The 69,865-nt window shown below is 48.9% G+C and overlaps 3 protein-coding genes across 5 annotated transcripts; 2 read left to right on the plus strand and 1 right to left on the minus strand.

Moving 5' to 3' along the window:
* Positions 1–10,733: 10,733 nt before the first annotated feature.
* On the minus strand, positions 10,734–19,318 carry LOC111945701 (maestro heat-like repeat-containing protein family member 6). 3 transcript variants are annotated; one of them, XM_086874902.1, is made up of 16 exons: positions 17,469–19,318; positions 17,137–17,277; positions 16,714–16,778; positions 16,156–16,596; positions 14,948–15,096; positions 14,548–14,695; positions 14,182–14,372; positions 13,962–14,099; positions 13,578–13,692; positions 13,268–13,405; positions 12,860–13,036; positions 12,580–12,735; positions 12,318–12,419; positions 11,823–11,925; positions 11,493–11,549; positions 10,734–11,171 (listed from the first exon to the last, which is right to left on the minus strand). In XM_086874902.1, exons 2-16 carry the CDS (start codon positions 17,252–17,254, stop codon positions 11,062–11,064), a joined length of 2,208 nt encoding a protein of 735 aa, XP_086731028.1. In that variant the 5' UTR covers positions 17,255–17,277; positions 17,469–19,318; the 3' UTR covers positions 10,734–11,061. The 3 variants fall into 3 exon arrangements, with proteins under 3 accessions (XP_086731028.1, XP_086731029.1, XP_086731030.1); XM_086874903.1 differs by having other exon boundaries at positions 17,137–17,292; positions 17,469–17,774; XM_086874904.1 differs by having other exon boundaries at positions 17,137–17,302; positions 17,469–17,735.
* Positions 19,319–25,967: 6,649 nt separating this feature from the next.
* On the plus strand, positions 25,968–27,200 carry LOC111922247 (uncharacterized). The gene is made up of 3 exons (XM_086874926.1): positions 25,968–26,019; positions 26,206–26,911; positions 26,996–27,200. Exons 1-3 carry the CDS (start codon positions 25,968–25,970, stop codon positions 27,198–27,200), a joined length of 963 nt encoding a protein of 320 aa, XP_086731052.1.
* A 16,741-nt stretch (positions 27,201–43,941) lies between these two features.
* On the plus strand, positions 43,942–46,772 carry LOC147645205 (uncharacterized). The gene is made up of 3 exons (XM_086874919.1): positions 43,942–44,022; positions 45,977–46,253; positions 46,465–46,772. Exons 1-3 carry the CDS (start codon positions 43,942–43,944, stop codon positions 46,770–46,772), a joined length of 666 nt encoding a protein of 221 aa, XP_086731045.1.
* Positions 46,773–69,865: the final 23,093 nt, after the last annotated feature.

The following is a 69,865-nucleotide window of genomic DNA, read 5'->3' on the forward strand; positions in this document are numbered from 1 at the left end:
TGGAGCATATACTATCAGATTTCCCCCAAAGGTAAGTTTTTGGCTCTCTGTTACTAGGATGGCTCCTGCAGCAATTGATTGAAGGCATGCTGGCCATCCCTGGGACACAGGGTCCATTAATTTGGCTACTGGTTTACGGATTCCCACCCACTCTTGGGCCAAGACCCTGTAGGCAATTCCTTTCTCCACATTAACATACAGGTGAAAATCCTTTTCTAGAGAAGGAAGGGATAAAACTGGGGCTCAAATAAATTTTTGCTTCAAAATTTCTAAATTTTTATTATCTTTTTGAGTCCAATTAATAGGTTCTGATACAGTTAACTTTTCGTATAAAAATTTGACACTTAGTGTGTATTCCTCAATCCATACTCTACAATATCCATTTAAGCCTCATAGTTGTCTGACCTCCCTCTTTTTTTGGGGAGGTTGTACATTTAGAATTCCTTCTATCCTTTTGGTACTCAATTTTCTGGTACCATGACTAATTATGCATCCAGAATATTTTATTTCTTGTTGAACAAATTGCAATTTAGATTCAGATACCCTTAGTCCACTCTTTCCTAGAAAATTCATTAATTGAATAGTGCTCAATTTCACAATGGATTCTTGCTCTCCAGAGAGTAGCAAATCATCTACATACTGTGTTACCTGTATTCCTGAAGCTCTCATTCCATGAGCACTTGTGAGGGGCATGGAAGGATTCAAAATTGCCGATGCCCAGAATGTTGTTATTCCATGGGAATTTGGGAGGGGAGCTGGATGATTCAATATTCCTGATGTCCAGAATGTCGTTATTCAATGGGAATTTGCTGGGAATTTGGAAGGAGAACCGGAGAATTTGAAATTCTCAATGCCCAGAACGCTGCTATTCCATGGGAATTTGGGAGAGGAGCTGGAGAATTCAAAATTCCCAATGCCTGGAATGACATTCTTGCATAGGAATTTGGGAGGAGAGCTGTAGGGTTCAAGATTCCTGATGCCTGGAATTCCATTATTTCGTGGGAATTTGGGAGGGAAATGGGAGGATTCAAAATTCCTGATGTCTGGAATGCTGTTATTCCATGGCTTTCATGGGAATTTGGAAAGGGAGATGGAGGATTCAAAATGCCCAATGAAAAGGATGCTGTTATTCCATGGATTTCCACTGTTGATGGGAATTTGGGAGGGCAACTGGAGGATTCTAAAATCTTGTCAACTGGAATACCATTATTCCACCAAATTCAACACTGGACTTTCAAGTCCAACCTTTGACCATCAAATCCAACTTTTGACAAATAAATCCAACCTTTGACAACCAAATCCAACCTTGGGACTTCAAGTTGAAACTTTGACCATCAAATTCAACCTTTGACTACCAGGGATGAGATGGGATGGGATGGGATGGGATGGGATGGGATGGCATGGCATGGCATGGCATGGCATGGCATGGCATGGCATGGCATGGCATGGCATGGCATGGCATAGCATGGCATGGCATGGCATGGCATGGCATGGCATGGCATGGCATGGCATGGCATGGGGCCTAGCTGGCTGCAGCCTCAGCCCTGTGGCCCAGCTCTGCCACTCACCCTCCTGCAGTGGCTGGAACTGCTGCACCTCTTCAAGTCTCCTGTGCTGGGGCAGTTTTAGGGCCTTCTTCCTCCTCCTCCTCCTCCTCCTCCACCCAGGCCAACTTGGGCACTCTTGGGGGTCGCTGCTCCATGGCAGGGGCTGGATTTATTGTACTTGCAGGAGAGATGCCTCGGAAAAGTTCTGAGTCAGCAAGTCCTGCAGTCATGCCTGGAAGGCACCTGCAAGACTCAAGTCTTGGCAAGACTGCAGGGTAGCAAGTCCTGCACTCGGGTCTTGAGGGCTCCTGACACAAGGACAGGAAGCTCCTCCTCAAGAATTGTGGCCTGGCCTCAGGGGCAGTGATTGCAGGGATGGGCGATGGCTCGGAAAAGCTCTGGGTCACTAAGTCCCATGGTCTGCCCTCAAGGACACCTGCAGAAGAGAAGCCTTGGCAAGGCCACAGGTCAGCAAGTTGTGTGGTCTGGCCTCGAGGTCAGCTGCAGGAATAATGGCTCAGGAAATCTCCAGGTCAGACACAAATGAGTGCGCTTGAAACAGAGAAATTAAGAATTAGGAATCATTTATAAAATTGCTTTGCATAAAAGAAGGGGCTACAAAACCCGTGTGAAATGCTGACTGTTCCCATAATAGCAGGAAGAGAATAAAGACTATAGGGTGAGGTAAGGAGCTGGAATACAGCTAATAATTAGGATACAAGCCTAAATGCGCCATAGGATGAGGGGTTTCCTTGGATTTTTTTTGACCCTTAAGCCAGAGGAAATGGAAAGAGGGGGGGTTCAAAAGAACTGAAGGAAGCATGCACAAGGAGACAAGATAAAAAGTTCAGCTGAAGAAAAAATGCTAACTTCAGCCCCAAAGACCCCCAGAAGATCACCAGAGTGACCAACAAGGAGGAGTGTGCAGCTGCAAATAGCTGCAAATAGCTGCAAATAGCTGCAAATAGCTGCAAAAAAACCCTAATTTTAATACGAAACAGGGACATGCAGGGTTAGCAAATGAATATTCATTAGGCGTACTGTGTAACCCTAGTTTGTAGAGAATAAAAAAGGAGAAACAAGTCTCCAAGGTGTGCATGCCTTTGGAGGAGATATCCCCCATGCACCTCAGCGCTGAATAAATTCATACTTACTCTCATAACTACTCCGAGTTATAGAGTTCTTTCTATCTGCATATCATGCAGAGCCTCCTCACAGCACCACTCTGGCGCGTCTTGTCCCGTCGCGTGCACTGAGCACTGTGGCGTGGTCCTGTCACCACCAGCTCCTATGTCACCACCTGTCATGAAGAGTCCTTGCACACACTGTCACCTGCCCTTGGGCTTCCCCCAGCCTCCCCCAAAGTGGCCCAGGTTGAAAGCAAAGTGTCTAAGACAGCCTGACAGGATCTTTAGGAACACCTCAAACCATCAGCAAATGCTGCCCTGCTCTGCAGTCTCAGGGCAGCAGAAGGAGTCCCCAGGGCTGCTGATGCAGCCACAGCAGGAATGGCATGGGACCTTTCATAGAATCTGTACAGGGGCCTGGCCAACACTGAAATCAGCAGGTGTGGCAGAGTCCCCACCAAGGCAGACCTGCCACCCCATCCAAGCCCTGGCAGTGCTGGTGCCCTTCTCCTGCCCCAGAGACCTGTGCCCCTGGGGAGTTTCTGTGCCAGAGGGCAGACAAAGCCCACATGCACTGGGGGCTGGGCTCCTTCCTGCAGGGGCTGTTGGCAGGAGCTCCTGGAGCTATTGCTGAACACTCTTGCTATCTGTCAGATGATGTTGCTCCTTCCTGGAATGATGTTTTCCATGGAAGGGGTTTGCAGTAGCACAAAAACACCATCAGCTGCTGAGTTTCCTCAGATGGTTAGATTGTACAGAGGCACTGTCCTGTTTCAGTGTGATCTTCTGTGTCTTTTGCTGGGAGAAACATTAGCCCAGTCTCTGATGTTCAAGGCTCCAGTTGCTGGGTGTCCATCTGTGTTACAGCTGATGCAAGGCAAACATTTTCTCCAGACACAGAGTCCTGCCTGAACAGTCACAGAGCAACATCTATTTTTACATTATATTCGTAATTTTATTTTTTTTTAAGTTTTCCTGAGCCTGATGACTGTTTTCAGGCTTTTCTCCCTATCTCTAGTGCGCATTATCCAGAAACTGTGCTTTTACATCCTTTTGCATTTATTAAAGTTACCTGCAATGACCAGTCAATCAAATCCCTGGGAAAACTTGAACTTCAGGGTGGACCCAGGCAAAATATTTATCTCCCACATCTGAAGCCATTAACTGACAAGTATTGTCCCCAGTACACCTGTTGGTATACTGATGCCATTTCAAAGGGGTAGCCAATGAAAACAAATTTTTATATTTTTGTAGTTTCCACATTGGAATTAAAATCCTTGACTAGAAAAATCACATGTCAAAATTTCTTGGACTCTTTCATACCAAAGCTGTCATTTTCACCCTGGATTTTAGAGTCTCTGAACTGTCACACAAGGTTTTAATTTTAGACACTACAGAAAAAGTCCTTGGTGTTCAGCTATACCTTTACATCAGCATATACTCCTGATGATTCCTTTAGGCAGGAGCAGCAAACCCAAGAATGAGCCAAACAGGCTATTCCTGTGTTCTCATGTCCTGAGTCTCTCTCTCTCTCTCTCACAATGGCGCCAATGCCGCTGCCTTGGAACACCTGCGTGTGGAAGGCGAGTTCGCCCACAAGCATGGCCATCCAAGTCAGTCAGGGGCACAGGCTGCAGCTGAAGTTGCCAAGCATTACTGTGAGGCTACAAGTGAAGAGAAAGCCATTGTGGCCAACTCTGCTGAAGCCTTTTGCCAAACCAAAGGCAATTGTGCCCACAGCCTCCCCCTGTTTGGCATCCGGCTGCTGCGGACGCCTCAGTGCGCAGGTGCCGACGTTGGGGCTGCTGCTGTTCCTGGGCACTCTGCTGCTGTTTCTGTGGGCTCCAGAGCTGCTTGGGCAGCAGCAACTTGGCAGCTCTCCTGGAGGAGACATCACCACCCTCCCCATGGTGGCAGCAGCTCTGTGGGCCCCGAGCTCTGTGTCAGGGGGGCCTCGGTCACAGCACCATGGCCTGGGCAGCCGCGAGGGCCCGGGCTGGTGGCCAGCCCTGCCTCTGCCCACTGCCCCTTATCGGAGGCACCCAGTGGCTGTGGCCTGGCAGCACCCCCCTGCCCTGCATGTGCCCCGCCAGCCCAGCCTGGGCACCTTGGGCTGTCCCCACCCTCCTGGAGGGGTGGTGTCCCAGCCTCGAGGGCTTCTGCTGCAGGCCTGGGAGGCATTCTGGGGAAGCCACAGATTAGCTGGATGTCAGGAACCAGGCGGCTGCCCTGGGGCTGCTTATGGCCTCTGACACCCAGTTCCTCATGTCTTCCCACCACCCCGGCCCCTCAGGGGCCTATTATTCCCTTGGAGCCTCCTGCCACCCACTTGCTCACACATCCCCCTTGTGCCTTCCCACTGCCTTGTCCCGTCATGGCCTCTGCAGCCCCTCATCCCTTTCCAGCCTCCCAGCACCCCGTCCCCTCAGGGTCTCCTCCAGCCTGGCCCAGCAGCAGCGCCGCAGCCCCAAAGGAGCTCCAGAGGAGCTGGATCAAGAGGAACCTGGGAGCCCTCAGCAATCCGGCCAGCAACACACAGGTAGTAGGACACAGATGTTGCTTCCTGGCTGGGACAGGGCTTGTGCCTTCAGCAGAACCAACAAAGGCCAAGGGGCTTTTGGCCATTTTCCCTTCACCACTGCACACCCCAGCAGGTTGCTGAGCATAAGCACCCTTTTCCCTCTCTTCCCCGATATCCTGCGGACCTTGGGCAGCAAAAGAAAGCTCCTGGGAGTCTGTGTATTTATAACACATCCTATATTTACATACTAAATAAAAACAAAAATAAGGAAAGAACAATTATGAAGAAAAATAAAATCCTAGCTGGCTCAGGTGGCCCCAGCAGACAGAGCCTCCCAGATCAGCTCTCAGCAGAGCTCCAGCAGCGCAGCCAGTCAAGGCCTGAGAGATAAGACCGTGTCCTCTATGTCATGTGGAGCTGATCTTGCAGGTTTCCAAAGATGGAATATTGGGTTCTCTATACTGCCTGGAACATACAAAATTTTTGAATTGCCAGGCTTCTGATGGCAGGGCTGATGACATCTGCCATGTTCTCAAGGGCTGGAAGAGAGACGAACAGAGCCACAGTCAGATCCCAGACCTGCGGGGGCCCACTGAGAGCTCCCTGCCAGAGCCATCCCAGTGGGCTCTTGCCATGGCCAGCAGGGAGCAGGGACCAAGAGGATCAACCCAAAGCTGCTGGCCACGAATGCCCCATGTGCCCCTAAAATGTCTATGTGCTCTGCCCACGCTGCCCCCCCGCATCCGCAGAGGGAGCAGAGCCCCCTGCAGCCAGGCCAGGGCTTGCAGTTCCCCCCGCCAGCACTACAGACAGCCTGCTGCCCTCGCTGACCTTTGTAGATCTGCAGGAGTTCTCCCTGATGCCACTTCAGGTGCTCTCCAGCCATCCCAGGCAACACAGATCCAGTCAGGGCTTGGGACACAGGAGCCTGTGAAGCCCAGGGAAGGGAGTGGCATGTGGGGAGCAGGCTGGTGCCCCTGGGTGCAGCATCGGTGTTGTGGTTTTAAAGCAGCAACTAAAAAATCACTAGAAAACTTACTTATTTCTTGCTGTGAGATATGGATTAGAACAAGAGCAAAACAGGCTTAAAACTTAAAAGGAATAAAGAAAGTTTTTTAACAAAACTACAAGAATAAGAAAACTAGAATAAAACTTCCAGAAAACTCCTTTTTTCCCCCATTACTCAACTATTTCATTGTTTACATGACAATATAAAGACAAAAAAACCCTGGTGTTTAAAGCAGTCCTAATTCTTGCTAGAGTCTTCTCATCAGTCTTTGTAGAGAAACAGAAGTCTTTTACTGCTAATCTATGGAGATTTTCACAATAAAACTAATTTTCTTCAAAGCTTCTTACTTTTCTGATGCCAGCTGCCTGAAAATCTGTCATCAGTTTACTCCTCCCATTTCACATCACTCTGAGGTGTGTTATGGGTCGTGAGTCTAGGGATGTCATTTTAAGGATAAGTTATTCAAAGGTAAAAGTTCTCTTCATTTGTCTCTGTGAACTTTTCTGGAAACAGAAGTTTTCTTTTTGCCTCTACAAAGCTACAAGTCTTCAACTATTACTTCACCTCACTCTGTTCCAGCACCTCACTGTATCACAACTACTTCACTTTTTGCTCAAAATCCACACTTTGAACTACTCCATTCCTCCCAATATACTCTGTCATGAATTAAAGGAGTTTTTTTCAAACACTATTGTCCACCTCTATAGCTTTAACAGAAAAATATTTTCAGTGTATTAAAGCATCTCCTTATTCTCTACCTTTTCTGAAGCTTAATTCCTTTCTTCACTGTCTCTGATAGTTTATAAAATCTCTTTACATGTTGATTATTCTCTCTTTCTCTCTCTGGAAAAAAAAAAAAAAAAAGGATTAATCTGCAAGTCTCATCTAGGTAATGAAAGGGTTAGAATATTGCCCAGGCTTTGTAGATGGTTCTGTGACCTCTGCCGGAGCAGTGGCTGGAGTTGTCTGTGATGGAAGATTCTTCATGGCTGCTCTGGAGAGTGTGGTCACTGTCTCAGCCCTCCGCAAGTCAAGAGCTTTTTTTCTTTCCTTACTTGGCAGTCTCTGGTGAATTCACCCATGGCAAAAACTGCTGCCTTGCCAGGGACCGGCCTGGCCCGGCCAGAGCCCAAAGGAAGCCCCACAGGCCCCTTCTCCCGTCTGGGAGCCATGGCAGGCCCAGCCCAGCCCCTGCCCGGGCCACATGGCCTGGGCAGGGGAACGGGAGGCCAGCTGGAGCTCAGTAACCTTTCACAGCCAGGAAACAAAAAGACAAAGAAATTCCCAGGCTTAAGTCTTAAGATGGTGTTCACTGGTTGATCTCACTTTTCAATGGTCAAAACTGCTGTCAATTCTTAGAAATGGCCAATTGTTGGCCAGGAGTGTAAACCCATCAGCCTCCAGCAGTTTTAACTTCTTTAAGTGTTTCTCTTTGTTTTCTTAAATGCCAGTCTATCACATCTGGGCCTCAGCTGCCAGCCCCACACACTGAGCACTGGGGGCAGGGAGCTTCTCCAGGCTGAGGCTGGGGTTTCCAGGCTGTCCTTTACAAGGCATTCGGTGATCTTCGACAGATTCTTTGTTGTCAGCACCCACTGGAGGTCTGTCTTCTCCAAGAATCTGGCTGCACAGTGCAGCGTTTCCCAAGAGACCTGGAGAGCAGCAGAGATGGCATTGCAGCCCAGGGCACAGGAGTTGCATCCCTCTGCCAAGGCCAGCAGGAGGCCACAGCCTGGGAAGCAGCAGGGCAGGAGGCAGCAGAGCCCCCTCCCAGAGATCCACAAGCATCACACAAAACCTCACATTTGTCACATGCTGGTTCTCCTCATGGCAGCTCAAGAAGAGCAGGAGCAGTCTCTGGCTCACAATTCTCTCCAGGGCCTTTTTTCCTTTGTCTTCTTCCAAGTCCATTACCTTTTGAAAATGTTGAATGGAGAGCAACTGCACACAGCTGTTGTCCTGGAGAAAAGGAACTGGAATGTATCTCTAAGCACCAAGTTCTCCAGTCCCGCCTGGGCAAAGGCCTGAAAATCCACCTTCTGGAAAACTCCTTCCCCAACACGCCCACCAACACCAACCTCCCTCATCTCGCCAGGACCCCCAGCTGTTCCCATCCCTCCACAGAGCTTTCCCACTCTCCAGCAGACCCCCTGGCTCCCTGCACATGCCATGGGATGGCACTCAGGAGGATCTGCTCCAAGGCCTTCCGTGGTAGCAAGCTCAGGCTGCCAGGGCAATGGTTCCTGGATCATCCTTCCCACTGACCCTTCCTGTGCACGGCTGTTACATTTACACATTTGAGCCAGCTTGGACTTCTCCCCTTAACCAGGATTGCTGGGAAAGGATCGAGAGCAGCCTGGCAAGCTCTTTCTCCAGCTCCCTCTTTACTCTTGGGGCAGGTAGAACATTCCACAGGAAAGCAACTGGTGCCACAAGGAGTGGGCGGCATCAGGCAGCTCTGGGGAGACCCCTCAGGACTGCTGCATCCTGAGGGAACATTGTCAGCCTTGACCTGTAGGTGTCGAGGTGACACTGGTGGTTGAGTTCTTTTCCCCAGGACTGAGATTAACCAGAGAGAGGCTGTTTTCTCATGTTCACACTTGGTTGTTTATTCTTTCCTTATCTATATTACATATATACAGAGTACAAGAAGCTACATACACTAAGATAGAGACGTGCAAAATGGAGAACAAAGAATCTCATCATGGTCTTTTCTATGTCTATTTGTCCAATAATCAAATGCCAAGTAAGTTATTTTTCTTATGACCCTATGACCTGACACCTGTGCGCTGCACTGCGGCTTTTTCTATCCAATCACTCACTCCAAAAACCCTTAAAAGAAGAAGATGAAGGAAGAAGGAGAAAGGGACAATGCCCTAAGTCCTTCATCTTGTCTCTTATTTTCTAAAATAGCTTAAACCTTAAACTCTAACTTTCTCACCCAGTGACTTAAGAAAACTCTTAACTTACACACTCATATTCCCAGTTTCTCAACTGAACTTTAAAAGTTATCTCCATGGTGTTGCTTTAAATTCAGTGCTCTTTTGGGTGTCAGAGCCAGGCACTACAGAAAAGGGCACATTTTCTGTACCTCTGACCCCAAGAGGGCAGAGAGTGCCAAAACCTACCTTTCTTTAGAGGAGATGTCCCTGTCAGGACATTTCCTCCTAACTTATCTCAAAGCGAGACAGGGGTGCAGTCCTGCACACACCCACGGCACTGCTTCCTTGGTGCAGCTACACACCTGCGCTCAGGGTGCAACCACAGGTTCCACTGCCCAAACCCTGTCCCTGTCCTCTTACCCACACTCAAACATGAGTCTATTTTTCACTCACACATGCTCAAAACACCATCGGTTTTTGTGCTCTGCGCATCCCATCCTCATTGCCAATAACATCATGGGTTCTGGAAAATGCCCATGCACAAAATTGCAAAGCAAGTCTTATTTTATTAGTTGCTGTTGCAAATAATACATACCAACCCCTGGACTGGTGAAAAGCCACTGAGCAGGAGATGGAGCATGGTGCTCCAGTGGGAGGAGCCTACAGGGCATCCCCTGCATCAAAAAGGCGTGCATTTTGTCCTTCTTGCCTCTCCACTGCAGAACCAAGCCTCCTATCTTCTCCGCTGGAGTGGAATTCTCCCAGTTACCATGTCATCTCACCTTTGGCCAGTACATGAGGTAAGGTCATGTCTTGGTTTTGGAAGACAGGTGTCTGCTAGGGAGGGCAGGAGCCTCCCTTGGAATGAAAGAATGTAGATCCCCTCCCTCCGAATTATTATAATTTTGAAAACAAGGGGCTTTCAGGCAGAGATCTGTTATCAGGAATAACAGTTCTTTACTAGTATTTATAACAAGGCAAACAAACAACAATAACTACAGCATTAGCAAGAAAACAGAACCAGGGGCCCTGTGACAGCTTTCTCGGCTGAGATGGGATGGAAAAGAGGCTTTGTTTCACAAACCCCCTCGGGTGGGCAGTCTTGGTGCTCCTGCAGGGCTCTGAGGAACACTCAGCTGGAACAGCAGGGATGAGCTGAGATCTTGGGCTGGTGGCTGAGGTGGATCAGCAGCTCCGCAGTGGTGGCTGGCACTGTCACATGTCCCAGCAGAACAGCGGGTGCGAGGCCACCAAAAAACAGGGAAGAAGGAGAAGAAGCAGCAGCTCCGTCTGGGTGATGGCGAAATTCCCTTCTCCCCACTGCAACAGCTCCGCGCCCACTGTGTCCTTCTCTGAAGCTGAAGAAAGCCCGCCAAACTGTCCCCACCCTCCTTTTTCCTGCCACCCCTCCCCCTCTGGGCCCGCCACACTCTTTTTCTTTTGTCAAGCACCCTCCAAGTACCCACAGTTAGGTTGTCCCCACAACTAATGGGTAAAAATTCCACGGGCAAGCCAGAATTAAAAAAGGACACCTAACCCCCAACATCTGTGCCTCTACACAAGACATGGCGCAGAAGAGAACGGCAGGAGGGGCCTGTGTGTTACAGCGCTCTGGATTTGTGACACTTCAGATCCACAGAGATGCAGTTTAAGTGAAAAAGTCAAACTGTTTATTGATGGAAAGCGAAGCAAACGGATGAGCTGAGAGGCAAAAATGGGGATGGGCATGGTCTGAGGGCTGGAGGGAGGGAGCTGTCAAAAGGGAGGGAGAGTGGAGGGAAAAAGAAGGCATGGGCAGTGTCTGAGGGCTGCAGGGAGGGAGCTATCTAGAGGCAGGGAGAGGGCTGAAGCCACAAGAGCTTCCCACAGGCTCAGCTGTGACAGTCATCAGCAGTGCTTGAGCTCCAGCTGGTCCCTTCTGGTCTCAGTGTAATCTCATCTTCCAAGGCATCTGAAGGTCTTAAATGAACACTGGTTATTCTGAGCCAGCAGATGAGTATAGTTCTGCAGCTCTTTCACTGAATATCTCCTGAAGTGCTGTGTTTGAATGGGAAGGGTTGCCATCTCTCCTCAGGGCTTGAAGTGCTGGAACAGAGGGAAAGAGAGCCACAATCAGAGTCTGTATCTGTGGGAATCCTAGGAGAAAGTCCTGCCAGGGCCATCCCAGCCTGCTCTTGCCATGGCAACGAGAGGGGGCCAAGGGGATCAACCGCAAGGTCCTGGTCACAAATCCACTTCCCCCCAAAACCCTGCCCCACATCCCTGAAATCTCTTTGTGCTCTGCCCACACCACCCCTTGTCCACACAAGGAGAAAAATCCTCCGTAGCCCCGGCAGGGATCACAGCTCCCTGCCCGTGCATTGCAGCTTCCCCAGTGCCAGCCACCCAGTGCAAGCCCTCACTCACCCTCAGTGAGGGCCTGTAGCTCTTCCTGCTGCCCCCTCAGGAGCCGCCCGGCCATCCCTGGGAACACAGAGCCTGTCAGGGCCCCAGCAGCACAGCTCCCTGCCAGCGGCGCTGCCAGCCCTGTGGCCACACGGCCTCCCGCCCCAGCAGGGCTCAGCCCGGGCCCTTGCCGCATCCTGACTCAGCCCAAGGGCACGGCTGCCAGAGGCCGGCAGCAGCAGCCCCGAGGGCAGCCGGGGCTCCAGGGCGCCGGGCCCGGGTGCCGCTGCCGGGGCAGCAGCCGGGGCTGGGGCCGAGCTGCGGCGGGGCGGGGAGGGACCCCAGGCTCACCAATGAAACTGATCGCCGGCGCTCGCAGGCGCTCCTGTGGGCTCTGCAGGTACGGCAGGGCCCGGCGCAGGTGCTCGGCCGCTCGGCTCCTGTCCTGTGCCAGCTGGAGAGAACGGCAGGAGGGAAGGGTTGGTGCGGGCTCTGCCCCTCGGCCGGGCACTGGCCTGCGGCCAGCCCCGGCCTCCCGTGCCCGGCCAGCCCTGAGGCCCGGCCAGCAGCCGCTGGCGCCGGGCTCTGGAGGGGGCAGAGGACCGGCTGCTGCCCGGGGAGCCGCGGTGTCACCCCTCCCCGCATCCCCACTCGGGGCCAGAGGAGCCTGGAGAAGAAGCCGTGCGGCCCAGGGAAGGGAGCAGCGTGTGGGGCGCAGGCTGGTGCCCCTGGGTGCAGCACCGGCCAGGGGTCACTGCTGCCAGCCCCACACACTGAGTGCTGGGGCCGGGGGGCTTCTCAAAGTTGAGGCTTCTCCAAGTTGAGGCTTCTCCAGGCCGTCCTTACCAGACACTTGGAAAACTCCAACATCTTGTCTTTTTTCACCAGCTGCTTGAGATCTCTCCTCTTTAGGAACTTGGCCACATGAAGCAGCGTTTCCCGAGAGGCCTGGAGAGCAGCAGAGATGCAGAGATGGTACCACAGTCCAGGACACGTGTTACGTGCCCCTTTGAGAAGGCCAGGAGGAGGCTGCAGCCTTGGAGGTTACATGGGCAGGAGGCAGCTAAGACCTTTACCAGGGGGACACCAGCAGCCCACGACTCCTCACCTCTGCCACATGCCGGTTTTCATCATGGCAGTGGAATAAAAGTGGACACAGGTTCTGGCACAAGATTGACTCAAGGGGCTTTTTTCCCGCAGCTACTACCAAATCCATCACCTTGCAGAAAAGGCCAAGGGAGAGCAGCTGCACATGGCTGTTGTACTGGAGGACAGGAAAAAACTCAGGTTCAACTACTCCAGGCTCACTTGAACAATGGCCAAAAAATCCACAGGGCACAGTTTCTGGGCAGCAGCCAATGCCCGAGGCAGGGGGCACAGAGACTTACGTGGTCAAAGAGCAGCAGGAGTGCCTCAGCCAGCTTTGGGGCAGTAGTGCTGGATATCAGGATGTATTTGTTTTGGAGCATATTTGTGAGCACAGAGAGGGACATGCTGACTACATCTTCATTTGTATCACCCAGCAGCTCCAGAAGGCTTTGAGACTGGCTGCATATAAGTCTGGCCTGTGTGGAACACAAGGCTGTGCTGGGAAGCCATGAAAAGCTGCAGCACCAACACCACCCTGGCACTGCAACCCCACCCTGCTGCTGCCAGGCCCAGAGGCCAAAGGCTGTCCCAATGCACTCAGGCAGGTGAAGCAGGAGAGCTGGGAGCAGCTGCCTCAGCTCCTGAAGCCCAGCCAGCCCAAGGGGCTGCTTTCCCCAGCACAGTTTCAGCTGCTGCCCCATTCTCACCATCAAGGGATACTCGCTGAGCACCACAAGGCCTCTGAGTGCCAGGTGATGCCTCTGCCTGCCTTCACTCTGCAGGTGCCTTGAAATAATCTCCCATATGCTGTGACTACATTCATGCAAGTCCAGGCAATCCAGGACCTGAAAGGCACAGGGCAGTGACAGGGGACCCGGCTGGCAGGAGCCCGGAACTGTGCAGGGCTGGGCCGAGGCAGCAGCACAGGGCACGGGCACCGTTCCAGGCAGCTGCAGCTATGCAAGGGGACAGGGCTGGCAGGGAGCTGAGCGAGGTAGTTCTGGCCATCAGGCTCACCTCCACAAGGAATGCCAAGAAGGGCAGATCCCAGGGTGGCTCCTCTCTGCTGAGTAGCCGGAGCAGGCGGAGTGCAATGCAGGAACACAAAGAGAGGGAGGCACCGTGCATCTCCCTGTCAGGGGTGAAAAAGCACCAAGACCCTGAATTGGAGGGGCAACAAACTGTGACTGATTCACAGAGATCCAGTCTTTCCTCACACTGGAGGGGATGGGGGTGCTTTGGGAGGTGGCTCCTTTTGGGCACCCTCTTCTCTCAGCCTTTTCCAGTCTGCTTGGCCATACCTCAGTGACAAGGCCCTCTGTCCGAGAACCACAGGGACTGTGTGAGGCACCCCAAGCACAGGGCACAATTTAAGAGGCAGTGGTGAGAAGGGGATCTCACCTGGCCAGCAGACTCATGGCATACTGCTGGGTGTCAGCACAGAGCATCATGACCCAGCCACGCTGCCATTCCATTTGCATCACCACATTGTCACACCGCAGTTGGCAGAGCAGAGCCTTCATGGCCTGCACTGCAAACCTGTGTGCAGAGCAAAGCCCAGGTCACACTGGGAGCACTGGTGCCAGCTACAAGGGCATGGGAAGGACAGGAGAACTGGGACCTGTTGGGTTTGCTGGGAAGGCGGTGTTGCTCCCGACACGCTCTCCAGAAGCAGTCAATTTCCACTGGTGGCATCTGCTGGGTGGTAATGACAACTTGGAACAGCAGAGCCGCAAACAGGCGAACGGAATAAAGCATCATTGCCTTGTGGCACTGAGGCACTTGGATAATCAGCCAGAGCACCAGAGTTGCCTGCAAAAGAAGCACCCAAAGACAGTGCTCAGTGCCGAGGTGTCCATGGGGCAGGGCCCAAGGGGAGGCACAGGGGAAGCAGCAGGCTTCAACTCAGGAACTGAAGCAGGGAGAGGATGGAGAGCTGCTGGAGAAGCAACCAATGGTTGATCAACAGCCAGATCCAGAAACTCACAGTCAGGGGAAAAACATCCTTGTTGTCTCCATCAGAGGTGCAGATGCTGCAAAGTGGCCAGTTCTCCATCACACAGAGCAGTGCTGGCAGCACTTTCTCCACTGTTGGTCCTGACGAGCCTATGGCTCTCCACATCATTTCAGCAGCTCTGTGGAATCAGAGCTCTGTGTCAGGGGTGTCTCAGTCACCATGACCTGTGCAGCAGTGGGGCCCCAAGTGACAAAGTCCTGGTGCCCTGAGGGGCAGGGAGGGAGCACTGGTAGCAACCTCAGGAAACAGAGGGGCCCGAGGCTCCTGGACTTCTCTGCCTGTTGGGCAGAGCCCATTGGACAGGCTGTGCAGGGCGATGGGCCCTAAAGGCTGGTGAGCCCTGAGCTCTCAAGGCACGTGGGCCCCATACCTGTCACATGATGGGGCACAGCGCAGGAGAGTCAGCACCACATCAACAGGATGTTTTTCAGCCAGCCTTATAATGTCAATTTGCTGCCTGGCATCCACAGTGACATGGGACAGCAGACTCTGGTGAATATTCCTTACAATAGCTGGCACCTGGAGGAGGCATGTGAGGGACATGAAGCACTGTCCAAGGCAGCAACTTCCCCAGCTTCCCCCCAAGAAGTGTTGAGATAGATTGGCATTTAAGAAAATAAAGAGAAACACCGAAGAAAGTTAAAACTGCTGGCGGCTGATGGGACTTTGTCTCCTAGCCAACAGCTAGCCATTTCTAAGAATTGACAGCAGTTTTAACCATTGAAAAGTGAGATCAACCTGTGAACACCACCTTAAGACCTAAGCCTGGGAATTTCTTTGTCTCTTTGTTTCCTGGCTGTGAAAGGTAACAGAGCTCCAGCTGGCTTCCTGTCCCCTGCCCAGGCCATGCGGCCCCAGCAGGGGCTGGGCTGAGCAAAAGGATTGTGGATTTTGAGCAAATGGTGGAGTAAGTGTGACACAGTGAGGTGCTGGAACAGAGTGAGGTGAAGTAATAGTTGAAGATTTGAAGCCTTGAGAGGCAATGAGAAAATTTCTGTTTCCAGAGAAGCTCACAGAGACAGATGAAGAGAACTTTTACCTTTGAATAACTCATCCTTAAAAACGACATCCCTAGACTCATTGACCCATAACACACCTCAGAGTAATGTGAAATGGGTGGAAAAAATCTGATGAGAGATTTCTGGGCAGCTGGCATCAGAAAAATAGAAAGCTATAACAGAAATAGTTTTCTTGGGAAAAACTCCATAGATTAGCAGAAGAATACTTCTGTTTCTCTACAAAGGCTGATGAAAAGACTAGCAGGAATTGGGACTGTTTTAAACACCAAAGTTCCAAAGTTTTTTTGTCTCTATATTGTCATGTGAACAAGGAAATGGTTGGGTAGCTGGGGGATAAAGGAGTTTTCTGGTGTTCTTATTCTTGTAGTTTTGTTAATAAACTTTCTTTATTCCTTTTAAGTTTTAAGCCTGTTTTGCTCTTGTTCTAATCCATATCTCACAGCAAGAAATAAGTAAGTTTTCTAGTAATTTTTTAGTTATTGCTTTAAAACCACAACATGTATTTGTTGCATTGGCTGGGAAATGGAATTGACAAACCTAAACCACTACAAGTGTTTACCTTCCCGCCACAATGTGCTGGTCTCAAAGGCTGAGGGGCCACTGTGGATGTGGCTTGAGGGGACACACGATCCTGGGAGGCCTCCAGTTCTGGCCCCTGGCTGGGTACCTGCTGCTCAGAAGAAACACAATGTTCCTTGAAATTGTCCATTATGAGTTCCTGACTCAGAGCAGGAGCGGGTGTGATGTCAGCATCTGCAATGCCCTGAGTCTCTCCAGTGTCATTGTTTGGAATGGCCACGTCCTCAGTCACTGCTTTGTCAGAGTTTGCCCTCTCATCATTCCCTGCAGCGTCAGAGTCTTCTGAGCGCTCAGCTGAATCTGAGCTGACATCAGGCTCTGCCTGGAGCTCAGTCAGCCTGGAGTCAGGCTCAGCTGTGCCCTCAGTTGCTGCTGTGGTGGTGTTCTTTCTACGCTGAATGCGCATGAATTTGCGGAATCTCTGTGCAAGGAGAACAAAGGACAGGGAAGAGAGGCATGTTCCATGGAGTGCTTCAAGTGTGGTGCTGGGCTGAGCAGTGACAGCAGGCCCAGCCCAGGTGAGGATGGCTGCAGGTACCTGCGCTGCTCTGCGGAAGCGGCCACGGGCAGGGTCCTGCTCTTGTGTCCCGTCCATGGCTGCATCTGGCAAAGATCAGCCAGAGCTGAGGGGCTGCAGGAGAGGCCGGAGAACACAGCCCAGCCCTGCACTCCCCAGGCAGGGACAGCCCTGGGATGGCCCAGGGTATGGAGCACAGCCACTGCCAGGGGTCAGCCCCAATCCCCTCTTCTGTCCTGTCCATGGGCATGTCCACAGCGGATGGGATGGGATGGGATGGGATAGGATGGGATGGGATGGGATGGGATGGGATGGGATGAGGATGGGGATGGGGATGGGCATGGGGATGGGGATGGGCATGGGGACGGGGAGGGGATGGGATGGGATGGGGAAGGGCCTAGCTGTCTGCAGCCATCAGCCCTGTGGCCCAGCTCTGCCACTCACCATCCTGCAGTGGCTGGAACTGCTCCGGCTCTTCAGGCAGTTGTGCTGGGGCAGTTCCAGGTTCTTTCTTTCTTTTCCCCCTGAACACCTTGAAGAGGCTGAGGAATCTGCCCGCCATGACTAATCTTGCCTCGAAGGCACCTTAAAGAGAGATGCCTTGGGAAATCTTTGAGTGAACAAGTCATTCATTTGTGCCTTAAAGGCACCAGTGACAGAGAAGCCTCAGGAAGGCTACAGGACAGCAAGTCCTGCAGTCAGGTCTTGAGGGCTCCTGCCACAATGACTAGACACTCCTCGTAAATGATTGTGCTCACTAAGTCCCACAGTCTCACCTTGAGGGCAGAGGCCGGAAGGATGGAAGATGCTTCAGAAAAGCTCCAGGTTACAAGTCCTGCAGTCTGGCCTTGCAGGCACCTGCAAAAGAAAAACCTTGGGAAAGACACGGGCCACCAAGGCCCGCAGTCTTGCCACGAGGTCACCTGTATGAGTAATGCCTTGGAAAAGCTCCGGGTCTGACACAAACGAGGGCGCTGTGCGGGGGCTCCTCACAGCACCGCTCTGGCGCGTCCTGTCCCGTCGTGTGCACTGGGCACAGTGGTGTGGTCCTGTCACCACCAGCTCCTATGTCACCACGTGTCACAAAGGGCCCTTGGACACCCTGTCCTGTTCCATTCCACAGTTACCATGCTGCGCCGTGTCACAAAGGGCCCTTGAACACACTGTCACCTGCCCTGATTCCGCCCCCCTCCCCCCAAAGTGGCCCAGGTTGGAAGGAATCCCTTGCTCAAAGTGTCTAAGACAGCCTGACAGGATCTTTAGGAACACCTCGAACCATCAGCAAATGCTGCCCTGCTCTGCAGGCTCAGGGCAGCAGAAGGAGCCCTCAGGGCTGCCAATGCAGCCACAGCAGGAAGGGCACAGGGCCTTTCACAGAATCTGTACAGGGTCCTGGCAGCACTGAAATCAGCAGGTGTGGCAGAGTCCCCACCAAGGCAGACCTGCCATCCCAGCCGAGCAATGGCAGTGCTGGTGCCCTTCTCCTGCTCCAGAGACCTGTGCCCCTGGGGAGTTTCTGTGCCAGAGGGCAGACAAAGCCCACATGCATTGGGGGCTGGGCTCCTTCCTGCAGGGGCTGTTGGCAGGAGCTCCTGGAGCAACTGCTGGCAATGCTTAATCTTGGTCAGATTAATTACATGTGGGAATTATTTTCCCATTGATGTCATTTCCTGCAGCTATAAAACATCTTTGTGGGGAAAGCACAGAAGGATCTGGCATTTAAGAATCCTCAATTCATGAGAGCTTCCCCACTGCTCAATTCCAGTACTTCCAAAATGTTGCAGACTTCACCAATTAATTGGAATGGCCGGAGAATGTGAAAGATTTGCAAGTTAGCTTCCCATCTCAAAGCAGCAAGTCCTTTGTCTTAATGTCATCCATTGAGAGTCACTTTACAAAATAGAACACTCCAGAGAGGCTAAAAAACTACCATTCTTTGGTCTGCAAACCTTTGCTTTTCTATGGAGGGATGATAATATCCTAATTCTCTGAAGGATTAAAGCTCTCAAGGAATCAAAGTCCACTCAGCATTACTAAAGTAGTCCAAACAATTGAGTAGATTGCAAAAAGGCTAATTCTCCCCCTGGTACAGATACCTAAGTGGCTAGTAAAGAACAGCTCTCCCCTCTTCCAGGACCACTAACAGGAAAAGTCACAGATATTCCTTATGTCCTCCATAACCAAAGCTGTGCCAAACCACAGATGCTGCCATCAAACTCACTCAAATTCCATCCTAGACCTCTCACTTCCAGACAACTCCTTCCCCAACACACCCACCAACACAAACAGCCCCAAAACACACTCACAGAACTCCACAACATCCCACCAGGACCCCCAGCTGTTCCCATCCCTCCACAGAGCTTTCCCACCCTCCAGCAGACCCCCTGGCTCCCTGCACATGCCATGGGATGGCACTCAGGAGGATCTGCTCCAAGGCCTTCCGTGGTAGCAAGCTCAGGCTGCCAGGGCAATGGTTCCTGGATCATCCTTCCCACTGACCCTTCCTGTGCACGGCTGTTACATTTACACATTTGAGCCAGCTTGGACTTCTCCCCTTAACCAGGATTGCTGGGAAAGGATCGAGAGCAGCCTGGCAAGCTCTTTCTCCAGCTCCCTCTTTACTCTTGGGGCAGGTAGAACATTCCACAGGAAAGCAACTGGTGCCACAAGGAGTGGGCAACCTAAGGGGAGATCACTCAGGACTGCTGTATCCTGAGGGAACACCGCTGGGCTTGACCTTTGGGTACCTGCACAAACTTCAAGTCAGCTGCCTTAGTTTCCAGGACAGCCCTGTGTTGGCCAGCATCCTGACATGGATGCAGGACTACTGCAAGGCACTGCTGGGACCCAGCAGGACAGGACTGGCTGTCTTGTACATGTGGAAAATGAGTTAGATCATATTTAGCTAGAAATTTAGTGACCCCTGAATTTGATAAGGAGCTGTGCCATTATATGCTAAGAATTTATTTTTTTTTAATTCTGCATTTTAGCTATTTTTTAGCATTTAATTTTATCTCAATACTTTAAAGTAGAGGCCCTTCTTTTGCTTTGGATTCATTAGGGAATTTTTTCCCATCTGGAAGGAAGACTCTGTGAAGGGAGCAGTTGTCTGGAGGCAAAATACAGGTCATAAAGAAACAAGATGTGGCTGAGACCTCTTACATTCCACACTAAGGAGTCAGCCAAGGGAAAGGAGCATTTGGGAGTCATGCCTGGGGGAGGAGGGACAGGTGGTGGGGTTGTGGCTGTCTCTCAGCAGGGGGACACGGCTCAAAGGACAAATGGTTAAGGTTTTGGCATTAGACTGCTGCTGCCTGGAGGAACCACTGCTATTACACAACTTTTCCATCACTGTGTCTGTTTAGTGTGGGTGAGCCTCTGCTCACAAGTGTAGCCATATAACTGGGTCCTTTCAATACCCGATCACTCTGGGAGGGATCCTCACCGTCTGCTTGGGTGCTTCAGGGGAAAACCAAGATCCCAACCACCTTTGAAAGGGAGCGTCTCATGGCTGCTTGCAGGAGCCCAGCAGCTGCTGCTGTTGCTAGGGCATTACATGGATGACAGCCAGGGGACACCCGAAACAATCTCCCCCTCCACCTTCTTTCTCCTTCCAGGGCTGCCCATCCCCTGCTGTTTCTGCTGCCAATCCGGATTTTTATTCCACCTTTAGCTCCACATCTCTGGGTCTGCCCAGCCCCATGCTGCTCCTGCCACAGCTTCGGGCTCATTGCTAAACTGTTTGCCCCTCCAGGCCGGCACTCCTCTGCTGTTCCAGCCCGGCCCCTCGAGGTTCCTGCTATAGTCCATTTCACCAACTTTATATCGCCACACATTCAGGTGCCAAAATGACTGTAGTGGGTCAACCCTGGCTGGGTCCCAGGTGCCCACTCTGTCCCTCTGTCACTCTCTTTCCCACTGGGACAGGGAAGAGGATAAGACAGAGAACGGCCAGCAGGGTGAGATAAAGCACTTTTATTATAGTAAAATAAAGAAATAAGCAGAGATCTGTGCCTGCATGGCCTGAAGATAAAAAAAGTCAGTGTCTACTTCCCATCAGCCCTGATGTTTGGACATTTTCTGAAAAGAAGGGCTTCAGCACACGTAATGGTTCCTCTGGAAGGTAAACACTGAAAACTCAGAAATTCCCCTCCTTTACTCCTGTCTCCCTTAGCTTAGCTCTCTGAGCTGTCGTCACAAGGTATGGAATATCCCTTTGGCTAATTTGGGTCAGTTGGCTTGGTTGTGTCCTCTACCAGGATCTTGCCCGCTACCCCATCACCTTTGATGGGGGAAGGAATGTCAGAGGGACAGCACTGCCAGGCAGTAACCAAAACATTGGTCTGTTCTCAACACCCACCTAGGTACCAATGCAAAGCACAGCACTGGAAGGGCTGTGAACTTTACCTTGATCAGAACCAATACAGGTGGTGTGGAAAGTTTTGGATTCTGGGATGTGTGTGTCCTTCTGCACCACAGGCCAGACCTGCCTGACAAAACCCATTCAACGACCAGCAGAATTGCGTATTCAAAAAACAGGGGAAACTACCTCAACCCCTACACAGGCAGCTAAGAATATCTCTGCTGCTGCTACAAAAACTCATTACTTACCAACAAAACACAAACATGCAGATGAAATGATCCCAGCCTCTGTAGAAATGATTCTTAACCTTTTCTGAGAGGGACTCCAACTGTATTAAGAGATTGTTTAGTGGGGAGACAGCACAAAGTCAGGGAAGATGTAGTGCACAGCGATGCTTTGCACAGCCTGCAAACCCCAAGAAAATCAATCCCTACATGGGGAAACCTCCTGTATCTCATGATGTCTCATTCACTGACACCTGAGCCAAACACATGAAGTATGTGTAAAGGTAAAGGTGTAGAGCCGTTACTCTGAAAACAGGAATGGAAATAGTTCAAGGAAACAAAAACTTAGACAGGTAAGTGTGAGAAAGGAGCAAGCCTGAAAGTACAGAAGATTGTTGGGAAGCCTGGAAGAAAGTAGATTACACACTATATGAGAACAGGAAAGGCATCCTTTTTCTTCAAAGGTTGCAAACCTTGAGAAAACTAACAAACTGTCAGGCCCATGGATTATTACAGGCCTGCAGCCACCTTGCGTGCGAAGGATTGAATAGATTGTCACACTGTTGAACACCGTCAGCTTCATCGGTGAGCCACAAGCCCGGGCTCCCTCCCCTCCCCACCGCAGCTCGGCCCCAGCCCCGGCTGCTGCCCCGGCAGCGGCACCCGGGCCCGGCGCCCTGGAGCCCCGGCTGCCCTCGGGGCTGCTGCCAGCCTCTGGCAGCCGTGCCCTTGGGCTGAGTCAGGATGCGGCAAGGGCCCGGGCTGAGCCCTGCCGGGGCGGGAGGCCGTGTGGCCACAGGGCTGGCAGCGCCGCTAGCAGGGAGCTGTGCCACTGGGGCCCTGACAGGCTCTGTGTTCCCAGGGACGGCCGGGCGGATCCTGAGGGGGCAGCAGGAAGAGCAGCAGGTGCTGTGCAGAGATGAGCGAGGGCAGCGGGCTGACAGCAGTGGCTGTCAGGGTGTGATGAATGGGCCAGGAGACCAGCTTCTTTTAAAAAGGCCTTTATTAAACAGGACAGCTCTGGGGTGGGAGCCCAAGGTGTAGTGCACACCACCACTACAACTGAACACCGCAGAAGAGCAGGATCCATGCAGCTCTGTCAACTAGGGCAGAGCTGGGCCTTCCTTCCTCAGAGGAGTCCCCAGGAAAACTCATATTTTTGGCCTCGTAGTCTAGGATGTCATCCTAGTTGAGTCCCCTCGTGGTTATGTTGGCCTCTGGAGGGATGTCAGGGGACTCCTCTGGGTCTTCCTTGTTCGATGGTACTGTATTTTTTCCTTCCTTTTTGTGTGGCTCGTTGTCTCGGGGTTTTTTATCAGTCTGTGTGCGTCCCATGAGTCTCTGGTTTCTCTTGTTTACATAAAAGTCCTTATGTCATCCTCCTCCTCAGGGCCCAACTGAACAAGGTACAGCAACTTGGGGCAGCAGTACAGTGTTGGCATGTGGGAGTCTAGGAGCAGTGGGGGCAGGGCCTGGCTGAGCACGGAACAAGAAACACCAGGTGCAGCAATTTGGGACAGGGGTACAAGGTAAAGGGTTTACAACCAGTAACTGTAACATGGCTAACAATTTTCTAATTATTCTTAACAAGGGGGCTTGGCCCAGCCCAGACCCACTCCCGGGGCCTGGCAGAGAAGGTCAGGCTGGAGCAGGGCCGGCCTGACCAGCACACAGTTAACTCTTCACAGCTGGAAACAACTAGAGTTTTCCTGGGCTTGCCTGACTTTAAAATGTGGATTTCACAGAGGCGGATCCAGCTTCTAAATGGTTTTAAAGGGTGTCAATTCTCAGAGCCGGCCAGCTATTGGTTTTGCTAAGCACAGAGGAAGCTCTTAGCAGCCCCTTCCTAGAAAAATCATTTTCATGTGTGATAAACAGGCCAGGAGACCAGCTCCTTTTAAAAAGGCCTTTATTAAGCAGCACAGCTCTGGGGTGGGGGCCCCGAGGGGTCGCCCACACCGCCACTGCTCCCACTGGACACCGCAGAAGAGGAGGATCCGTGCAGCTCTGTCACTAGGGCAGAGCTGGGCCTTCCTTCCTTTTCTGGTGGAGAGAAGAGGTGACAGAAGCATTCCGCAAGTGATCCTGATGCTGAATGTCTCCTGAGGAGGTCTGGTCAGGGGGACGAATGAGACCCTTGTGGGCTGCCCGTGTTTGGACAACCTGCTCCTCACCCCAAGCCTCAGCATGTCTGACATCGCCCACCTGGGACTGACATCCCAAAACATTGAGAACATTTATCAAATTTTCTTATCATTAAAATCCAATTAATCAATAAAATATTTTTTTTTTATAATAATATTATTCTGTATTTTTATAACCTAATTTTTATATTTATATAAAAGAATTGATACATTTTGCGCAACTAAAAACATTATTGGTCTTTGTTTCTAAATACCAAAATTCCCTTCATTAATTAATTGACCACAATTTCTCCCTCTTTATGCTAATTAGTCCTATTTTTAGTCCTTTGATTGTCATTATTAAAATCTTCTCAGACAGGGTAAAAGGGGTCACTTTGGGGTCCATGGAGACTTTTCTGGGGAGAATTTGGGGCAGTTTTGGGTCTGGGGAGGGAATTTAGAGAGAACTTGGGGGTCTGGAGGACACTTGGGGGAGCCGGGTGGGCACTTGGAGGGGCACTTAAGGATTCTGTGGGAGGATTCGGGGTCCGGGAGAGCACTTGGGGGCCCAGGGGGGCACTTGGAGGTCAGGGAGGGGAATCCGGGGACCCTTCGGGGTCCGGGCGGGGACTTGGGGGGCTGTAACAGGGAATCTATGGGGCGCGGGGGATGATGGGAGTTGTAGGTGCCGGTATAATACGGTTTAATGGGGCCACGGAGCATCACGGGAGCTATAGGCACAGCTCCAATGGATTCCGGTGAGGCGCGGGGTATGACGGGAGATGAAGTCCTGGCTGGAATAGCGCTCTATGGGCGCCGCGGAGCATGATAGGAGCTGTAGTCCCGGAAGTGGCTCGGAAGGCACGTTTGGCGGTGTGGGGAGGCACTTGGATAAAACTTTTGCGTCCGAGCTGTGGCTGCAGGTGCTCGGGGCGAATGTATACGGCTCGGGAGCACTTGGGGGGAACCTGAGGAGCTCTGACCGGGCTCTTTAGGGCGCGGGGCACAGCAGGAGGTTTGGGCACAGAACTGTGTTGTGGGATGATGGGAGATGAATTCCCAGCAGTGGCTGGAAGGGTAATCCGTGGGGTCGGGAGCATTCAGGGATCCAGGGACGCTTTGGGGGGGTCCCGAACAGGCACTGAGTGGACATTCGGGGATCTTGGAGGGTCTGGGGCACATTTATGGGACATGTTGGGGGTGCTCCTGGGGTTCTAGGAGCACAGGGCATATTCCCAGTTCCTTCCAGCATGATCCCATTTGCTCTCAACTCTCCCAGTCAGCATCAGCATGATCCCATTCACTCCCAGTGTATCACATTGGCCCCCAGCCTGGTCTCAATTGCCCCCTGCAGGCTCCTACTCACTGCCAGTATCGTCCCAGTATGATCCCAGTATGATTCCAGTCTCCCTCAGCGTGATTGCAGTCTCTCATGGCATGGGCCCAGCTGCTCCCAGTATGATCCCAGTTTGATGTCAGTACACAGCCAGTTCAATCTCAGCCACTACCAGGATGATCCCAGTCCAAACCAGTCCCTGCCAGTGCTGCCACTCCTGGGATCCCCCAGCCCTCTCTGTGTTCCCCCCTCCCACATCTCCCCAGAGGAGCCCCAAGGGCTGGCAGTCCCCAGCCAGGGTCCCCAGCCAGCCTCAGGTTGGATCTGCAGCCTCCAATTTTCCCGGTTTCCCTCTGCTTTTCGCTGGGCCGGGTTCCCCCCGTCCCCAGCGGGTGGGAGCAGGGGAGAGCCCCGCGCTGCCCATCCCAACCTGTCCCGGCTCCATCCCCGCTCCTGCCGTGGGCTGTGAGGGGTTTGGGAACTGGGCACCGAGGGTGTCGCTGCTCCTGGGGGAGGAGGAGGAGGGATGGAAGAGGAGAGATGAAGGAAAGAGAGAAGGGATAGGAAGAAGGGAGTAGGAGAAGGAGGTGGGGTTAGGGAGGAGGAGGATGGATGGATGGAAGGGGGGGAGAGGGAGGAAGAGGAGTGACAAAGGAGGATCAGGGAAAGGAGAAGGAACCACGAGGTCAAGCACTCCCTGAATTCACAGCCCCTCACCATGGGATCATCATCCCCCATCCCACAGGTGACCCAGGACAGGGAGCTCAGCCCAGATATCCTGGGGGATCCCTGGGTTGGATTTTGGCGGGGCGGGGGAGATATTTAAGAATTAAGGACTGCAAAGCTGAGCGGCAAATGCCCCTTGTGGAGACACTGGGGTTCCCAGCATCTGTTAGTGAGAAGATGGAAAAGGCGGGAACTTTTTAGATTCTTGGCACTCCCAGCAGCCTGAGGAGGGCAGGGACTGAGGAAATGGAGAAGCCCCAGTACAAGTGTGACCCCCAGCAACTGGGACAGGGGGGAACCCCTGAACACCAAAGGGGAGAGACCAGAGATGGGGAACTCCTGGGAGGTATTTTAGGGGATGAATCTTGGTGTTTGGGAGGTTTTTATGGAAGGCTTGTGATTTCTAGAGATGGACTTGAGCAGGAGGAACCCCCTATTCCAATGTGCTCATGAACTATATTTCTCCCCAAACAAGGATTTCTCATTCCCAGACCGTTGGCCCAATGGAGGAAGATGCTGTGAGGAAGAGGAAGATGTCCCAGGACACCCAGGCAGGTGAGGAGGAAGTCAGTGCCCCTTTCCCCCTCTCTCCTGCTCCATCTCCCAGCCCAGCATGGCCCCTGGCTGCAGGACAACCCCGCTGCCAACGCCGTCCTGGCAGGGACGCACTGGGGGGATCTCCTTCCCCTTCCCTCTGGCACAAAGATAAATCCCATCCTCTCCTTGTCCTTCCTCCCCCAGACAAGGAGCTGAGGATGGAGACCAGGGAGGACAAATCCCCACAGCAGAAGCTCATAGAGGAGGCTGTTTTGAGCAGCTCCACAGTGCAGGAATCCAATGGGGAGGAAAATCCCCAGAGATCCTGCAGGAGGAGGGGCTCCAAACCCATCCCAGGGTGCTCTGAGGAGGAAAGACCCACCCTGTGCCGGGAAGGCGGCCGGAGATCCAGCCAGGGCTCTGAGCTGGTGGTCCATGAGCAGCTTCAGGATGGGGAGAAGCCCTACAAGTGTTTGGAGTGTGGGAAGAGCTTCAGCCGGAGCTCACTCCTGATCCGCCATCAGATGATCCACACTGGGGAATGGGCCTATGAGTGTGGGGAATGTGGGAAGGGCTTCAGCTGCAACTCCAAACTCATCATCCACATTGGGGAGAGGCCCTACGAGTGTTCTGAGTGTGGGAAGAGGTTTCACAGCAGCTCCCATCTCCTAAGGCACCAGCCGATTCACACGGATGAGAGGCCCTTCCGCTGCCCTGACTGTGGGGAGGGCTTCAAGCGAAACTCCCACCTCGTCAGGCACCAGCGCATCCATACTAGGGAGAGGCCCTACGAGTGTGGGGAATGTGGGAAGAGCTTCAGCCGGAGCTCCAGCCTAATCCGCCACCAGAGGAACCACACAGGGGAACCTCCCTATGAGTGTGAGAAATGTGGGATAACCTTCAGATGGAGGTACCAGCTGACCATCCACCAGCGCATCCACACTGGGGAGAGGCCCTACGAGTGTTCTGAGTGTGGGAAGAGGTTTCAGACCAGCTCCCATCTCCTCCAGCACCAGCGGATTCACACGGATGAGAGGCCCTTCCGCTGCCCCGACTGCAGGAAGGGCTTCAAGCACAACTCCAACTTCATTACGCACCGGCACATCCACACTGAGGAGAGACCCTACGAGAGTCCCCAGTGTGGGAAGAGCTTCACACAGAGATCTCACTTGAACCAGCACCAACAGAGGCACCAGTAAGGGAAGCCCTGCGAGTGCCCCAAGTGCAGGAAGAGCTTCATGCGCTGCCCCAACTCCATCCCCCATGAAAGGACCCACGTTGGGCAGAGCCCTCATGACCCACGTTCCCAGTGATCTGTGTTGGGAACACACTGGGTTGCTGGTCATTTTATTTTGGTTCTATCTCTTGAGTCATCTTCATCCCTTTAAAACAGACAAAACTGGTGTAAAAGTCTACAAATTCGTCAAAGGCATCTAAAGCCTCACTTTTCACTAGTGCTTTAAGGTAATCTGGTATTCAAGGAGATACTTGGGAGTATTTGGGGTTGTGGGGGTATCTGTTGTAGTTGTCTCCATTTCTTGTCACTCAAAGAGATGAGAGGGTTCAATCTGTAAGCTCAAAACCACTCAATGCCTCTGAATGCTACTCAGTCCCACCCCAAAATTATTCAATTCCACATCCTCTCAGGGTGTGATGCCTCAAGTTTTAGCTTTCATATTTTTCATATTCTGCACTGTCTTGTTTTGTAGTTTTGAACTTCACATTAGCTGTTAGTGAGCTCTCTTCACAGAGTAGGTAGACAAAACAATTCCTTTTCTAGCTTGAATCCAAGGACAGTCGTTACAAGTTCCAGACCCAAAAGCATAAACAAAGGTGGACTGAAGAGAGAAAACAGGAAGGATGGGACTTCCTCATCTGAAGCTGTAACTGGACAATGAACCCAAATATGCAGATGGACCTAAACTTCTGAAAATGTGAGACCTTGTGATCGCTTGTCCATTTTTGTGACCATTTTTGGTCCATCTTGGGTGTAGCCCTGGCCTGGCTCTTGTACTGCCCATAATGTATTTAAATTCTTTTAATAAACTTTATTCTTAACTCTGTCCAGCCTCTGTTCTAGGTCAGCCTTCTGAAGGCATCAGGTGGAATGGGATTGGAAGCGGATTGGATGAAGTGGGATGCAAATCAGGAGGGGTGAGATGGGCATTGGGTGGGGCAGGATTGTTGGGATGGGGATTGGGAGGTGTGAAATGGGGGAAATAGGGCTTGGGAAGGGGGTCTTGATGTCCTGCAGGGATGGGATGGGTTGGGATTGGGGAGGTGGGGTGGGGTCTGCAATGAGACACCCAAAGTTTGGGGTGGTGAAGGGAGCAGGAGGCCATTACTGAGTTTTTCTGTGAGATTCCCCTGCCCAGGGATGCAAAGATTTAGTTTCAAATGAATATTGTTAAAGTGAGAGGTGTGGGCAAGAGGGAATTCCATCCCTCTGCCTCAGAGGATGAGCCCTGTGAGCCCAGGAAGAAACTCCACCCTGGGCCCCTTGTGGGGTGGCAGCCCAGGGATTTCTGTTTGGGTTTGGGCCCCTGGGGTTTCTTTCACTGTGTTCCCAGTGGTCCCTGACCTTGAACACCACCCTGGTTCTCAAACCCCATCTCTCTGCCTCTGTTTGGGACTGTCTCTGGATCTGAGTTTGTTCCTGAGCTGAATAAATGGTTTCCTGAGCAGAATCCCATCTCATTGGTGTCCCATGCCTGTTCCTGGTAACTGTGGCTTCCCTGGACATGATCCTGCAGCCTGGCCCTGGAACGCAAGACTTCGCAAAATCAAGACCTCCCCCAGTTCCCCCCAAAAATCAAATAATTCCCTAAAATTCGCCAAATCCCCCCAAGTTCCCTTAATTTCCATAAAATGCCCTTTTAGTCACCCTCCGCTGCCTTCGCAGACTGTGCCTTGGGGTCATCTCAAGGAATTTGGAGGGGGTCTCTCCTCCCCTGCCACCCTGAAAAACCTGCTGCTTTTGGGAAAAAAAATCCCAAAAATCCCTTGGATTCAAGGGGAGTTCCCCATTTTTGATGCATTTTTTGTGGGTTCCTGCGATGCTATTGGGAATGACAAGAAGCACGACACAGACTCTCTTATGAGTTGAAAAGGAAAGCGAATTTAATTACCTCAGATCTTCTTTTGTAGACCAATACGTGAAAGTCCAGAAAGGTAAAACTCTTATTGGTTAGCGAACAAACACAACACTGTCATTGGTCAGTGGGGTACACCACCCCTCGACCTTCTCTTGCAAGAAAACAAGAAACTGACAAACAGCACCTGCAAGGCTGTCTTCTGTCTCTGAGGATTGTTTTAATTCCTCCTTATCATTTCCCAGGCCACTTTCTCAGGTGAAACTGAGAAAGATATGCAGCCTACTTTTCCACAGGCACTGTGCTCCCTGCTTTGCTCATAGCGGGTGTCACTGAGAGGAGAAAATGGAGACTGTCACTGCTGTGGTGTCACAGAGAGGACAACACTGGGGCTGTCACTGCTGTGTTGTCAGAGAGAGAAGGAGATTAGGGCTCTCACTTCTGTGGTGTCACAGAAAAAAGGAAATTAGGAGCTCTCATTGCTGTGGTGTCACAACCTGGGTAACACTGGGGCTGTGATTGCTGTAGTGTCACAAAGAGAAGGAGATTGGGGCTGTCACTGCTCTGGTGTCACAGAGAGGGGGACACTGGGGCTGTCACTGCTGTGGTGTGTGAAAGACTGACATTTAAGATAAAAAGAGAAACAGCAAAGGAATTTAAGGTTGCTGGAGGCTGATGGGAGTTGTTTCTCCTGGCAAATCACAGGCCATTTCCGAGAACTGACAGTAGTTTTGACCACTGAAAAGTGACATCAATCTGTGAACACCACTCTTTAAAACTTAAGCCCGGGAATTTCTCTTTCTCTTTGGTTTCTGGCTTTTGAAGACATAACAGGGCTCCAGTTCTGCCTCCTCCCTCCCAGGCCGGACAAGGACGCGGGGGGTGCAGGCCTGGCCGGAGTTCCACAGTTCCCAGTGGTGGATGGAGACTGTGAAGTGACAGGAGCCCCTTCCCAGAGGCTGAAGCCCTCGCAGGGCTCACTGAGCCTTGTGCAGTGGGGCTACCGGCCCAGGCCGCTTCCTGGCTGGGCTGCAGTTTCTGCCGCTGCTGGCTTTCACCAGAGACTGCCGAGGAAGGGGAGGGAAAGCTCTTGAGCTGTGGAGTGCTGAGACAGTGGCCACACTCCTCCAGAGCAGCTACCAAAAATCTTCCATGGCAAACAGCTCCAGTCGCTGCCTTGGCAGAGATCACAGCACCATCCCCAAGGCCTGGGCAAGATTTTGACACTTTTACTAGCCAGATGAGACTTGCAGATTAATCCTTTTTCCAGAGAGAGGGAAAGAGAGAGGGATCAACAAGTAAACAAGAGGAAATTTGGAGAGTCACTGCTATCGTGTCACAGAGAAAGGAACACTGGACCTGTCACTGCTGTGGTGTCACAAACAGCAGGAAAATTGATTAGTCAATGCTGTGGTGTCAGAGAGAAGAGAAAATTTGGACAGTCACTGCTGTGGGGTCACAAGGAGGGGAACACTGGGACTGTCACAGCTGTGGTGTCACAGAGAGGGGAACATGGGGGTGTCATGATCCGCAAGGTGGGATTCGTGATGTGGGTCTTTTAGTCGGTCTTAGAGTACAAAAGATTATCAGCAAACCAAGGACTTAAACAGCAAAACACACTTTATTGAGTGCTCATCAGCACTAATATGCGATAGAGAGAGAGAGAAAGGAGAAATCAAAGCATAAGGAACAGACAGTAAGGTGATTATAGTGACCAACGTCGAAGTCCACTCAGCCGTCCAACAACGCAGTCTTCTGTTGGTTGGGGAGATCTCAAAAGAAAGTAAGTTTGGGGTATAATTTTATAGTCTTTTGCAAAGTGAGGGGTGCAGGGCCAAAACCAGAGGAGACTGATGATCATTGTGATGAATTCCATTGCACGGGGGTCAGGTGTAAGGTACAGAGCAAACCACATCTTGCAACTCTTTGCTCACCAACAGGAACGAGGGCAATGTGTTGTGGAAAACCCACCACGCAGGTTACCACGCACAAGCCTCTGCTCACCAGCAGGAACGAGGGCAGTGTACCGTGCAACCACCTGCAAACAATCACTTGGCAAACATCCATCTCAGCTAGGCCCAAATCCCCAAACCAAGTCCTTTGTGATATTCAGGGTCTCAGCCTCTGTCCTTGAGATGGTTGTGAGACAGATGAGGGAATCTTCGGACTGTCTCTTACACTTGTCTGTCCTGCTTGGCACAGCCAAGGCAGAGCTTTCACAGCCCCATTCCACACTCCATTTCCCACCTGGAGCCGCTGGTGCCTCCGAGTTCTGCTTTCCCAGCCCCACAGATGCTCTCCTTGTCTGCCCATTCCCCCAGGGTCTCTGGGCAGGGATGGCCTCAGTGGGGGCTGCCGACATCCTCAGCCACTTGGAGGCTCCCGCACTCACTCCATGGCCCCGCAGTTCCTGCGGCTGCGCCCACACACGAAGCCACCCCGGGAGCTGAAGGTCCCGCCCGGCTCCTGGAAGCCCCCAGAGCTCAGCGCCAAGCCATCCTGGGAATAGCTACCAACTGGGATGGAAAATCTGGGATCAGGGAATGCTGGGGGGGGCGGTGACTAGTCCTGCCCCAAATCCCACAGTTCTGCCCCAAATCCCAGGGGTTCTGCACCAAATTCCAGGGATCCTGCCCCAAATCCCAGGGATCCTGCCCCAAATCCCAGGGGTTCTGCCCCAAATCCAAGGGGTTCTGCACCAAATTCTGCCCCAATTCCCAGGGATCCTGCCCAAAATCCTGGGGTTCTGCCCCAAATCCCAGTGATCCTATCCCAAATCTCAATGACTGTCCCCCAAATCCCAGGCATTCTGTCCCAAATTACAGGGATTCTGCCCCAAATACAGCCCATCTTGATCTAAATCCCAGGGATTCTGCCTAAAATCTGAGGGATTCTGCCCCAAATTCCAAGAATTCTCCCCTAAATCCCACAAATTCTGCCCTGAATCCCAGGGAATCTGCCCCAAATTTGGTAATTTTTTTCCCAAAATCCCACAATTTTTGGGGAATTTCTACCACTCTATCTTGGGGGGGCGGGGGGTGTTGTAGGACAACTGTTCCCATCCAAAACTCCCAAATTCCACCCAAAAATTCCCGAATTTCAGCTGATTTCACCCAAACCGCTCCTGAGTTTTCCCAAAATCACAGTGTTTTTTTGGGAATTCCACTCATTTTCTCAGGAATTTCTACCATTGTACCTCAGGGGGGTTGTAGGATGACTGTTCCCATCCCAAACCCCCAAATTCCACCCTGAATCCCCCAATTTCAGTCCTGATTTTGCCCACAATCCACAGAATTTGCCCCAAAATCCCAGAATTTTTTAGGAACATAACTCACAGCCACCAGAGCTGTACTGGCCCTGCTGGCTGTAACTCAGGGGAGGGGATGGGTTGTAGGATGACTGCTGGTCGTAGCTCTTCTGGCTGTGGCCCCTTCTCAGGGCTTGGCCATAGCTGGAACTGCCAAAGCCGCTGCCGTAACTGTGGGAAAAACATAAAAAATGGGCATTTCAGCCCAAAAAAATGGGGATTCCAGCTCAAAAATGTGAATTTCAGCCCAAAAAAGAGGAATTAGAAGTGGGACGAGAGGAGGGAGGGATGGGGGTTGGCTAAAAAAGGAGGGGGAGAGTGAACGGGAATGTGGAGTTTGTTGGAAATATTTGCACCCAAAAATCTCCTGGAATTCATCAAAAGCACCTAAAATTCACCCCAAAATCACCCAAAATCACCTAAAAATCCCTAGAATTACCAAGGTAACTGGGAATGCATTTGGCATTACTGAGAGTAACTGGGAACCAGTCTGGGGTTACTGGTCTGGAGTCTGGGTTACTGATACCCATCAATAACTAATTAATAATTAATTAGTGCTTAATTAACGACCTGGCAGAGGCAGCAGAGGGGGGCTGGGAGTCGACCGGGTACGAGGAGCTCTGGCTGTAGCTGCCCTGGGAGCTCTGCCCGGAGCCAAAGCTGCCAGAGCCGTAGGAGGTAGGAGCCGCTGGCAACGAGTAACCTGGGGATAAACTGGGGAAAAACGGGGGGAAAAGAGGAAAAACAGGGAGAAATAGGGATAAACGGGGGAAAAATGGGGATAAATGGGGGGAAAACAAAGAAAGTGGGAAAAACAAGAATGATGGTGTAATAAATTAATCTATGAGTAAAAATTCGTAAAGGGTATAAATAAAATATATATATATGTGATTGCAATGGCATAAAATACAACATGTAATGGGAATAAGTCCTTCTCCGGATCTGGTCATGATTCTCCTCCGAGAGGCAGCAGATTGCAGCCAAACACCCAGATAACGATCACAAGCAAGGCACATCAGCCCAGGAAGAATGGGCAGGACACGGGCCATCGAACGAACAAAAGAACGGGCCTGGACGAGATATCGCCGGACCTGAGCACCTCCGCCCTGCCCACCTGTGTTGGAGAAGTGGAAAAAACTAGACAAAGGAAGAGGAGCCAGCCGAGATAAGCCATCGGCTCCGGGATGGGTCCCACCACTCCACCCTAATGGCCCGGACCAAAATGATATCAAAAAGACATCCTGGACCTCTTTACATATGAGGAGCCTCTGCCCAGCGTCTATTGACTCTATTCTCCGGTGCCAGGAAATCTATTCTTCGAACAATCAAGAACCTTTTAGCGAAGGGTGCCTGCTTGGAATTTGGCCTCGGGACATAAACTTCCTATAAAAACCCAGGCCAAGGGACTCTCAGGTGTGGATTTGGGAACACCTATACCTTGTGTATAGACCCTGTACACCCAGCGCTGTGCTGCTTATTTTATTGTGTTTTTTTCTCGTTGTTCAAATTTATTATTGTTTGATATTAAATTTCTCTTTTATTTAACCCGAAATTGCCTTTGCATTTATAACAATGGGAACAACGGGGAAAGTGGGAATGATGGGAATAAACCGGGAGAAACGGGATGGTCAAAAACTGGGGTCACTTTTGGGCTCAGATTTGGACATTTCAGGGCAGTTTCAGTTACGTAGGCGGTGATTTTGGGTACAGGGGGATATAACACCTGGGATTTTTGGGAATTGCAGGATTTTTGGGATCACTCATTGCTCTGCTCAGGCAGCTCTGGGCTCACTTTGGGGGATTTTAGAGCAGTTCAGGTACAGAAGCGCAGTTTTTGGGTACAGCAGGATAGAGGGATGGGGATTTTTGGGAATTCCAGATTTTTGGGATTGCTCACCGCTCTAGTTCTGGCCGTAGGAGCCACTGTGGCCACCCTGGCTGTAGCCCAAGCCCATGTCTGAGCCCTGGCCTTAGCTGCTGTAGCTCTGCTGGGAGTAGCCCTGCTCCTCGCCCCCCCATGAGTAGCTCTGGCTGTGGGGGCAGGGTAGGTGCCATAGCTGCCGAGGGAAAACTCAAATCCCGTTAAAATTCCCGGGAATCCCATGGGAAAAGGATCCCTTAGGGATGGGGGGAGGGGGGCCGTACCTTTGCGTCATCTGGGGAAAGCAGAATTAAAATGGGGTTAATCCATGGGAAATGGCCCCAAATAAAGAGATTTTTAAATGTAGTGAGAGGTTATGAACTAATAAAAGCCTTTTAATTATGGGTTTAAGTCTAATTGTAGTAATGAGTGTAAATAATAAATGAATATTTCAAATTTATTAATTTTCTAAGATTTTTTGTTTAAATTTTCAATATAATTAATAAATGATTAATCAATTTAAATAATGCATTATTTTATAAATATATATTATGTATATTATTTATAGCAATATATGTGATATTAAAAATACCTGAACTCTTTATATTAAGTAATCAATGCTTATTGAAAAAGTATTTTAATTACAGAATCAAGAGCAAAGCTACTTTAGAATTAACTCACTTATTAAGTAATTAATAAATATAGGAGTGTTTTAATGACAGGATTAAGAGCAAAAATCTCTTGGAAACAACTCATTTATTAAGTACTTATTAATTATTAAAAGAGCATTTTTAATGATGGAATTAAGAACAAAAATATCTTGGAATTAACTCATTAAGTATCATTAATTATTAAAAAAGTGTTTTTAATTAGGGGATTAAGAGCAAAAATCTCTTGTTTGATACACATCATGCTTTTAATTAGGAAAATTAACACAAAACTAACATAAAAAACATTTAAAAGTGTTTTTAATATGGTTTTCTAGAATTAAAATAATCCTTTAATGATTAATAACTTAAATTATTATTCCACATCTATTTCCATAACTAAAATCCAACCAACACCAAATTATTTATCAATAAACTGATTTTATCGTTATGCTTATTTCTGTAATTAAAAGCATTTTATTAACCAATAATGAGAAAAAATGTCTTCTCTTCATACCTAAAATATTAAGGTTTATAAACCTAAATTTTATAAAAAGTGAAAATATTTAAACATCTTTTATAAAATGCATTCATTTGATATCAAGAGACTTTTTGTTATAAAAAATAATTCAATACCTTCAAATAAACAAAAAATTAACACTTTACAAGAACAAAAATATCCTTGAATAGAGAAATCAATTGATTTATGCTATTAGAATTAAGAAATCAACTGATTAAAGCTATTAATTACTGTCAGGAAGCTTTTAACTACAGAAAAAAAAAATAAAAACCACCTTACATAAATTTTAACAATTTAATTAGATGCTTTGGAGTTATTTTTGATTTTAGAGCAGAAATAGTGAAATTTCAGCACAAAATAAAGGAAAATTTGGTGCTTCAGCCACCCAAAAGCACCAAAACCCTGCTGAGGAGAAAAATTTCCCACCTGAAAATAAAATTAACAGATTTATCCTTAAAAAATCACAGCAAAATTTTATTTTTTTAGTTGTAAAAAGCAAAATAGAAGTCATATTTTGTTATTTAAATGTGAAAATGGATGCAAAGTCTTAAAGCCCACTCAAGCTTGGTGCAAGGAAAAGGGCCTAAAATTCCCATTTTTACAGCAAATATCCCCCTCAAAAAGCACTCAGAACTTGAATTTAATTACTTATGTGTTGTAAAAAAAAATACTTAAAATAAATTTAATGGTTTAGATAGAAAAATTGAAGGGAAAATTTAATATTCCCCTTAGGCACTGCACAACAAAAGGAGGGGTGTAGGCACATGGGTCTGAGGGCAAAAAGGCTGTAAACCCTCAGAAAATAAAAAAATTTGACGATTTCTGCATAAAATTAGAAAGGATAAACTTCGATTTTTAGGATGAATGTAAATTTAAATATTAAGAAGTTAAAATGAAGGGCAAATTTTAAACTCCCCTCAGGCTTCATGTAACGAAAGGGGCGCCTGGGGGGAGTGTCAGGAAAATTAATCCACGAACACCAGAGGTTTATGTCGAAAAAGGAGACAGAGGAGTCCTTTTTCTTTATTCGAATAAAGGGAGAGGCCATGGGGCATTCCCCTGGGGTCTCTCAAATTTTTGGAGGGCGCAGCCTCCTTTTTATCCTAATTCCCGGCCGCTTGTCCCTTCTCTCTTTCCCCATAGGCTGAGGTACTTGAGAGGTACAGGCTTCCCGGAACGCCTGACACCTGGGGTACCTTCCCCCCCCACCCCCAATGCATAATCCCTTCTTAACTTTTATGGAATTCATAGTGTTCTTTCAGTGCCTCTTTGATCTTCTACTGGAATCCATCCCATTGTTTCTGTCGTCTCTCACTGATAGCTACATCTTATCAGCAGATCCACAGTTTGTTTGTAAAGACAAACCCGTCATTACTCTCAATCCCTCCTCTTTTAATTTTTGTTAATAATTGTCTTTACAAACCTTAGTTATCATTGGCCTAATTTCTTGTTCTTGGGTCTTTTTTGGCTTTGCAATTATTTGCAGTAGCATTATTTTCTGCCCTTTTGTAGCCATCTCTGGATCAGTAGGCACGGCTACTACCTGCATTCTTTTGATCACATGTTGAATGAGTTGTATTAAGTAAGGGATCATGCACGGTAAAAGGATTAGAGTTGCTACAACACATGAGAGGAAAAAAAGCATTTGTTTGATTTATAGGCCACCAGGTAACCATGAAAACATGTCCCATTCCCATCCTTTCCATGTTTGGACCGGTACATGGGCTAACTTTCTTATTCCTTTTGTTATTTGTTTTACCACTTTTCCATTGTCATCTATTTGCAAACAGCAGTTTGAGTCATTCAATTTTCCACACACCCCCCCACTTCTTCTGCTAATAAATAGTCTAATACCATCCGGTGTTGAAATATTGCATTTCTCATCTGAATAGACTGGTCAGCAAGAAGGTCAAGAGCTGTAGCTGTCTGGTTGATTATTATTTCAAAGTCAGCTTGCAACCTAATTATCTGATTTAAATTATAAATGGGTTCTCTGGCACCTGATATTAATTCATTTGGGTTCCAGGTAGCTGGTCCATATGTGTTGTATGATCCGTTCAGGTGGCCATTCATCTTTTCCCCACTTTTGGATGCTCCTTCCAACCAGGGATGTATCAATGGACCGCTTCTCTCTAATTAGATCATCATATACTTTGATTCCTAACTGATTTCCTTGAACTTGTGGTAGCAGAAAGAACAATGGTCTAATATACCCCACATAACATATTCCTGACCACTTTGGGGGTAGCCTGCGGTAAGCATTTTGACCACAAATCCAGTAATGCCCCTTTAGAGCCCAGGTCCCATTAGCGAAAGGACCTTTCCAATTTTTATCATCAACTGGTGGGTCAAAATACAGCTTGCTTCCCGGGCCTAGGGGTCCACCAACAATAGTTGCCTCACCATAAGAATCACAATATTTACATTTCCAAGCTCCTACATGAGGTTTCCACTTGCAATCACATCCCAGATATGTTTTATTAGATCTGGACCAGAACCTGTTAAAAAGGGTTCTAGTTCCATTCCGGTGTTGCCATTTCCACTGATAGTCTTGGACAACATGTGTCTGACTTGTGGAATTATCCCGGGGGCAGCTTAAAAATAAAGGGTCAAAAAACTTATCCTTCCCCACTGCTTTACAGCCTTCAAAATCTTTTTGTAATTATGGAAGGAACACCTTACCCAGCTACCATTAGTGAGCTTAACATGCGTTTGATTCCATCTGCCTCTATATCTGGAACAGTCATAAGGAGGGCAGTTGGGGGCCCAACAATCTAAACCTAAAGATAAAGTCCAGTCACAAACGCTCTTTCCCACATATGTGCTTCCTGTTCTGTTTAAGCAATAAATGCCTCTTTCAGAAGAATGAAGCTGCCATGGACTTCCTTCTTTGTCCCAAAATCCAGTTCCATTATGGACTTCACTCAGGGTGCTAACCCACCATTTAGGCTCGACTGGGCTGGCCACCCATGGCCAGCTTTCAGATCCCCCTGGCCCTCCACAGACCCAACAGTTTTTAAGGTTAAAAGTCTTTGCTACTTGTTCTCCTAAAGTAAAAAAATTATTTTCCCACTTTAGACCCCAACTTAACTGAAAATATAAAGGTAAAATTATTAAGAGGAACATTCTAATAGTGTTATAATCTAATTTCTAATTTTCAATTTCACGTTGTCTTCTACACCACCTGTGGCAAGTGAAAGCACAGAAACAGCTTAGCATAAAGAAGGCAATGACAGCGTGGATTGGCTCACAGTGTCTGGAGATCTGAGAGTAGGGATGTCCAGACTATTTCAGCAGGCAGTCTGTGGGTAGGCACTCAGGGCTTCCCCCGATGTCGACGCACCAGCTACTGCTCCAGTCCACTCCTGCGGAGTGTCAGTCGCGGCTTCCCATCCTTCTCCTCCAGCTGAGATGTCCAAACCTCTGGAGCTTTAGCGACCTTGACTCGAGTGTGATGTGTCCACCCGTGTTCAGCTCTCTTGACGGCTGTTTCTGTGGTCAGCAACACCTGGAAAGGTCCACGCCACTTAGCTAGCAGGGGTGCTTCTTTCCACTCCTTAACTAGGACCCAGTCTCCTGGGTGGATATTATGCACAGCAAAGTCCAAAGGCAGGGTCTGTGTCAGCTGAGCTTCCTGTCGAAGAGATTTCACAAGAGACAGTATCCGAGCCACATACTGTTTTAGATATACATCACTTATCTCTACCCCCGCCCCAGGCTGAGAATTACAAGGATAAGGAATTCTAAACATCAATTCAAAAGGAGACAGTTGAATATCTTCCCTGGGTCTGGCCCTTATTCTTGCTAAAGCCAGTGGTAAGAGCCGCAGCCATGGCATTTTCGTTTCTATCACTAGCTTCAGAAGATGTTTTTTTATTTCTCCATTCATCCATTCAACCCGGCCTGAGCTTTGGGGATGCCAGGGAGTGTGGAGGTTCCATTGTATCCCTAAAGCAGTCATTACTCCTTTAAGAACTTTTCCAGTAAAATGAGTTCCTCTATCTGAGTCTATCGCTTCCACCATCCCATATCTTGGGATTATTTGTTCTAAAAATACTTTAATAACTGACCCTGTAGTTGCTGAAACAGCTGGGAAGGCTTCTGGCCACCCTGTTAATTGACATACTATTACCAAAAGGTATTTAAATCTCCCCACCCGGGGCATCTCAGTAAAATCCACTTGGCACCTCTGGAAGGGACGTACAGCCCAAGGCCTCCCGCCCCTGGCCAGGTTCTTTGTAACTTTGTTATTTGTCTTAGCACAAATCAAACAACCATCAACAGCTCGTTTTGCCAGAACAAAAAGACCCACAGCAGCATACATTTTCAGGAAGGCTTCTGCTATCCCTCGGGAGCTCCAATGACTCCCTTCGTGGAGCTGTTTTAGCAGTTGCGAGGCTAAAGCTTTCGGTATCCACTGCTTACCATCTCTTGTAAACCAATTACCCCCTCTTTCTTCTGCCCCGCTCTTTTTAACTATGTCAAGTTCTTCTGGTGGAAAAGACAGCTTTTCTGGCAAGGGGGCAGTTACTGGGAGCAAGGGAAGTAACTTAGCAATTTCTGGCAACAATGCAGCTTTCCGAGCTTCTTCATCAGCCAGTCTATTTCCTACTGCCTTTTCCGAGCACCCTGCCTGGTGTCCCTTGATGTGTATTATTGCTACCTTTTTTGGTAAATTCACCACCTCCAATAGGCGGGAGATTAAGTTCTCATGAGCCAACGTTTTTCCTCTGCAGGTTAATAAACCTCTCTTTTCCCACAGTTTCCCAAATGCGTGTATCACACCATATGCATATTTAGAACCAGTAAAAATATTTACTGTCTTGTCTCGGTATAACTCACAAGCTCTCACGAGGGCATACAGCTCGGCCATCTGAGGTGGTACTAGGTGGCTGGTAACCTCCCCCCTTCCTTTAATTGCTTTCCACTCACGACAGAGTATCCTGTAAATCGTCTTCCTTCTATCACTTTTGAAGACCCATCAATAAACACGTTTTCCCCCTCAGGCCACGGGATGTCTCTCAGATCATTCCTTGCCCTAGTTTGTAGATCTATTACTTGAATACAATCATGGAATTTTCCTTGGCTCTCTTCCTCAGGGCCATTCAAACAGGAGGCTGGGTTAAAACTTTCCTTGCTTTTAAATTCTAAATCCTCCTGTTCTAATAGACAGGATTCATACTGTAGTAACTGAGAGCTGGTCATCCACTTAGAGGCTCTCTCAGTTAACAACGCTTTAATCTGGTGTGAAACTTTAACAATCAGATAACCCCCCCTTGTCAGCTTTCGGGCCTCAGCCACCATCAGAGCTGTGGCTGCGCAGTTCTGCAGACAATAGGGCCAGCCTCTGGCTACCGGGTCTAACAGTTTCGAAAAATAGGCAACCGGTCTTTGTGTTCTCCCATGCTCCTGAACCAAAATTCCTTTTGCATGTCCCTGTGTAACATCTACATATAATTCAAATTCTTTTTCTATATCTGGAAGAGCTAGGACTGGGGCCTTAACCAATTTGTCTTTTAATTTTTTAGAACTTTGCTCTCCTTCTGGTGTCCATACCACAACATTAGGACTGTCTTGTGTTAAAAAGCCATATAAAGGTTTGGCCACAACAGAAAAGTCTTCTATCCACACTCGGCAGTATCCCACCAACCCTAAAAACTGTCGTAATTCCCTTTTTGTTTGGGGTAATGGTACTTGTAGAATTCCTTGTATTCTTTCTGGATCAATACACCGTAACCCTCCAGTTAAAATATGCCCCAAATATTTGACCTGTTTCTCTACCAACTGTGCTTTCTTTTCAGACACTCTAAGTCGTTTTTTAGCAAGAAAATTAAGCAGTTTCACAGCAGCTCTTTCAACCATCTCCTCCTGTTCCCCTGATAACAGTAAATCGTCCACATACTGCAACAACTTAACCCCGGAGGGTGGAGTAAATTCTCTTAGTATTTTTTGCAAAGCTTGTCCAAACAAAACAGGTGACTCTGTATAACCCTGTGGGAGGACAGTCCAGGTCAATTGCTGTTTTACCGTTTTACCTCCTTCCTCTTGTTCCCACTCAAAGGCAAAATACTGTTTACTCTCTTCTGTAATCGGACACCCCCAGAAAGCATCTTTTAAATCCAGTACTGAATAGTACTGATGTGAGGAGGGGACCTGGTTCAGGATTGTATAGGGATCCGGAACTGTGGGATGCCTTGATTTGACAATTTTATTTATTATTCTTAAATCTTGCACCATTCTGTAGGTTCCATCTGGTTTCTTAACTGGCAGGATAGGGGTGTTATAAGGAGACATGCACGGTTTCAACAGACCTGCCTTTAGCAGGGACTCAATGATAGGCTGTAACCCCTTCCTTCCCTCCCTTGAAAGAGGGTGTTGTTTTTTTGACACAACTTGTCCTGGTTGCTTCAAAGTAATTTGGAGAGGCTCTATGTCTAATTTTCCATATTTCCCTGGGGCTGCCCACACTTCCGGATCTATTTCAGCATAAGCTCTCTCAGACATTTTACACAAAGATATTACAGTGCTGGACTCAGTGTCATTTTTTATAATACTGATTTGCATTCCCATTTTTGCCATCAAATCTCTCCCCAGTAAATTACAATCACAATTAGGAACAAACAGGAACTCATGCATTTCAAACTTGTCCCCCATATCTATTAACAGTGGTTGAATAAAATGCACTCGCTCATCTTTTCCACTTACTCCTTGAATAACCAATGACCTTTTTGACAGTTTCCCTCCTTTAGGTATAAAATTTAAGGTGGATCGAGAGGCACCTGTGTCTACTAGAAAACACACCTCCCCTCGATCCGGACCCACCTTAAAAGTTATCAAGGGCTCCTGAGTGGTGGGTCCCTGGTATAATGGAAGCCCCTGACATCCCTAACAATCCATTTCCATTATCCTCTGGACTTCTTCCTCTTGTGGGTCCAGCTCTTTCTGTGGGCATTCCCTTTTCCAATGCCCTTCTTTCCTGCAGATGGCACATTGGTTCCTCCCCAGCCGCTGTTTGGGTCGGTTCTCCCCTGTCGAGGGGGGAATGCCCTGGACACCTCCTTGTGGCCGACCCCGTCCCCTCTGCCCCGGGGGACCCCTTGGACCTTGTGGTTTATTCTTTTGGGGCTGCAAAAACTCTGCCATCATCTTTGCCTTAGCTCTTACTTTTTCTTCATCCCTTCTTACATATATTTGCTGTGGTTTTCTCACCAATTCTTCTAGAGGCTTATTCTGCCACTCTTGATCTTTTTGTACTCCTTTCCTTATGTCAGGCCAAGCCTTAGTAACAAATTGTACTTTCAACAATGTGTCAAAGGCTGGTCCTTCAGGGTCCATCCCCCCATGCTTCTGCAAGGCATCCCTAATCCTCTCTAACCAATGAGAGGGGCTTTTATGTTTCTCCTGTTCTAACGACATAGCCTTAGCAATGTTGTTAGTTCTAGGAGCTGCTGATTTGATTGCCTTAATCAAATAAGCATGGTAATCACGGAGGCGAGCCAGGCTGGCCTGGTTATTTGGATCCCACTGGGGGTCCACCTGTGGGATGGCATCATCTACTGTAGGTACATTAGGTCCAGCCCCCCCCACTGCCTGTGGATGTTCATCCTCCCACAGCTGCCGAGCTTTTTGCAAAATCATTCGTTTCTCTGATGGCCCAAACAAAATCCCCAAAAGAAAATCCCAATCTTTCCAGGTATAATCTGCATTTCCCAAATATTCTTCTATCTTTTCCCCCACCCCTATGGGATCATCCAAGTAATGGTGGTAATTCTTTTTTCAATCCTCTTATATCCTGGGTAGTAAGTGGTATAACTACAAACCCAAATCCTCCCCCTTGACCTCCCAAAGTGACTTGGCGGAGTGGCATTTGATGGACCCCTGTCCCTTGGGTCCGGGGGGCTTCTGATGCTCTAAATTGAGTTCCTCTTCTAGTCCTAGGCGGTGATATGATATGCTGCTCCCCCCCCCCCCCCCCCCCCATTGTTATTTTCAGGTGGAGCTGTAGGAACAGCATTTCCCTGATCCTTTTGTCCTGGAAGGTGAGGATACAGGGCATATGCAGCTGGCCCTGGGTCAGCTGGTAACACCGGAGGACAAGACGGGGGAAGGTGCTGAAAAACATCCCAGTCTTCACCGTTTTCCTCTTCCCCCCCTTTTTCCTCTTCTCCTTTTTTTTTTTAACACATAGATTTCTCCTGTTGCTTGTTTAAACCATATCAATCCACATTCCCTTTCAATCCATCCTTTCCAATTCTCCTCTAGATACCTCCACAGAATTCGGCACAAATGAATTCTGTCTGTTCCATAAGATGGCCATATAAGTCCATTCGGCAACTTATACTCTGGCCATACATAATAACAATATTTTACCATCATCTCCATAGTGACTTCTGGGTGAATGCATAATCTGTCCCAAGATCTCAGCATTCTCCCCAAGGGACTCTCCGGGGGTATTGTGGGATTGTCATCCCTTTTGCCAGGACCCCTTCCCGGCTGTACCCTTGCAACCCTCCATGGGTGCTCTGTTTGACCTGTGCTACTCTCCATGGGTGCCCTCCCAGGCTTGCTCCCCGAAGATCCCATCTTACTCACCGGTGAGGTTTTCAGTGGTCCTTCCCTGTGGACTCTTCACGAACACCCCTGGTCCGCCACTCGTCTGTCTCCTGGACAGTCTCGGGAACCCAATTGATCACCCGGTGCCGGCCGCTACTAAGGGGAGCTGATCACCGAAACTGGGTGAGGCGCGCCTTCAGCTCCGCTCGCTGCCCGCCGCCCCAGACGGTGGAAATATCCCAGACCGAGCCCCCAAAAATATGTCAGGAAAATTAATCCACGAACACCAGAGGTTTATGTCCAAAAAGGAGACAGAGGAGTCCTTTTTCTTTATTCGAATAAAGGGAGAGGCCATGGGGCATTCCCCTGGGGTCTCTCAAATTTTTGGAGGGCGCAGCCTCCTTTTTATCCTAATTCCCGGCTGCTTGTCCCTTCTCTCTTTCCCCATAGGCTGAGGTACTTGAGAGGTACAGGCTTCCCGGAACGCCTGACACCTGGGGTACCTTCCCCCCACCACCCCCAATGCATAATCCCTTCTTAACTTTTATGGAATTCATAGTGTTCTTTCAGTGCCTCTTTGATCTTCTACTGGAATCCATCCCATTGTTTCTGTCGTCTCTCACTGATAGCTACATCTTATCAACTGACCCACAGCTTGTTTGTAAAGACAAGCTCATCATTCCTCTCAGGAGGATTCAGAGGATGTAAAAACCTGCTTTTACCATTGAATTTCCCCGGAAAAGCGACATAAACAGCATGAAACCCCCCAAATTTAATTATAAAAATCTGTATTTTATAAAAATCCGTACTTAATTAAAATATGCTTAAAGTTCCCTCAGAAATCCTCAACGAAGCGCAGGGAACTTTCCCACCATTATGCCACTTACCCGCCCCGCGAGGAAGAAACCGCGGGGTTTCTTAATGCCGAAACCGAAGGTATAGGGCTTAATTTTTTTTTTTAGCGCATTTGTTTAATTTGATTTAATCGGACTGATTTTGATTTAATTTGATTTAACGGGAGGATGCGGATGTGTCACCGCGGCACTGGCGCCGTGCTAGTGCTGCGCACACGAAGTGGTGGCGGTCGCGCAGGGGCAAAACCACAAAATGGTGGGCGGGGGGGGAAAAAAAAAAAAAAGAGGATCCCAGAGCCCTTAAAACACGCCGAAATTGCCTGAAATAATAAAAAATAATGCATGGGAATGTCACCCAAAATTGAAGTTTTTCTGTTATAACTGGGCGTTCTGAGGTTAACTTTCCTTGCCGCTGCAGGCACGGAGCATCCGGGCGCCGAGCTTTGTTCGGCCCCCGCCCCATCCGCGGTCGTTTTAGCGGTAATAACACCCCAAAAGAACGGCCGAAATTTGCGGTTTGGCCTTAAAATGGAAATGTTTGTGAGGGTTAAGGCGGGGAAATACTAAAAAGAAAAATGAATTAAAAATTTAAAACTAGGAGCGAGGTGTGGCGGAAACAGAGCGGCACCGGATCACAGAGCACTAATCACACACAGCCCCCAGAGGAGCGCTAATCACGAGAAATCCACAATGTAACAACGCCTTAACCACACCAATTAACGAGGAAATGCCCCTTTAGAATCACATTAATTTGAAACAACACAACCACCGCCGTGTCAAGCGCAGCACATCGCCAGAACTCCCTCACGATCCACCCCCGGCACTCCGAGACCGAGGTCTATAGGGGGCGGGAGGGATTGTATGGGGATAGAGCGGTTTTATAGGGCACAGCTGGGGTTCTGTAGGGGATTGGGGGATTCTACAGGGCACAAGAGAGGTTCTATAGGGGACAAGGGGGTTCTATAGGGGACACATCCCTATAGAAGGTGGAGGAGGAGTTAGGAGAGGGAGGTCCCCTGTAGCCCTCCCCATCCCCCATAGGGGAGTGACCCCTCTGGGGCAGTGTCCAGAGCCACCCCAGGGGGCAGTGTCCACTCCCAGAGTCCAGTGTCCATTGCCAGTGTCCAGCCCCTGTTCCCAGGGTCCACTCCTGGTGTCCACTCGGCCGCCGTGGCCGGAGCGTGTCCAAGCGGGCGGCCGTGGCCTGGAGCGCCAGCTGGACTTGGTGCCGGCTGAGGCGCTGCTGGCTGGGCTGCGGGCAGCCGGAGCTGTGACCGAGACCAAGGTGGCTGCGCTTGGACAGCCGGGCAGCTCGGGCTGGGTGCGGCGGCTGTGCGCTCTGGCCATGGCCAGAGGGGACCAGATGTGCCATGTCCTGCTGACCATCCTGGAGGGGCCACCCCGGCTGGGGCCCTTCGGTGAGTGACCGCTCCGACATCTGACTGTGGCCTGGTGGTCACTCATTTCTGGGGTTTTTTGGGGGGGGGATTTCCCATTTTTCCCAGATTTTTATGACCCCTGTTCAATGAGTGACTGCTCTGATGTCCAGCCATGGCCTGGGGGTGGAGGGGCAGTTCCCGGTGGTCACTCCAAGGTCACTCCTGGGCGGGATTTCCCCGTTTCCCGCAGATTTTTATGACCCCCAGCGCAACGCGGCACCCACACACCGCTCGGACTGTCCTTGCTGCCAGCCAGAGCCCCAGGGGGTGTGTGAGGAGGAGGAGGGACAGCCCCGAAATGGGGAGGAAGGCCCCAAGGAAGAGGAGGGAGAGGCCCAAAACGGGGAGGAAGGTCCCGAGGATGACAAAGGTGGAGGAGATGAAGCCCCCGAGGGTGAAGGTGATGAAGGCCCTGAGGAAGATGAAGGCCCCAAGGATGATGAAGGTGGAGGTGATGAAGGCCCTGAGGAGAATGAAGGTGGAGGTGATGAAGATTAGGGGCAGGGGGGGCTGAGGAGGAGGAGGGTGGGGGAGGGAGATGAAGGAGGAGCTGAGGAAGAATATGATGGAAGGGATGATGATGATGAAGATGAGGAGGGATTTTGGGGCAAAAAAAGCCCAAAATGGACCTTAGGGCCTCCATGATGATGATGAAGATGATGATTTCCATGATGGTGATGATGATGAAGATGGCCTCCACGATGGTGATGAAGATGAAAATGGCCTCCATGATGATGATGATGATGACGAATTTTGGGCCAAAACAAGCCCAATCCAGATCCTCAGCCCACCCAACGCCCCCCCACCCTAAGCCTTCCTCCCTCCCCTCCTCCCCTCACCCCTCCCCCAATAAAGCCCCACCCCCAGCACAGCTGCAGCCTCAGTGGGGGCGGGGCCTTGTTAATGAATGAAGCCCTGCTCAGTGGGGGAGGGGTGGGGCCATCCCAATGGCCGAGGGCCTGAACAGTCAGCAGTCAGTGGCCAGAATGGGGGCATGGCCTTGGCCCTCACGATGACCAACGGCCACTTTTGGTTCTCCGTGGTTTCCATGACCAAACCCCAACTTTTGGGGTCCTCCTTGACCCCAATGACCAAACTCTAACTTGGGAAGGTTCTCCATGATTTTAATGACCAAACCCAACTTTTGGGAACCTCAACAAAAAGGTCCAAATTTATAAGGTTCTCCATGACTTTGATGACCAAAACCCAACTTTGGGGATTTAACTGGAAAACCTCCACCAAAAAAGTCTAAATTTGGAACGTTCTCCTTGGTTTCCATGACCCAAAACCCGACTTTGGAAGGTTCTCCATGACCTTGATGACCAAACCCCAAATTTGGAAGTTTCAACTAGAGAGCCTCCACCAAAAAAAATCCAACTTTGGAAGGTTCTCCTTGGTTCTGATGACCAAACCCCAACTTTGGAAGGTTCTCCATGACCTTTATGATCAAAACCCAACTTCTGAGGTTTCAACTGGAAAACCTCACCATAAAAGTCCAACTTTTGGGCTCCTCCTCTGTTTCCACGACCAAAACCCAGCCCTTGAAATCTCTCCATGTTTTTAATGACCAATCCCCAGCTTTGGGGATTCAACTGGAAAACCTCCACCAAAAAGTCCAACTTTGGAAGGTCCTCCTGGCTTTCCGTGACCGAAACCCCAACTTTTGGGGCTCTGCACTGCCCCAATGACCGCTGTGCACCTCTCAGTGGTTCTCCTCACCCCCGATGGCCGCCCCCAAGCCCCCCTAGATGCAGAAGCTCTTGGCCTTGCCATCGATGTGCCACAGCTGCAGGCAGATGTCAGTGCCGAAGCCCTGCAGCGACTGCAGCACCAGGGACCCCCCCAAGTTCTCAGCATAGGTGCGTGATGTCAGCAGCCCGAAGCCAAACCTGTGGGGGCACAAAATTCCAAAGAATGCCCACAGATATCCCAAAAATCCCATCCAAATCCCACAAAATAAACCCACCCCAAAAAACCCAAAACCCGTAAACTTACCCCAAAACTGACGCTGGGGGGGACACCGGGATTCAGGTGGCTCCAAATATTCCCAAATGTGTCCCAAAAATCCCATCCAAATTCCCCAAATTCCATCTAAATTTCCCAAATCCCACCTGAATTCCCCAAATCCCACCCAAATTTCCCAAATCCCCACCCCAATTTCCCAAATCCCCACCCCAAATCCCCCCAAACCCCCTAAATTTACCTCAAAACCAATGCTGGGGGGACACCAGGGTTCACTGGGAATCAGGTGGCCCCAAATATTTCCAAATTCCCATCAGAGACCCCCAAAATCCCATGAAAACGCCCAAAATTTCTCCCAAGTCCCAGCCCTGAGGGGTCTCTGATTTTGGGGGATTATCCCCGATTTTGAGGGGGAGGGGTTGTTCTCGATTTTTTGGGGCTCTCCAATTTGGGGAGGGATCCTGGGGGTGCCCTAAGCCCCTCCAAATTCCCCCTAAACATCCTCAAACACCCCCCTGAAGCCTCCAAAGCCCCTTGAAACCTCCCCGAACCCCATCCCTGTGCGATCCCTGATTTCGGAGGGGTTGTTCCCTTGTTCCTGATTTTTTTGGGGTCACCCCGATTTTGGGGAGGGGTCCCTGACCTCTGCTTGGGCCCTGCCTGGCCGTTGGGCTCAATGACGCTGTGGAAGGGCCTCCCCCAAGCGCGGGTTCTGGGCTTAGAAGGGAGGCTCTGCAGAAGTTAGTGAGCTGCTATGAGAAAACTCTTGCAGTCCTCACCAGCCATTTCAGGAGAGTTCCCCAGAGACAGAGGAACTTCACCTCCCTTTGTCTCTGGGGGATCTTCTCCGGCACAGAGTCGTTGTGTGAAGTTGGTGTGAAGTTGTTTGAAGTTGGTGCCGCTGCAGTGTCCTGGGAGCTGGGGCTTGACACAGGTGGCAGCAACACTCTTCCTGATGTGCTGCCACTTGCTCCAGGGAAGGATTCATTGCAAGGGGCTGAGCTCGGGTTCTTATTTCCAGGCTTTTCCTGGCCATGTTCATCATCAGGGATTGTTGCCGCCTGTTTATTTTGTTCTGATTATTAATTTAAATGGTTTGCTCCTGACGTTGTTCCCCCCATGAGTTGTAATGGTTTTACCCACTTGTCAGTTTTGTAAACCCCTCCCCTTTTTCCTGAACCTTCCTTGTCCATCACCCTGTTCCTGCCCCTGAACCCCGTCAATCTATGTAAACCCCACCCCTTGTTCTAGCTCCTTCCCTGTCATTTATCCCTCACTCGAAGCCCCATTGGCATTGTGACTGCCGCCCCTCCCACGTGTTATTCCTATTGGTCCCCAACACTGTAAACCCTCCCCCCAACTCCTCCCCTGAGATGCCCTGATTGGTTCTTGTGTTTGTACCCTCCCCACCTTAAATTGGAGCGCACGGAGGTGCTCCTCGCTCAGACCGTCCTACCCTTGACCTTTCCAGTCCTTCCCCCATCCACTGCTCCCGACCCTGGAATAAAACCTGGTTTCTGGAGAGAACCTGGGACTCTGAGCCTCCTCCTTGCCTTCATCGGGCACCCACGACGCACCTGAGACCGCAGAGCTTTGCGGCTTACAGGCTCTGAAGGTTCGGTCTGGGACAACGAGCTCCCAGACCGTTCCCCACTCCCGGCGCTGCCAGCGGCTAGGGAGCAAGAGCTAGCCAGGGCGAGGAGAGCCGCGGCAGGGGCAGCGTCAAGGGATGAGTCAGTTGTATGATCCCTGAATTGGGTGGGGCCATGATGTCACAAAGGGGCTGAGCCCTGCGGTGATGCAGGGCCGTGATGTCACACAGCTGTGCTGGCCACAGCACTGTGACATCACCGCGCCAGCCCTATATAAACTGGGCCAGCCCCCGCAGCTGCCAGTGCAGTCGCCATGGGACGTGCCGTAGCCATGTGTGACGGTGGCGTCCTGATGCCTGCACTTGTCCTGCTGCTGGCCACTCTGGCTGTCTGGTGGGCCAGTGGCTACTGGAAACCAAGGAGGCGGCAGACGAGGAAGCGCCCCAGGGTTAGGCCCAGAGGCCCATGGAAGAACTGAGCAGCCCCTGCGGCTCCCAGATTCTCCAGGCCTCGAGTGACCCCTTGCCAGCGGCCAGGTGCTCCCGCAAGCCTTCTGGAGAGCTCCTGGAGCTGCGGTCCCTGCATGGCAGTGGCCCAAGAGCTGCAGGAAGTGATGATCCAGCACTGGGCACGCAATGGGACATCTGTTGGGATGTGGCTGGCATTGTGGAAAGAACTGGAGAAGCTGATGAAGCGAGGCCACCTGCCCTGCTGTGGCTCGCCCAGCTTCTCCAGAAGCCGCCATCCCTTCAGGAGGCTGCTCCCAGCAAGATTCACCATCCGTGGGAGAGCCTCAACCCTTGCAAGGATGGCACAGCAGAGAAGATCCACCATCCATGCAAGCAGCTCAGGCTGTCAGAGAACATCCATGTACCAGGAGCCTCCGCTATCTCTGACAGCCTCCATCCCTCGGAGAGGCCGTATGGCACTGCACTGCCTGCGGCGTCCTGCACCAGGACATCAAGCCAGAGAACCTCCTCTTCAACCCCAGAGACATTGTCCTGCCGTGCCGCTCTCCCGCCAAGGGCAGCTCCGAGCACATGCAGCGTGGCCCGGCTTGTGCAGGCACCGGGAGCAGCTGGGCAGGAGCCTTCTGCAAGTGAGCGCCGCTTTCTGCCTTCTCTCCCCAGAGTGTAAACACCTGATCCGCTGGTGTTTGTCCAAGCACCCCATGGATCGGCCAGTGCTGGAGCAGATCTTCTACCACCCTTGGGTGTTGGGCAGCCATTTCTGATGCCTTGCCGCAGCCTCTGCAGCACCCAGTTCCCGTGTCCCACGCAGGACTGAGGGCCCAGGAAATAAAAGAACCTGAAACCCACTGCAGGCTGGCAAGTCTGGTCCTTGTTAGCAACTTCAGCTAAGGGAACCTCTTGGCAAAAGGGGTAATCACAGCGTTCCCTTCAGCCTTTGTCAAGCTTTTGGTGCCTTTCCTCCAGGCTGGTCCTCCAAATCAGAGGGGGGTGGAGCCTGCACCAGTCCCCCCAAATCGGTGGGAGGCAGAGACTTCTCCCAGGCCTCTCAAAACTGGAGGAGGATGGAGACGATCCCTGGGCCCTCCAAACAGAAGGGAGATAAATACCTGCCCCCACCCAAAATAAGAGATGGATGGAGCCCACAGCAGCCCCCGAGTCAGAGGGGGAAAGGAAGACTGCCAGCCTCCCCAAAGAGGAAGGGAACTGTACCTGTGCAAGTCCCGCAAATTGCAAGGGGACAGAGAACACCCCTGACCTGGCAAAGGGCAAAGAGCGACCAGGGGCTGCCAGGATGGTGACAACACTGGCACCCCCAAATCAGAAGGGGACAAAGAGCCCACACGGTTTTACCAGAAGGAGAAAGGGGGCAGCAAATATCCCCTGTCCCCCTAAGTCGGAGGGGCACAGACACAAAAGGCCCCACAAAAAGAGCATGAGGAACCAAGAGCACTGCCGGCCCCTCAAGGGTAAGGAGGATGGAGAAACTCCCCATCTGTCTTTGTTTTGGAAGACAAGTGTCTGCTAGGAAGGGCAGGGGCCGCCCCTGGAATGAAAATGTAGACCCCCTCCATCTGAATTATAATCCTGAAATCAAGGGGCTTTTAGGCAGAGATCTGGGGATAGGAATAACAGTTCTTTATTAGTATTTATAACCAGGCAAACAAACAACAATAACTACAGCATTAACAAGAAATCAGAACCAGGGGCCTCGTGACAGCTTTCTGGGCTGAGACGGGATAGAGGAGAGGATTTGTTTCACAAGCCCCCTCGGGCGGGCAGTCCCGGTGCTCCTGCAGGGCTCTGAGGAACACTCAGCTGGAACAGCAGGGATGAGCTGAGATCCTGGGCTGGTGGCTGAGGTGTTTCAGCAGCTCCGCGGCGGTGGCTGGCACTGCCACACATCCCGGCAGGACAGGGGGTGCAAGGCCACCAACGAAGAGGGAAGAATGAGAAGCAGCAGCAGCTCCGTCTGGGTGAAGGTGAAATTCCCTTCTCCCCACTGCAACAGATCCGCACCCAAAGTGTCCTTCTCTGAAGCTAAAGAAACCCCGCCAAACTGTCCCCACCCTCTTTTTTCCTGCCCTCCTTCCCTCCCTGGGCCCGGATGAACTCTTTGTCTTTTGTCAATCACACGAAGTACCCATGTTGTAGTTGATAGCCTGATGTATCTTTTCCCATCTTTTAGTTGTGATTTTCCCCCCACCCCCAGCTTCTCTTTCTCCTAATTGTTTACCTGGCATCAGGTTACCATGGTTACTGAAGTTTCTCTCCTCAGTCCCAGGCAAGAGGCCGGATAGAGTAAAGAGAGGACCCCGCTGGCATTTCCAGCTGCTTGAAGTTTCTTTAGCCCAGGGAAGCACAGAGTTGGGAGAAGAGAACCCTTCTTTCCAACACTGAAGTTTGTAACTTTGTTTTTCCTGTCCCAGAATGCCTCTAAACTATGGAAGCTGGCTGGCATGCTCACCTTGTCTTCTCTTTCTTTCCCCCTGGGTTGCCAGGAAACCGTGCCTCCCCCCTCCCTCTCTCCCCCCCTGCCCCTCTGTAGAGAATACTCCTACACCTTTGTGGGCAGTTGAAGAAGTTGGTGTCTGTTATTTCTTATCTTGGTGTGTGTAGCCTTGATTTGTAGAAAGTTTCTAAGATGCACTAACTGAGAAAAATAATTGGTTCTCTCTCTGATGTCCCCTCCCTCCGAGAAACCCTGTTAAAAGAGACCCCCCCCAGACCCCAAATCCTTTGTCTCTCATCCTTTGGATTTCCCTTCACAGAAATAAATTGTGGAATGCAAACCAGAGAGAGAGTCCCCCCCTGATTTCTTTACTCGCTCTATAGACTTGAATTCTTGAAGAAAATCAGTGAATCTCACAAACATATGCTGGCTCAAAACTCGAGTGAAGAGAAACCTCATCACTGAGCTAGCCGGGTCACACTCGAGAAGATTGAGTCAGATGACGCCCAGAACGTGGGGCTGGCCTGTCCCTCAATAAAGGGGACAGAAGAACCACGGAAGGTGAGATTCTGACCACCGCTGGGACGACATCTACCCCAGAACCGTCTATTCGCTGTTATAAGTGGAAGACGTGCTGGGGAGAAAAGCAAGAACCCCTGTGCACCGAGTGATAAAAACAGGGCCAGGAGACCTTCTTCTCCTGTTTTAAAGCCTTTATTGGAATCAGCTTGGGGTGGGGGCCTGACGGGTCGTGCGCACACCGCCGTCGACTCCCTGATGCAACTCAGAGGAGGAGGAATGCGGCTCTTCTTACGGGGTGCAATGTAGGCAAAGCCGGGATCTCAGTCTTCGCGAGTAAACCCGGAGTCCCCTTTGGCTCGAAAGTCCAGGGGTGTCATTCCTAGCGAGTCTCTTCCCAGTCATGGCAAGGAAAGCGGAGTTGGTGGATAGTGTCCCTTGATCCCGACCTTAGGGCATCGCTCTCAGTTTCTTTATTTAGTGTCTCGATGCCTCATAGATCGGTTTTTTTGTCCGAGGTGGTGTTTTTTGGTAGCTGATTTGCATAAGCCCCGATCGCCATCTTGGGGGAGTCCCCATCCTCAGCTGCCGTGCCGGAAAGCCTCCAACTCTGACCGCCGCGCCGGGAAGTCCCGAACCCCGGCTGCCGAGCCGGGAAGCCTCCGACCACGGTCGTCATGCTAGGAGGTCTCGAACTCCGGCTGCCATGTCGGGCCGCCACATCGGGAGGTCCCCGACTCCGGCCGCCATGCCGGGAAGTCTCCAACTCCGGCTGCTGCGTCTGGAAGTTTCCAACAGGAGCAACAAAGAACGGTTTGGCATGGAACTCAGAACAGGAACGTTTCGGAACCTGGAACAGAGGCTGCAAAGAACACTTGCGAAACATGGACTGTAGGTAGGGCCTATTGTAAAACCTGGACTGCAGGTAGGGCCTATTCATATCACCGAGGGGCTGCTTTTGAGAGCGGAACAACGGCAGGAGCATTCAGAACACTGAATTCCCCAAAGAGGGGAAGTGGTGAAGAGGGAGTGGGTGAGAGAAGAGTCCCATCCCAGGTGAAACTTCTGGATGCAGAGCAGTTTGGAGCCGTTGGTGAAATAGCTGCGACGGACAGGTGAGATCACAGAGATGGGTGCAAGACTGTCTGTAGCACAAAGGGGGATTTTTAATCAAGTGGCTGGCATTTTGCAAATTGGAGAGAAACCGTTTTCTAAGAAAAAAGTGAAAAAAATAGTGAATTGGGTTTTTTTAAATTTTCCTCAAGTGTCTCCTGCAGATATAACTTCTGTTTCCTTTTGGAACAGAGTGGGGACAAAATTGACTGAATCTGTGAATGCTGGAGATAGTTCAGCAGAGAAAGTAATCCATTTGTTTGTTTTGATTAGACTAACCCTTATTGAAAAAGAAGAAAAAAAGTTATCCAATTCTAACCCTGATAACCCTGTTTCTTTACTTCAACCTGTTGTGAATTCATGTTGTAAATATTGGCTTTTCACAATTATTCTGATAAATATATTATATGCTTTCACTATATTCTTTTCTCTCTTAGCAAGTTATAGGCTTAGATAGGAATTCTGAATGGTAAGGATATGTCTCATCTGGAGAAGGCAAGATAACTCCAACAGGCAAGACAATGGGAGGATCAAGCTGTGGAAAACAGGCTGTTATCAGCAGCAGGAAATGAAGAGCAAACTGTTACCAAAAAGCCGGTACCAGGACGTTGGCAAGGGGGGAAGATATGAAGCCCATCTGCTCTCTGAGGAAGTATAAGGGGCCTGGACTCTTATCAACAAGTGACCATCTGCAGCAGAAAGGAAACCAAAAACTCCGAAATAATGCTGACCAGCTAGACCAGCAAAAATTATGCTGACCAACAGAAAATAAAATTGAAAAAAATATGATCCAAGAAGGTGGAACCAGGGAGGGGACATGCTTGAATATGCATTAACCTCTCGCAGCAAGGATGGGATAAAAAGGACACTCCTGAGATACCAGGTGTGCTCTTGGCAGCGCGCCAAGGCACCCAGCCGTATCTCTTTGCTTTACTTTATGTCTCTTATTGTCTTTATTAAACATTTTTAAAATTTTACAGGAGTGAACTTCGTTTTTCACAGAAATTGGGGGCTCATCCGGGATTAAGCACCTCGCCCCGGGGAAACCAGGAGATTCCAGGCAGGGGAAGGCGCCTCCCTGCCAGTTTTGGTAATCCGCTTTGGCTCTTCTGGTGTCATCGGTGGTAGCAGGACAACACCCGGAGGACAAGAGAGAGACAAGTAAAGCAAAGAAAAATAAAAACAAACAAAAAAATAAAGGTAATAAAGCGCTCCTTCAAAACCCCATAATCTTTCAGGACCTGAACAGGAATTGGTAAGTACTGATCAGGGGGGGTGGAAACGGGGGGATGAATGTGTGTGAATGAGACGCAAGCTGGTTACCCCAGACCTGCCGAGCGAGAGCGGAGTCCATAGTACCGCGGTTCCTATCTTTCGCGAGAAAATAGGCCGGGAATTGGACGAAGCGAAAGAAAAAGGAGTGAGAGTATCCCCCCGGGGTTTCTGAGACTGGGGTCTCAGGGAGGGGTTGAGCCCCTGGAAAGGAAGGAGTCGGGAGTTCTCCTAAGTCCAGTGTACTAGGAGACGGGACAAAAAGGGGATAAAAAATAATAAATCCCCGGGAATATTGCCAGGTTGAGGGTGCAAACCACGGGAAGTGTGGGATACAGTACCCAAGAAAATCTGGGGGGGTTGGCCAACAACATTGAAGGTACCTTATTATTGTATTGTCTTGGTGTGAGTGAAAAATGAGTGAGAAAAACCTATTAAAGAAATGAGAATGCATGTGCGAATGAGAGATCGTGTATAACTGTATCTTGAAGGAGGGGGAAGGTGGACTGTAACAAAAGCATTGAAAGAAGGATTTGGGGTTTGTTGGTTTTTGTTGGTGGTGCTGTGAAGGGTAATTAGTGTTTTAAAGAAGTGAACTTGTGGTATGTTGTTTTGAAGAAGTGAACTGGTGTTTTAAAGGAGTGAAATTGGTATTCTAAAATAGTACAATTGGTGTTCTAAATAGTGGTGCTTAAAGGAGTAGGTTGAAACAGAGAACACTTGGAAAAATGGGACAGAGAACCAGTAAGCTGTCATTAAGAGAAAAAAGAATTAATAAAATACCAGAGGATATACCTCAAGATAGTCCCCTCGGGATCAAGCTAGCAAATTGGGATTCAGATCCTGATACAAAGGGGAAAGACAAAGTAAAAATGATCCAATTTTGCATGAAGGAGTGGGTAAAAAAGGAAATTAGACCTGATCATGTTTACTGGCCAAAATACGGGTCCTCTGAGGCATGGATCTGCCAGGCTCTAAATATATTTGTGAATTCAAAAGAGCCATTTAATCCAGAAGAAAGAGAATATGCCTCTTGCTGGCTAGGAAACACAGAACTTCTGGGAGCCAGAGTTTTTAAAGTATCTAAAACTCCAGAGGTTGAGCAAACAGAAAATAAAAAAAAATGGGACCCCCTGGATGCTTTACCTCCACCGCTGGCACAGGGAGCCCCCCCGCTGCAGCCAGCCGCAGGGGTTCCCCAGCCTCCGGGAATTCCTCCGCCTCCAATGGCGCTGGGAATCCTCCCACCCCCGCTGATGCTGGGAATTCCACCTGTCCCGGGAACTCCTGCTCCCCCCTTCGAACCGGGGAGAGCGCTGGGTGTCCCGACTCTGGCTTCTGCTCCACCCGCCCTGGCGGCCCCGGCTTCATTGCCGGGCTACAGCATCCCTGCCCTGGCAGCCCCGGCTTCATTGCCAGGCTCCAGCATCCCTGTCCTGGCAGCCCCGGCTTCATTGCCAGACACCAGCACTCCGGCTGCAGCAGCCCCGGCTTCACTGCCGGACCCCAGCAGCTCGGCACAGGCGGCCCTGGCTTCACTGCCAGGCCCCGCCCTCACTCCTTCTGCACTAGGGATTCCAGCTTCCCTGCCGGGCTCTGTTTCTGCCTCTTTTCCTTTGGAGGGTTCAGCGCCTGCCGCCCAGATAACATCTCTTCTTAATGAAGGGGCACCATATCAGAACACAAGGGGAGCAATTAAAGCTCAAAAGCAGCCTGATAATCTCTATGTTACCAACACTAATACAAAACAAGGGAAGGGGGGTGTAAAAACAGATAAACAGGGAGAGTGGAACCAAGAAATCAATTTATTCCCATTACGAGAAGTACCTATGGGGGGAGTCCAGGGAGGAACGGGATTTGTGAATGCTCCTTTGACTTCTACAGAAGTTAGGAATTTCAAAAAGGAGATTAAAGGGCTATTAGAAGACCCTATAGGTACAGCCGAACAATTAGATCAATTCCTAGGGCCCAATATTTTCACTTGGGAAGAAATGCAATCAATAATGAAAATAATATTTTCCCAAGAGGAAAGAGATATGATTAGAACTGCTGGGATAAAAATATGGGAAAGAGAAAACCAACAAGGCCCACCAGGAGAACAGAAATTGCCAACTGCACCTCCTGATTGGAACCAGAATGATGAAGTTGGGAGGGGAAGTATGAATGATTATCGTAATTTGATAATCAAAGGGATAAAGGAGGGAGCGCCCCGAGGGCAAAATGTCAGAAAAGCCTTTGAGGGACAACAGGGAAAAGAGGAAACCCCAACTGAATGGCTGGAAAGGTTCCGAAAAAATATGAAACAATACTCTGGAATAGACCCTGAGTCCCTAGCAGGACAAGCCCTGCTAAGGGTTAATTTTGTCACCCGAGCATGGCCAGATATTAGGAAAAAACTAGAAAAATTGGAGGACTGGCATGACAAACCCTTAAATGATTTATTAAGAGAAGCTCAAAGGGTTTATGTACGGAGAGATGAAGAAAAAGCTAAAGTGGAAGCAAAAATCATGATAGCCACTATGAGGGAAAACACCTTCCAGAAAAATCTGAATCAAAAACCCTCAGGAATTCCTCCTAAACACTCAGGGGCTAGAAGTGGGGAAAAGGGAAGAAATAAAAATCCAGCACAATCAAAATTCCCGGGGCAACCCAGGAATACCTGTTTTTATTGCAAAAAGGAAGGGCATTTTAAACGAGAGTGCCCTCACTTAAGGAGGGATCTAAAGATATTTCAAGAGACACCTCCAGAGGAAGAATAGGGAAGTCAGGGGCTCTATTATTTTTGGGGGGACAAATACCATCTGGAGCCTTTGATAACTTTAAAAGTGGGCCCCCAAGAGGAGAAATTAGAATTTATAGTTGATACTGGGGCAGAAAGGACTTGTGTTGTTAATATTCCAAAGGGATGTGATATAAGTAATGATACTGTAAAAGTAACAGGGGCAAAAGGGGAAGGGTTTAAAGTTCCTGTCATTAAAAATGTGGTCATAGAAGGAGAAACAAAAATAGGAATAGGAGATGTTTTACTAGTTCCTGGGGCTGGCAGCAACTTATTGGGAAGGGATTTACAGATACAATTAGGAATTGGGGTTATCCCAGAAGAAGGGAAAATGACAGCCAAAGTGTTAAAACTTGGCCAGGAAGATGAAGAACAAATTAACAAAGAGGTTTGGGCTGGAAAAGGAAATAGGGGTGGATTGAATATTGACCCCATAAGGGTCACTATTGAAAGGGAAGAATGTCCCATACGTGTACGTCAGTATCCTATTTCTTTGGAGGGGAGAGAAGGCTTAAAGCCAGTCATAGAAGAATTGATAAAGGATGGGACATTGGAACCTTGCAAATCTCCTCATAACACCCCTATACTCCCAGTAAAGAAACCTGATGGAAATTACAGATTAGTGCAGGATTTAAGGGAGGTTAATAAAAGAACACGAGCCCGTTACCCTGTGGTTCCTAATCCTTATACTCTTTTAAGTAAAGTCCCACCTCAACATCAGTGGTTCAGTGTGGTGGATCTTAAAGATGCTTTCTGGGCCTGCCCACTGGCAGAAGAAAGCCGAGATATTTTTGCCTTTGAATGGGAAGATCCAAATACTGGGAGAAAGCAACAATTAAGATGGACAAAATTACCACAAGGATTCACAGAGTCCCCAAACCTATTCGGGCAAGCCTTAGAAGAGATACTACAAACTTTCCCCACTCCTGTAGGAATACAAATCATCCAATATGTGGATGATCTCCTAATATCAGGAGAAATAGAAGCTGAAGTTAGAGAAGCTACTATAAAACTTCTGAATTTTCTTGGGGAAAAGGGACTCAGAGTATCAAAAGGAAAGTTACAGTTTGTGGAATCAGAGGTAAAATATCTTGGTCACCTGATAAGCAAAGGTAACAGGAAATTAAATCCTGAAAGAATTGCAGGGATCCTATCCCTTCCTCCTCCCTCTTCAAAGAAAGAGGTTAGGAAACTGCTAGGACTACTGGGATACTGTAGATTGTGGATTGAAGGATACACACAAGCAGTAAAATTTTTGTATGAGAAATTGACAGGAGGGGACAATATAATATGGACTAAAGATGATGATGATAAATTAGAACAATTGAAATTGAAACTAGCCTCAGTACCAGCCCTAAGCCTACCCTCCTTAGAAAAACCCTTTCATTTATATGTTAATGTGGAAAACGGAGTAGCTCACGGGGTTTTAGTTCAAGAATGGGGGGGGGGTGAAGAAACCAATAGCCTTTCTATCCAAATTATTGGATCCAGTGAGCCATGGCTGGCCAGTATGTATTCAGGCAATAGCAGCTACTGCTATGTTGGTGGAAGAAAGCCGTAAGCTCACCTTTGGAAGTAAATTAATTGTATGCACTCCTCATGCTGTTCGAAATGTGCTAAATCAAAAAGCTGAGAAATGGTTAACAGACTCCAGGATGTTAAAATATGAAGCAATCTTAATTGACAATAATGATTTGACAATAGAAACAAGCAGGAGTCTCAATCCGGCCCAATTCCTGTATGGGGAACCAAAAGATGATTTGGTACATAATTGTCTGGAAATTATACAATGCCAAACTAAAGTTCGGGAAGATTTAGCAGAACAAGCCCTTTTGGAGGGAAAAAAAATATATGTTGATGGTTCATCCAGATGCTTGCAAGGAAAAAGAATGTCGGGATATGCTGTAGTTGATGGGGAAAATATGCAGACCATCGAAAAAGGAAGTCTACCTTCAAACTGGTCTGCTCAATCTTGTGAATTATATGCTTTAAAAAGAGCACTGGAGCATTTAGCACATAAAAAGGGGACAATCTATACTGATTCAAAGTATGCCTTTGGAGTAATTCATACCTTTGGGAAAATTTGGGAAGAAAGGGGGTTACTAAACTCAAAAGGGAAAGGACTAGTACATGAGGGACTTATTTTAGAAGTTTTAGAAGCGTTAAAACTGCCTGAGGAGATAGCTGTAGTACATATCAAAGGACACCAAAAGGGAATGACACCTGAAACAAGAGGGAATAACTTGGCGGATCAGGAGGCTAAAGAGGCGGCAGAAAATGGGGACAAACGAGTAATGTTAATTTTAACCCCAGACAGGGAAGAATTGGAAATCCCTAAATTTAATGAGAAAGAAGAAAAAGAATTACTCAAGATAGGGGGAGAACGGGATCAGTCTGGAAAGCGGAAACTCCCTGATGGGAGACAGTTACTTAATAAACCACTCACCAGGAAAATATTAGAAGATATGCATCAGAAAACTCATTGGGGTACTCAGGCTTTGTGTGATCACTTTCTAAGGGATTTTGGATGTATTGGAATTTTTGGGGTAGCAAAACAAATAACTGAAAACTGCATAACTTGCCAAAAGGTAAATAGAAAAATAATGAGAAAAACACCATTGGGTGGCCGTGAATTAGCCTTACGGCCATTCCAAAGTATTCAAGTGGATTTTACTGAACTTCCCCAAGTCCAAAAATGGAAGTTCCTATTGGTAATAGTAGACCACTTAACTCACTGGGTGGAAGCTATTCCCACTGCCAGGGCCACAGCTAATGTGGTGTGTAAAACTCTTTTGGAACAGATTATTCCCAGGTATGGAATGATTAATAAAATAGACTCAGATAGAGGAACACATTTTACATCTAAAGTCTTACAACAAATAACCCAAACCTTGGGAATAAAATGGGAATTGCATACCCCCTGGCACCCACAAAGTTCAGGCCGGGTGGAAAGAATGAATCAAACTTTAAAGAAGACCTTAACAAAATTAATGATTGAAACCCAGATGTCCTGGGTAAAATGTTTACCCCTGGCTCTATTAAGGGTTCGAACACAACCCAGGTCAGACCTGGGAGTGTCACCCTATGAAATGATGTTTGGACTACCCTTCCTTACCACCCGACATGAAACCGTCACTTATGAAGTAGGAGAAGTAAGTGTCAGAAAATATGTCACCACAATTGCTAAAACACTTGAAAACTTAAGGCTAAAAGGAATGATCCCTCAAACCACCCCTTTGGAGTTCAAAATTCATAATATTCATCCAGGAGAATGGGTACTGGTAAAGACATGGAAGGAACAATCTTTAACTCCTCAATGGGAAGGTCCTTTTCAGGTACTGCTGACAACGGAGGCTGCAATCCGGACCAGGGAACGAGGGTGGATCCACGCCAGTAGAATCAAGGGACCTGTGAAGAAACCTGAGGAATGGACTATAACTTCTGAACCGGGTGATACCAAACTGACTCTAAAGCGGGGGCTGGGCGGTAATGAACTGGGACAATCCACAGGATCTAAGGGATGAGCAAAGAATCACGCCTAATTGGGAAGTGAAACCAAGCCTGTATCAGTGGTTTCAAGTCCTGCCTGGACAAGTTCTGAGACACCTTCGATATCCACCTTTGGGAGGAATACTCCCACTCCAAACAGGAGGATCGGGGCTGTTTCGGTTGGGAAATCCTCATATTTTTGCTTTGGCCTGTGATCTGTATAAAGAAGGGGGAGAATTACAACTTCCATCAGTGCCACACCATATACCTTGTCTAAATCATCCCAATACGGGACATGCTAGCTGGGTTAAATATAAGTGTTTAATTTGTGGGAAAAATTGGTATTGCAGCTCACACAATCGGCGTTCTTGTTGTAGGGAGTGTCGAGCACAAAATCGATCCTCTGTCCAAACGGAGTTGCAGGCAACTGAAATAATAACTCTGCTCTGTGGATGGGAATTACTGGTGCCTGTTGAGTGGGAAATAACTGAGGAACAGTGGAATACTACTGTTAAAAGGTGTCAAAAGAGATTTGCTTGGAAATTACAAAAGAGGAAGTGACAAGGAAATAGGGGGCAAGACCAGATTGGCCTCTATAACTCGCCACCGAGAAGAATATAAAACACCTGCTGTGAGCTGCAACCTCATAGGCAGCATGGGTGGGGGTGTAAGCCATACTGGACCCCTATTATTCCTTCTTCTGTCACTTATCCTTCTCCCTTTTGGGACACCAGCAAAGACATGTTACAAATGCTATCGAAAGCTGTACATGGAAAGACGCCGGGGTTTCTTTCTTATTACCCACACCAATATCAATAGTCACTGCTATAACCCATCCAAGTTAAGTACCTGTATACATAAAGAAGAAAAATATTGGATCACAGAAAACTTAGGAGTCAGTGGTACTAGATTGGGAAGCACTTGCCCAAAAGGGGAAAAATGGATTTGTTTCACGGGGGCGGTCAAGGGAAAGACCCAAGATTTGAGAAAAGAACAAGTGATAAGAAAAAACATAAAACCAACACAGCAACCTAAACCTAACTTAACCTCACGTCAGGACTTGTATGCAAGGCTCAAACAGCAATTAAAAGGAGAAATAGATATCTCAAGACTAGGAAAAAACCTGTTTGTGGATTTAGGGGAAAGGATAAGTAAAGAACTTAACATAATGAACTGTTGGGTCTGTGGAGGAGCTTTAATGACGGAGGAATGGCCATGGAAAGGTAGTAGCATAGGCCCGGTGGAACTCCTTAAGTGGAACCGGACCAATATAAGAGGGGGGACTCGACCAGAAGGATGGATTCTAAGTTCAACAGTGATAGGGGAGGAATGTTTGTGGCGAACTGGTAAGGAATTTATTAAAGAAATAGGGAAAACTCCCTGTAAAAGGTATAAGGTTAGCAATGGAACTTCTACATGGTGGATCCCAGAGGAGCCAACTCTGTATTGGACTCAAGGAAAAGTAAAAGAAAAGAATTGTGTTTATGATAATCGAACCACACTCTTCAGATGTAATGGTAAAGGGAAAAATCCTTACTCTGGAATCCCAGAAATATCTAAATTTTGGGAAAATATAAATCAACAGAAAAATGACTATTGGAAGGCACCGGATGGCTTATTTTGGATATGTGGGAAAAGGGCATACCCAAAGCTCCCTTCACAATGGAAAGGGAGTTGTACTCTGGGAATCATTCAACCAGGATTCTTCCTTTTGCCAGGACCAGATGGAGATCAATTGGGAGTGCCGGTTTATGAGGACCTAAAAAGAAATAAAAGGGAATTGTTTGGAGGACCTCAAAAATGGGGAGATGAGGAATGGCCCCCTGAACGCATACTAGAAACATATGGACCAGCTACTTGGGCACAAGATGGAAGCTGGGGATATCGAACCCCAATTTACATGCTAAATCGCATTATAAGACTCCAAGCTGTGGTAGAAATCATAACCAATGAAACAGCTGGGGCTATGGAATTAATAGTCAGTCAGCAACGCCAAGCCAGAGCTGCAATATATCAGAATAGACTGGCTTTGGACTATCTATTGGCTGAAGAAGGGGGTGTTTGCGGGAAATTTAATACATCAGATTGTTGTTTGCAAATTGATGACAATGGAAATGCCGTTCTAGATATCGCCAAGAACATCAGAAAAATAGCCCATGTGCCAGTCCAAAAATGGGAGTCAATGATGACCACTAATTGGTGGGATAACCTGCTGGGGACAGAATGGTGGAAGAAGCTAGGTTTCTTCCTCCTATGCGCTACAGCTGGTTTAATATTCCTTCCTTGTCTAATCCCCTGTTTCATCCAACTAATCACCAAAGTGGTGCAGGGCATGCAAATAGTAGCAATGCCTACAGAACCAAAATTGGCCACATCTGGAACGGCACAAAAAATCATGGTATTAAGAAAACAAAATAATGTGAAAGATCCATTGGAAGAAGCTAAACTGATTTGTGAGAAAAATGAACGAGTGCTAGAAGCTAGAAAACAAGAATTATTGCTCAAGCCAAATGATTTATAAAAAAAATAAAAGGAGAGCTTGTTGTGAATTCATGTAAATATTGGCTTTTCACAATTATTCTGATAAATATATTATATGCTTTCACTATATTCTTTTCTCTCTTAGCAAGTTATAGGCTTAGATAGGAATTCTGAATGGTAAGGATATGTCTCATCTGGAGAAGGCAAGATAACTCCAACAGGCAAGACAATGGGAGGATCAAGCTGTGGAAAACAGGCTGTTATCAGCAGCAGGAAATGAAGAGCAAACTGTTACCAAAAAGCCGGTACCAGGACGTTGGCAAGGGGGAAAGATATGAAGCCCATCTGCTCTCTGAGGAAGTATAAGGGGCCTGGACTCTTATCAACAAGTGACCATCTGCAGCAGAAAGGAAACCAAAAACTCCGAAATAATGCTGACCAGCTAGACCAGCAAAAATTATGCTGACCAACAGAAAATAAAATTGAAAAAAATATGATCCAAGAAGGTGGAACCAGGGAGGGGACATGCTTGAATATGCATTAACCTCTCGCAGCAAGGATGGGATAAAAAGGACACTCCTGAGATACCAGGTGTGCTCTTGGCAGCGCGCCAAGGCACCCGGCCGTATCTCTTTGCTTTACTTTATGTCTCTTATTGTCTTTATTAAACATTTTTAATATTTTACAGGAGTGAACTTCGTTTTTCACAAACCCTGCTACCCTAAGCTGGGGGAGTCCTCTCAGCACCTCTGTTCCAGTAGCTCTGGCCAAGCTGTTGGAAACCTTTCCCTAAAACCCATCCCAGCTCCCTCTCCTACCCCTCTTTACCCTCAATATACCTCTCCTTTTGTTCCTGGTGGTCTTTTGGGTACACAAAATGGAGGAGACCACATGGTGAGCCTCCCCCCAAGTGTTACACAAAGAGCCCAGGAACTTCAAAATGGTGGTGAGCACATGGTCGACCCCCAGGTTGCTTCTTCTTCCCACAATCCCTTTGTTTCCCCTCCCCCCTTCAACCCTTTCCTCCCCCAAGACCTCCCCCCTCCTGGTCCTCCAGACCCTCCCTCCTCTGCCTCAGCCCCACCCCTCAGGGATGTCTCCCTCCCAAGTCACCCCGCCCCTGACCCCTCCTACCCCCCCTGCAACCCCGCCTGCCCTCTCTCTGCTGCTGGCTCCCAGGTCACTCCCTCCAGCTCACACAGAGTGGAGAAGGGAGGGGGTGAAGGGACAAACCAGGAACAGAGGCCTGCCTTCTTTGCAGCACCTGTAACTTATGGGAGGGGAGGAACATTACCAGAATGGAATGCAATGTCATTTCTATTGAAAATGGAATTATGCAAAGCAGCAAAGGAGTTTGGAAAGGAAAGCCAATTTTTTAAAAGTCTTTTAAAGGCAACCCTCTCCTCCAACCAATTGGTCCCACATGATTTGAAGGATTTGTTTTCCTGCCTTCTATCCCCAGGAGAATATTTGCTCTGGGAAGGGGCTTAGAAAAGATTGTTGAAAACCCTTTTGGGAGAATTACTGAGCAGTGATTTTGAAGCTTCAGATGAAACGGGTAAAATAATTACCATGAATCATTTATGTGGCGAAGGTGATCGGAGCGAACCTATTGACCAGGCCCAACATTTGTCAAAAGGAGTTAGAGAGAAAATAAAGAATGCTGCAGAGAAAGCATTTTTCAGTATTCCTCTTTCTGAATCTGTTTTTCCCTACGCTCAAGTTAAACAGCGTTCTGATGAAAGATTTGTAGATTTTGTGAATAGATTAAAGGTACAGATTGAAAGACAAGTGCAGAATACCAGCCTGCACTCTGACTTGCTGTTGGAAATGGCTCGAGTGAATGCGAATGAAGCCTGCAAAGCTCTGATTTGGGTGCTGCCGAAGGATCCACCACCGACCTTGACAACTTTGATTGAGATGTGTACGGATGTAATCAGCACTTCAATGCCAAGGACTGAGGATTCCCAGAGAACCCCAGGAAGGATTGCAGCCACAACTGTACCTATTCTGCCATCGCCAGCCAAGCCAAAGAGACCATTCACCTGTCATCGATGTGGACAGCCAGGACATTTTGCAAAGTTCTGCCAAGTGCCATATCCTAACAAGCAAGGGCAGGGAAACCTGGAAAGGGGAGGGGGTCCTCATAACCAAAAAAACTAGATACCCAGCGTGAGTCTATTCTGCGCAGAGACACAAGTGGAATAGAAGTCACAGGGGGAGGGAAAATTAAATGTGATAACACTCTTAAACGTGATGTTTTTCACAGGTCTGACTTTTGCCACCAAAATAACACCAAGGGTTGTGAAGTTTGGAAGCCAAAATTACCTCTCAAATTGTTTACTGTGAAAGATCATTTTTTTAGGTCTCGCTATTGGATGGTTGTTTTCGTTGACCCACTGAGGGAAAAACTGACCCCCGACCTGAATTGTAAGTTTCTTGTTATTGGGGACACAAAAAACACACCCCCAGAGATTGAAATTTCTCCTGTCACTCTTCCAGCTGACTTAGATGCACTCATCCTTTTGGCACGGTGCATCAACCCACCATTCTACCTGGCACAAGGGCAGGTAATTGCTCAAGCTATTCCCGTTCCATCAGGGATCCCAGTAGACGATGTAGCACCTCAGATCTACTGGGCTCAAGCAGTGGGAGAAAACAAACCCATCATCTCATGCCATCTGAAAAAAGGTAGTGAAGGCATGGGAATGACAGGCATGATGGACACAGGAGCAGATGTGACTGTCATCCCTGAAAGGAGATGGCCACTGCAATGGGAACTGCAACCGATGGTTAGCCACATCCAAGGTATAGGGGGAGCCCAATTGGCCAAGATATCAAAGGAACCCATTCAGATTAGAGGACCTGATGGGCAAATAGCATCTATTTGCCCCATTGTCACTGATTTCCAGGTTCCCCTGTGGGGAAGAGATGTCATGTCCCAATGGGGAGTCTGGATTGAAATTCTGAAAACACTTCGGGATTTTTGATTGTGGCCACTGAGAAACGCCAGACCCAAAAACTAGAATGGGCCACAGATTCCCCAATTTGGATACCCCAGTGGCCGTTGAGTAAAGAGAAATTAAAGACGCTAAATGAGTTAGTAGATGAGCAATTGGCCCAAGGCAATATTGAACCTACTTTTAGCCCTTGGAACTCCCCAGTGTTTGTCATTAAAAAGCCAGGGAAAGACAAGTGGAGATTAGTTCATGATCTGAGGGAAATTAACAAAGTCATTGTAGACATGGGACCTCTTCAACCAGGGGTGCCGTCTCCTGCTATGCTTCCTCAAGACTGGGAATTGGCTGTGATTGACATCAAAGATTGTTTTTTCAAAATTCCTCTAGACCCTATAGATGCCCCCAGGTTTGCTTTTTCCGTGCCTTCCCTCAACAGAGAAGCCCCAATGAGAAGGTTTCATTGGAAATCCCTTCCCCAACGGATGAAAAATTCACCTGTGATTTGCCAATGGTATGTTGCTGCCTTGTTATCCCCTGTGCGAGCTGAGGTGGGGGAAGCCATCATCCTGCATTATATGGATGATGTGCTAGTGTGTGCCCCCCAAGAAAAATTGCTCCAGTCCACAGTGGACCGAGTGACCGAAGTTTTAACAACTGCAGGACTCGCCCTTCAGGAGGAAAAAGTACAAAATATGCCTCCTTGGAAATACCTAGGTCTGGAAATCACTGCAAAAACAATTGTTCCTCAGAAATTGGCTTTTAACAGCAATCCCAAAACCTTAGCCGACTTTCACTCTCTGTGTGGAACACTGAATTGGGTTGGGCCTTGGCTAGGCATTGCCACTGATGACCTAGCCCCTCTTTTCAATTTATTGAAAGGGGGAGATGAGCTGAGTGCTCCAAGGACTCTGACTCCAGAAGCCAGGGATGCTTTAGAGAAGGTAAGCAGCATGATGGAAAAGAGACAGGCACATAGATGCCATCCGGAGCTGCCTTTGAGATTTATTGTAATGGGGAAATTGCCACACCTTCAGGGGTTGATTTTTCAGCGGGACAAGGACCAGAAAGACCACTTGATAATCATTGAGTGGGTCTTTCTCAGTCACCATAGGTCAAAAAATATTACAAGGCCACAGGAATTGATGGCCCAGCTGTTTGGAAAGGCCAGGCTGAGAATGAGAGAACTTGCTGGCTGTGATTTTTCATGTATACATTTGCCCCTAAGCCTCTCTGAGGAAGAAACCTCCTCAGTGAAGATGACCAGGGAAATGTTTGAGCACCTCTTGAGGAATCAAGAGACCCTGCAAATTGCTCTGGAGAATTTTACTGGGCAGATTTCAGTTCATGCCCCTGCACACAAATTGTTTAATTCAAAATTTAATTTGGTACCAAAAGATAAGAGGAGTCAGAAGCCCCTTGAAGCTTTGACTGTTTTTACTGATGCTTCTGGAGCATCCTGAAGGTCAGTAATGACCTGGAAAGATCCTCAGACACAACAGTGGGAATCAGATATTGATTATGTGGAAGGATCCCCTCAAATTGCTGAGTTAGCAGCAGTGGTTAGAGCATTTGAGAGATTTTCAGAACCATTCAATTTGGTCACTGATTCAGCCTATGTAGCAGGAGTGGTTTCCAGAGCAGAAAATGCAGTCCTCAAGGAGATCTCAAACAGAACTTTGTTTGAATTGCTCTCAAAATTGATATATGCAGTGTCCCATCGAGAACATCCTTATTTTGTTATGCCTACCCGGTCGCACATGGAATTACCTGGTTTCATAGCAGAAGGGAATGACAGAGCTGATTCCCTGGCTGCTGCCCCTGTTGGACTGGCCAGACTCCCTGACCTGTTTCAGTAGGCAAAATTAAGCCATGAAATGTTTCATCAGAATATACCAGGCCTGATTCGACAGTTTAATCTGAAACGAGATCAAGCCAAAGCCATTGTGGCCACACGTCCCCACTGTCAGCGCTCAGCTCTGCCATCCCTGGGTGCTGGAGTCAATCCAAGGGGACTTGAAAGCTGTGAAGTATGGCAAACTGATGTAACACACATTCCTGAATTTGGACAGGTAAAATATGTACATGTATCTATTGATACATTCTCGGGAGCAATTTTTGCCTCAGCCCATGCAGGAGAAAAAGGTGTGCATGCCACAAAGCACCTGTTGCAAGCTTTTTCTGTGCTAGGAATCCCTAAAGAAATTAAAACAGATAATGGACCAGCATATATTTCCAAAGTGTTTAAGGAATTTTTGCAGGAATGGGGAGTGAGACACAAGACAGGAATCCCCCACTCTCCAACAGGTCAAGCAATAGTAGAGAGAGCACACCAGTCACTCAAAAGAGTTTGGAAAAATCAATGGAAAAACAAAGTAAAGTTAACACCACAAGAAAGACTATGCAAAGCCCTGTTCACTCTCAATTTTTTAAACTGTTCTATGGAAGATAAAAACCCCCCAGTGGTTAAGCATTTCTCTCCTCATGGCAAACACAAGCTCAAGG

The sequence above is a fragment of the Cyanistes caeruleus genome, unplaced genomic scaffold (assembly GCF_971803275.1).
Source record: "Cyanistes caeruleus unplaced genomic scaffold, bCyaCae1.hap1.1 HAP1_SUPER_29, whole genome shotgun sequence".
NCBI classification, from domain to species: domain Eukaryota; kingdom Metazoa; phylum Chordata; class Aves; order Passeriformes; family Paridae; genus Cyanistes; species Cyanistes caeruleus.

Bases quoted from the DNA above. Each gene is read 5' to 3' on its own strand.
- LOC111945701 (XM_086874902.1), bottom strand. From the start codon at position 17,254: ATGGCGGGCAGATTCCTCAGCCTCTTCAAGGTGTTCAGGGGGAAAAGA. The intron at 16,597-16,713 runs GTACCTGCAGCC...CTCCTTGCACAG, and splicing joins GCTTCCGCAGAGCAGCGCAG to AGATTCCGCAAATTCATGCG. The intron at 13,406-13,577 runs GTGAGCCTGATG...TGTGCCTTTCAG, and splicing joins TCTTGGCATTCCTTGTGGAG to GTCCTGGATTGCCTGGACTT.
- LOC111922247 (XM_086874926.1), top strand. From the start codon at position 25,968: ATGGAGGAAGATGCTGTGAGGAAGAGGAAGATGTCCCAGGACACCCAG. The intron at 26,020-26,205 runs GTGAGGAGGAAG...TTCCTCCCCCAG, and splicing joins GTCCCAGGACACCCAGGCAG to ACAAGGAGCTGAGGATGGAG. The intron at 26,912-26,995 runs GTACCAGCTGAC...GTTTCAGACCAG, and splicing joins GGGATAACCTTCAGATGGAG to CTCCCATCTCCTCCAGCACC.
- LOC147645205 (XM_086874919.1), top strand. From the start codon at position 43,942: ATGGGTGCTCTGTTTGACCTGTGCTACTCTCCATGGGTGCCCTCCCAG. The intron at 44,023-45,976 runs GTGAGGTTTTCA...CCCTGTTCCCAG, and splicing joins AGATCCCATCTTACTCACCG to GGTCCACTCCTGGTGTCCAC. The intron at 46,254-46,464 runs GTGAGTGACCGC...CGTTTCCCGCAG, and splicing joins ACCCCGGCTGGGGCCCTTCG to ATTTTTATGACCCCCAGCGC.